At 40.7% G+C, this 72,089-nt stretch overlaps 3 protein-coding genes across 3 annotated transcripts; all 3 read right to left on the bottom strand.

The window, feature by feature from the left end:
• Positions 1–16,917: 16,917 nt before the first annotated feature.
• On the bottom strand, positions 16,918–24,969 carry LOC125457760 (EEF1A lysine methyltransferase 3-like). Its single transcript, XM_059650836.1, has 4 exons — positions 24,817–24,969; positions 23,995–24,082; positions 19,244–19,354; positions 16,918–17,303 (listed from the first exon to the last, which is right to left on the bottom strand). The coding sequence occupies exons 1-4, from the start codon at positions 24,967–24,969 to the stop codon at positions 16,918–16,920; spliced, it is 738 nt and encodes a 245-aa protein (XP_059506819.1).
• Positions 24,970–40,656: 15,687 nt separating this feature from the next.
• Positions 40,657–54,632, bottom strand: LOC125457759 (extracellular calcium-sensing receptor-like). The gene is given in 9 exon segments (XM_059650835.1): positions 40,657–41,549; positions 43,194–43,320; positions 44,952–45,155; positions 45,982–46,045; positions 46,047–46,175; positions 46,269–46,625; positions 46,627–46,787; positions 52,577–52,649; positions 54,616–54,632. Coding segments are annotated over 9 exon segments (2,025 nt in total).
• A 321-nt stretch (positions 54,633–54,953) lies between these two features.
• LOC125457758 (extracellular calcium-sensing receptor-like) lies at positions 54,954–61,459 on the bottom strand. Its single transcript, XM_059650834.1, is given in 10 exon segments — positions 54,954–55,138; positions 55,141–55,361; positions 55,363–55,670; positions 55,673–55,845; positions 57,661–57,784; positions 58,258–58,266; positions 58,436–58,663; positions 58,905–59,453; positions 59,455–59,739; positions 61,112–61,459. Coding segments are annotated over 10 exon segments (2,430 nt in total).
• Positions 61,460–72,089: the final 10,630 nt, after the last annotated feature.

The following is a 72,089-nucleotide window of genomic DNA, read 5'->3' as shown; positions in this document are numbered from 1 at the left end:
AACCAAGTCACCGAATTAAATGCACATTTAGTTTTCAAAAACTGCAGCTGTTAATCTATTCTCTGATGAAAGGTCTAGGCCCGAAACGTCAGCTTTTGTGCTCCTGAGATGCTGTTTGGCCTGCTGTGTTCATCCAGCTTCACACTTTGTTATCTTGGATTCTACAGCATCTGCAGTTCCCATTATCACTGTTAATTTATTCTGTTGTCCAGAACAAGTTTATCTGACTTGTCATTTTAACAATATGACGTTATGGTTACAACACCATGATAATTTGTAAGTTTTCACTTTTTTTTCAAAGCCAATGAAACAAGTAGAAGTACAGACAAACTTTCCAAAAATGGCGCGGTTGAATTCTGAAGGTATATGCATTCTCAATTTTGTGTGGCGTGTGGGGAATTGACTGCTTGCTTTAGAATCGCTCAAATTGAATTTCTTTCGAGTTCAAATTTATGCTCATAAATATTTTGGTTTTGTTGTCCTCCCTAAAATTATGTAAAGTTCCATAATTTTCGCACTAGTATAACGAGGGCTGTGCCCCGGATGGGATTTATCCCGAACCGAAAACTATGAGAATAAATCCGTTTAGATTTGATGTCTACGATACGATGTTCAAGTAAAGCCACACAATATCTAGCGCGAAACAGAGAAAGAAAGAACTGCGGCTGCAGAAATTCCGGAGAAGCTTCTAAAGAAGGATCACTGGACTCGAAACATTAACTCTGATTTCTCTCCTCAGACGCTGCCAGAGCTGGTTTTTATTTTAGCAATTTCGGCTTTGTTTTCCAGTAACTGGCGCTGTCGGGCGAAGAGTTGGCTTTCATAGTCCATTTAAACAACTTCACCGTGATTTGGGAGACGCTTTAAATGACTTCAGATTTTCATTATCTATCCAATCTAACGGTGGAGAAAACGGCAGAGATCCAGTTGGATTGTTGCCAAACACACTGGTTGCCTCCAGCAACAAATTTCCCTAAAAGGGGTTTGCTAACTTCCACTTACTGCGCACCCTGCAGTGCTGATGTTCTTTAAAATTCCTTTTTATTCGTTATCCCTCTCGCAAGTTCATCTCGCCCTCGTTCTATCTCTAACTTATTTTCCGACAAATTATTTTCGTCTTCACTTCTGGTTGTTTTACAGTCTCTCCGTTTAAGACGAATTCTTTAATGACCGAGCACAGTATGACTTCTTTTTACCGCAGCGTATTTTTTTTTAACATCGGCTCTGTTCCAATTTGGCAATGAATTTCAAACATTTCATCACCTTCGTTGGACTCTGGGAGGAAACCGGAGCACCCAGCGGAAGCCCATGCAGGCACGGGTTGAACATGCAAACTCCACACCGTCTGATGAAGAACCCCGTTCGCTGGGAGGCTGCAGTACGTGCCTGGATTTAGAGTAGATTCCAAATATCTTTTAATTGAGAAAACCATTCTATAAATTAAATCTGCAACGGCTCCTCTGAAGAACATTCTGCCTCTGTTTCCTACATCTCATACTGTTTTTCTCCTTCAAGTACTGACTCCAACCTCTTCGAAAATTGCCATTCAGCCTGTATTTGTGCATCGCTTGATCATGATTTTATAAAGGGTTTTGTTTTAAACAAGTCAAGTGGTGAGTCAACGAGGCACATTGCATCCTGAAAGAGAAAAAGAAGCAGTTGGCCCCGCCAAGTGTAAAATCCATCCCAAATGGCATCACAATTATTGTGACAGCGTGCTGTACCCTCCTTTCGATTCCGCCTAATTTTTTTTTGTCGGTTCAACTGACCGAGAATAGGCCGCCCAAAATCCAACTTAACCACCAATGCGATTGAAATATTCCTGTTGGCTACCAGAAAAAAAACCATCTCAGCACTTTTAAAAGATAGACGGTTGGGTCTGAGACGGAATGTATTAAATATTGAGTTACGAAGCAAATTTGGAAATACTAAATTTGCAGGTGAAGTTACATCTTGTGGAATATAATGTTCCATGGAAGTGATGATATGTGATGGTTCACCTATCTGATGTCGGCAGGACGCTACTTCAAAGACTGAAAATACACAACGACCCCAGTTTGCTGGAAAATTGTAGACTGTGGAACACAGCGTCCTTTTGCGACCTGCACCCTTATACGGGCCCGCCCACGCCCCGTGAATGTGCTTGCCTTTCAATTCTTTACTGAGCACTAACTCTTGGACAAATTGAAGAACAGAACAAAACTGGTGCAAGTGGAGAAACTGTAAAAGCATAAAAGGCCTTACTGGGATTCGCACCTCGGTCCCCGGAGCATTATCTGAGGCTTTGCGTTAAGAGTCCAGCGATAACACCGGTAGACCAACACCACACCCACCCACTCCCCACCCCGCCATATCGATACGTATTTAAACGTTCAATCTGCTATTTATCATGTCCAGGAGACCTATCCACCTTTCGACCTAATCGTTTCGCTAGTACATTTTCTCTAGTGATAGTTATTGTATTTATTTCCTCCAGCACTCTTTTGGCCATTGATTATTTCATATTTTGGAAAGCCTATTCATGTCCTTTACCTTGAGGCTGAAGAAAAATGATTATTTCGTTCATCTGCCAACTCCCTGGTTCCCCAGGAAAGGGGCGGATGTTCATGTTCATACTAAAAACGCTCTTACTATCCTTATTTACGTAACTTAGCAACTGTCAAATTCCACAGGTCGAAAAAACATGACGCTGTCGTTGCGGGAAGGTTAAAAGGTATTGTGAAACATCTGACAAAAACTCACGGGCGAAAAGAAAGAACTATTAAATGTTCGGTAAGGTATATTCGATTCATCCAAATTATTGAACGTATCGTGCTGTTTAAACTCTCATTATTGGAGGAAAATTGAAAGGAACGAATATTAACTATTTCCTGAGTTAAGCATTTCACTGTATATTAAATGTAACATGCATCTTTGTTGTTGCCAAAGCAGATTAATATGTTAAAATTACACTTAAAAATTAAGGCTTCTTTCATAATCGCATGACTGAAAATAAAAACCTTCCGTCATCTTTCAAAACTGTGTTTACTAACATCTGTTTCTCGTATACTTTATGGCTTGTGCTAATAAGTCAAGACCTAAATCCACGTCATAAAAGTGCAGTCGCAATAGCATGGAAGAATGATATTTTCAATTGTTATTAATTAATTCTCTGCTTCAGTGAAAATCAGAATCAGAGAACATGTAATTGATTTAATCTACTGGCTGGAATCTCAACTTAGGATAAATAACCTATTTACTCAGAAGTCACACGACGCCAGGATAGAGTCCAACAGATTTATTTAAAATCTCAAGGTTCTACAAGCCTTCTGTGCCTGTGCGATTCCCTCAACTTCACCTGAGGAAGGAGCAGTGCTAAGAAAGCTTGTTACGGTTCTGAGGAACGGCCACCGGACCCTAAAGTTAACTCTGACTTCACTTCACAGATACTGCCAGACCTGCTGAGCTTTTCCAACAACTTCTGCTTTCGTTTCGGACGACAGCCTGGTGTGTTTCTTCTAACTTTTTTCACCCCAGCCCAATACCAGCATTTCCACATTATGTTAATTACATATACGATTGCTTAACTGTTCGCACATTTCAACAGTTGAACGAAATTGGTGTTTGAATAAGACATTGATTGCAGTCTATTCAAAACAAGTACCTGCGGAATCCTATCTCAACAGAAAAGTTGTGGAATCCTTTCTCACGATCACAGCACGGAATACGGAGCCCCCAAAACTCTTTTCTGCGGAAACATATTTTGTCAAACTCGGATGGTATCTCCCGGTCTCTCTGTTTTAGGCAATGCGATGCTAGGATTTATCAAATGTTCACCGTTAAATTAACCTTCTTTTAATAAATGAGGATGGCTTGTGTGCGAATGATTGGAATGCATCAAACCACCCCGAGATAAAACACCATTTCTGGATTTCGGGAAAGCGCGATTGCGATCTACTTACCAAATGAAAGGTGCAGAATAAAGAAAAATGTCCCCGAGTGTTGCATTTCACGGCGAGAGTGTTATAGAGACGGGAAGGAACATCGATCTCTGGTCTGCGAACAACTGCAACCTAGCTCTGTGAGACACTCATGTGGTTCTCGCCTAGCAGGTGTTCTATTTATCCAGCGGAAGTAAGTTGCTCGTTCCAGTTTCTCAGTTTTGGCTCAGCGAGGGCTCTGGAATTGATGCACCAATTATTTATGTTTTTACCAAATTAGGCAAAACGATAGCAATTGGGGTAATGGGGGAGGGGCGTTTAGTTGAGCTCGCAACAATCCGACCTTTTCGGCATCTTAGGAGCACAAAAGCTGACGTTTCGGACCCTTGGTCTACGCCCGAAACGTCAGCTTTTGTGCTCCTAAGATGCTGCTTGGCCTACTGTGTTCATCCAGCTCCACACTTTGTTATCTCGGATTCTCCGGCATCTGCAGTTTCCATTATCTCCGACACTTTTCAGACCGGTAATCAAATTTAAAAACCGTTGGAGGATTGGATGAAGTAATGTCCAACTTCATTAACGCTTTCTTCAATGTCCTTGGATTTATACAAAGTTACGTGGTATATGACGAAGAATTAAATTAATTTCTTCCACTCCCTGAAGAATCTTTGTGCCCACCTAGAAAAAAAAATCATATTGACGATACATACCATGTTCCAGGCCGCGCTCCAAAAAGGTACAATTACTTGTGACATAGATAGATGGATGGATAGATAGATAGATAGATAGATAGATAGATAGATAGATAGATAGATAGATAGATAGATAGATAGATAGATAGATAGATAGATAGAAAGAAAGAAAGAAAGAAAGAAAAATGTACAGTTTAATATTTGGAAGAGATGGTGGGGGGACAGGTAAATTCCCATTGAGGGGCAAGTGGTGGGATACGGAAAGCTATACTTTAATATGCGTATGGAAATAACTCGGCTAAAATGCTCGGGTACTGTCTTGCTCAATTTACATGTTAAGGTCTGCATATAAATTGCAGCCCCAAAAAGAATATTAAAAATCCAATAAAACGCTGGTACACTTCTTTAAGTTGTTGAAACCAACCAGAGAGAATTAAACAATATGGTAAAGCAGGAACCGACTGGGTGTTAATCATTTTATTTCTAAATCCGAACAATTCAGAGGTCGAAACAGATTTGTAAGGCGCAGAAATCATGTACATTCCTGGACCAGGCGCATGAGTTTCAGTCTCACCTGAATCCGAAATATGTCTTAAAATGTTATAATCGGCTTATTGAAAATGTCACTGAAGTGTAAAATATGTATCAGTTGCGGTTCCTGGGCACATATTTCAACTAACCAAACAAAAAGACCCCGTTAAATTCACCTACTCATGCATGTTAATTGTTTTTTTTATCCATTCGAACAGATGTATACCTCATTGACTTCCCAGAACCATGTTTATGTCAGCATTATCTGACTTTCTCGACATTCAAATCTATTGTTTATGCCTACTGGCATCTTTCTATCTCCGTCCTAGTTTATTTTAAGAGCTTGTTGAGTCCCACTTTGGCTCCCTTCATTGAAAATATCGATTTTCTCTACCGGAGGTAGCAAGAGCTGCAGATACTGCAGTCTGAGTCAATACAGTGTGGAGTTGGTGGAACATAGCAGGTCAGGCAGCATCAGAGGAGCAGGCAAGTCGACGTTTCTGGTTTACAACCTTACATTTTTCCCTCAAAGGCTCACCCCATTTTCTATTGTTTATTTATCATCTTTCGTGCGCCTGTTTACTTGTGCGTTTGTTTTATCAATGGTTCTTAGTCAAACAGGCTTTCATACGTTAACACGTTTCGCTGTGACATTTTCAGTAATTTCGAATCGTCAAAACATAAAATGATAGAAGTTGGATGTCCGACAGTTTGAACCCTTGTCAACGCTTTAATAGAAAATACCATGAATCCTTCTCCTCTTCGGTTCCAATTAACACCGCATATATCTTTCAACAACTCACCAGAGTTCAGTTTGACTGATTCTACGAAATGAAATTTCAGGTACAAAGCGGAGCATTGCAAGAACTCGCTGTGGAAAGACATAGCTTGAATTTGCACCTGATTCTTTGCCACCCTTTTCAAAGGATGGTGTTGTCGAGTATGCCTTAAAGAGGCGTGTACTGTGTACCTTAGAGTTTGTTCCTTTATTCATTCACAGAATGAGGGCATCGTTGAGCAGGCCAGCATTTATTGCTCATCCCTAATTGCCCAGAGGGCAGTGAAGAGTCGGCCGCATTGCTGGGGATATGGAGTCACATGTGGGCCAGGCCAGGTAAGAATGGCAGTTTACTTTAGCGAACCAGATGGGTTTTTCCCGTGACATATGACAATGGATTCGTGGTCGTCGCTAAATTTTTAATTCCAGATTTTCATCTGCCGTGGCTGTATTTGAACCCGGGTCCCTAGACATCATTTGGGCCGCTGGCTTAACTGCCCAGCATTTTTCACATAATACCACTAGGCCATCGCATCTCTGTCTTACTGCGCACCAGTGGTCGCCAGGAGATAATATTGAAGGTAACGGTTGGGTTATCATGAAAAAAAACAATAATTTGACCTTATTCCTTTGAAATTCGGGAGGGTGGACGCAAGAGGAAAGTATTCCCTTATAACTCCACATTCTTTAGCGACGGCGGACGGATTTTGCGCATAGTTATTTGCTCATGATTTCGCAGTCCCTTATTTGTTCATTCAGTGGCAATATTCGTATACTGAGTAGAGTTAAGTTTCTAGCCAATGATAACACGCAGTTTGTTGATTGTGATAGCTTCAGTGACAATCATTCAGTTGAATATCAAACAGGAATATTACATTTTTGCTACGAACTCATTTCTGTTCGAGGTGATTTTTGTCAGGTACTTGTGCGACTGAAAGGTTGGATGTTGCTCAAGGTTTCCTGCATACAAAGTATGATTAACTGTCTAGATGTTAGGAAGTGAATTCAACACAATTGAATCATTAGCAAACAACCACGTGCATGAAAGTCTGGTTCAGGCAAGATCGTTCTTGTCGCAGCAAAGAACGCATGGCCTGAAACACTGGAAGGAGCTCTTGCAGCGATATTGAAACAAAGATTATTGGCCTCCAGTTATAAGGGCCGTCTTAGTTTGCGTTATGAATAGCTATAAACGATAAATAGCAAGGGTTTCGAGGGGTATGGGCCAAACGCAGGCAAGTACTTTAGTTTGGAAAACTAGTTAGACATGGAGTTGGACCGAAGGGTTTGTTTCCGTGTTGTATATATCTATGACTCTAAATGTGGAACTCAAGCCTCTACCAGAATTCAGATAAAGCGTTGGTGATTCGTTATTGATTCATTGATAAATCAAGGTAGATTCATAGGAGGTGAAATAATTAAAATCGAATTATCCTTCTTCCTCTATTCGTGAGCGTGACAAGATATACCTCGGCAGTTAATGCTGTTGCAAATATCATCAGCAGTTCGCTGGATGCTATCGAGGCTCATGAACTTTACTGTCTCAGCCGGAAATATGTTACCATGCTCTCTCTTTGACATTAATATTGCCCTTGTAGGTGTCAATAATCCTTTATGTATTCGTCACAGTCTTCTGTTGTGTTATGATATTGATTGTGTAGCGTTTTTGTCTTACCTTCAACACGAAATTTTCAGGCCAGAAGACTCTGACAGTAGGTATTATTTTCCTTCTATTCATTGGGAAGCTGTCTAATCTGCATCGTTGTCGATAAAAAGAAAAAAAAGAATTTCTGTAAATCAGGAACTAAAACAAAGTTGCTGGAAAAGCTCAGCCGGTTTGGCAGCATCTGTGAAGAAAAATATCAGAGTTAACGTTTCGGACCCGGTGGCCCTTTCAAAGAACAGTTGCCTGTCATTTTTCTTTCGCGTGGAACTTGTCATTTTATTTTCTTTCCAGTTTACAGAAGTCGGCCTTCAACGACTTCAGTGCCTTCATAGTTGAATAAATCGTGGTATTTCCTTCATTGCAGACTTTTAATTATGTTAATCATTATCACTTTTTCTTTTTCTCAGTGAACATGCTCCACAGATGAAATCCGTTCTACATATTATTGATCTAATTCTCTTCCTTCTTCAATGGGAAGGAAGCTCACCAAACAAGAAATGTCTCTCGTAAACATCACAGGAATCTAACTTCTTTACCTTTTAAACTTTGCTATTCCAGTCTGACATATAGAACATTATATAATAGTTCTCCACTGCCACTATTCATTGCTTCTTGAAGTTTATTCGTAGTCGCTGAAATCTTACTCCTCTGTCTCCTTCATGTTATTTGATGATCTATGTAATTTATCCTAGTGGTTTAATAATCTCACTTTAATTCATTAATTCCCGTTAGTTGTGCTACTTTTTTTTCGTCTCTCAGTTAAATTATCCCTCTCCTGTTAATGGCTTCTTTCAAAACCATTCTCGCTGTAACCAAATTTCATTTCCATCTTTTACCTGAATATGTTGCACTTTGGAAAATTAAGATCCACAACTTGCCTGTTTCAGTTCTGTCATCAGACCCGAAACATTAGCTCTGATTTCTTTTCACAGGTGCCACCGGATCTGATGAGTTTTTCCAGCAACCTGTGTTTTGGTACCTCCTTGAAAATCGTATTTCAATATGTAATGGTATTTCAATATGTTGTCTTGTATTTACCAGTCACTAACCTGCTGGCCAAACTCTGTGAATGAAATTACATTCATCCCAAATCCCTCAGCTATTTCATTCTAGACTCGTATTGAAATTCTCCTGCTGCTGTAGCATTATATTGCAGATGCTATTTTCCTCTGCAAATCCTTCCTTGGCTGGCTAACATATCAGGCCCATGCCAACAAGCCTGATAAATTATATTATCATCCTCCATTTCAGCAAGGACATTTAACTCAGCATGGTTATAGTTTGGCACATCCACAGTAAAAACCCCTCCACGTTCTGAAATTGACCTCGTGAGTGTTGGCCGTACTACAATTCTTATGCAGCCAGAGAAGGGACTACACTGGACATCGCATTGGCTCATGAGCCCGGCCAGGTGAGTGACCTTTAAGTGGAACAGCATTTTGGAAACAGTGATCACAACTCTTTTAAGTTTAAGATAGCTATGAATAAGGATAAATCAGAACCTTGCAGAAAGTAATAGAATGGGAGCGGGCAAATTACATCAGTATTAGGCAGGAGCGAAGGAGAGTTCGTTTGGATGAGCTATTATTGGGCAAGTGCACATTTGACATGTTTAAAGACCTGTTGATCAGCGTTCGGGACTGGCATGTTCCAGTAAGGAGGAAGGACAAGGATAACAAGGTGGGGGACCCTTTGATAAGGAGGGAGGTTGTGAATTTAGTCAAAAGGTAGAAAGTAGCATATAATAATGTTTAGGAAGCTAAAATCGGACAGGACCTGTAAGGAATATAAGAAAAGCAGGAAAGAATTTAAGCACGGAATTAGGAGAGCAAGAAGGAGTTACAAAATGATCTACGCAAGTAGGGTTAATAGAGCAGTGGATGTTATCTACAAGGATTTTAGTAAGGCTTTTGACAAAGTCCCTCATGATAGGCTCATCCAGAAGCTTAAGATGCATGGGATCCACGGTGACTTGGTCACATGTCTTCAGAACTGGCTTGCCAGGAAAGGCAGAGGGTAGTGATGGAAGGGTGTTATTCTCATTCGAGGTCCATGACAAGTGGTGTTCCACAGGAATCAGCACTGGGGCCTCTGCTATTTGTGATATATACAAATGATCTGGGTGGAAAGGTAAATGGTGCGTTAGTAAGTTTGCAGATGATACAAAGGTTAGTCGAGTTGTGAATATTGTAGAAGTTTGTTAAAGGATAAGGCGGGATATGGATCAGTTGGAGATATGAGCAGAGAAATAGCAGTTACAGTTAAATCCAGATAAATGTAAGAAACGTATACAGTTGATGGCAGGACCTTGAATGGGATTGAGGTGCAGAGGGATCTTGATGTTCAAGTCCACGGCTTCCTGAAAGTGGACGCTAAAGTAGAACGGGTTATAAAAGGGAATTTGAGTACAAGAGTCAGGATGCAGCTTTGTAAGACTTCTGGTTGGGCCACGCTTAACGTATTGCTTTCACTTCTGGTTGTGACGTTACAGAAAGAATGGAGTGGCTTTGGAGAGGGTGAAGAAGATGTTTACCAGGATGCTGCCTGGATTGCAGGGTATGAACTGTAAGGGCAGGCTAGCAAAATTCAGATTATTCTCTCTGGAGCAGCCAAAGCTGAAGGGAGATTTGATAGAAGTATTTAAAATTTTAAGATACAGAGAAAGAGCTAACGATTAGAATTTTTTTCCCCAGAGATGAAATGGCAGACATGAGGGGACATGTATTTAAGGTGAGGGGGGAAAGTTGAAAGAAAACATGAGAGGCAATACTTTTTTTTCTATGCAAGGAATGGAAGAATATAGACCAAGGATCGGCAAAAGGGATTAGCTTAATTTAGTGTCTTGTTCAGCACAACATCATGAGTCAAAAGGCCCGTTCCCGTGATGTACGTTTCTATATTCTATATTTTAGACGTGAAACTATTAAAACTCATCATTCTTATGCAACCTAGTGCCTTTAACTGGTAGCTATCCAATCTCCTGTTTTACATTTTTCCTCTCAATTTCTGAAATGTTAGCAATCGTTTCCTTTCCTGTATAATTGGCCCTATTGGTAGTCCACATCCAGGACGCCTTTAGTGATATATTTTTGAGACAAAATAAGACAGGGCATAATGAAGGGCTTATATTGTTGTTTGTGGAAACCGCTGTCCACCACGTGCCGATCAAATTCCCTGTGCCTCAATTTATTTTTTACACGTATTTTGTCCAGTTGTGCATTCATTTGTCCGACTGCACTGTGAATACTACAATGCTGCATTAGTCCAATTTCAGCACTGCTTGTCTCTTCACAGACTCAAAGAAAACCCACCCATGAGCCTCCTACGTTATCTGGAGCTACAGTGTGACCATTACCTGGGACGAAGCGTCCCTGAATTTCACAGATTGCCTCAGAGCGGCAATGACTTAAAGCACTCCTCAAACTAAAAGAAAATTATCTGAAACGTAGTTCAAGGAACCAGCTAATTTCTGGAATTAGTTTGTTCAGATCACCAGTGTGTCCTGGGGTGTTAGCATCATACAGGAATTGCAGGCAATTGAGTTTGGCTGTTCAACGATTTTAATTAAAAAAAACTTCAATTCGAAACTGTTACACCGGTTGCTTACATATTTAACAGTTTGTGGTTTAGTCTTTTGGTTCTTTAGCACATCTGTGGCTCTCAATCAAGCTGCGAGCTGGAAAATGCTCATTTGTTTATGCTACCCAATGATTTAAACTGCTTCAGTTACTCTTGCTACCTGCAATTGCTTATCTATGTTTGAACAATCGAGCATGAAATCTTTCTATCTGAAATGATACTTGCAGCAGCAAAACAAGGTCTAATGAAGCAGGCTGCAGAGCATGGGTTGACTTAAAGTTCATTGTGGTATTTCAATTTCGCCTAGGCTTTCAACAATGCCCCCCTCCCCCCACCCGCGCTCAACCACCTCGCCACCCACATCACAACCATCAGCACAACCATCCCTAGATCAATAAAAAAGAATTTTAAATATCTTTAACAAACCATCATTTTACAGGCATCATAGGCTAAAAACACATCACGAACTAAATCAGATTCAGATCTATGTCAAATGATAATTCTATTTACACAGAAGTTTCTATTTACGTATCATTTTTAACGCAGTGGAAAGTTGCAGGGTGCTTCAAAACACGTTCAAAAAAGATTGACAGGTGACTTCGGCAGTGATATTTGTGTTGGACTCAGGACACGGTGCATCCAGGAGCTTCAAGAACTAACTCTGCCCTTTCTTCTAGGCTCAATGAGTCATATATTATTCTTATCCAAAATCTAGCAAATTATTCTGGAATGATATATTCATAAAGCAAAGGGGGTGTTCCTGGTGTCTGTGCCGGTTCTGTTACAGCTATTGGTGAGGCATAAGGGCATACTCATTACCTGCTGAACGGCATTGATTTTTTTTCAGCTAAGACACTTCTCTTTTAATGTTACCTTGAACCTGCTTTTGGCGTTGAGGCGGCGATGCATTTGAAGTCATAAAAATTAATTCGGTACATAGCATTTCTGTGTGTCACGTACTGGCTTTTTGCATCAGGAGTTTTTAATCTGCTGAACGATGCTGTTGATAGTAGAAGCGACCAAATAAATAATCGCTGAAGTTTCATAATTTCAAACAACGCCACTAACGTTAAAATGAATTACTCGACCCTAAGGTTTCTCTACCTTTTACTCAAGCATGGAAAGAAGTCTAACTTGATATAATTTGGGAGAATCTAGTTTCCAAGTTTTTCTAGGTGTAACATTTTTCCAATTGGGCACAATAATTTAGATCATTGTAATCTGCACGTGAATAATAACCCTTGTAAATCCCATGCTTGTTCAAATAAACACTGTTTGTTGAAGCTGTCACAGAATAATAGAATTTTACAAAACGAAAGGCGAATGTACCCAGTTTCCACTCCTCCCTCACACTTCTAAACGGTACCCTATACGTCGTAGCATAGAAACATGGAAGATAGGAGCAGGAAAAAGCCATTCGGCCCTTTGAGTCTGCTCCGCGATTCATCGTGATCATGGCTGACTGTCCAATTCAATAGCCTAATCCTGCTTTCTCCCAATAAAGTTTGATCTCATTTGCTCCAAGTGCTATATCTAGCTGCCTGTTGAATACATTCGATATATTAGCATAACTACTTCCTGTGGTAATAAATTCCACAGGATCACTAGTCTTTGTGAAGGAGTGTCGCACCTTCGTCCTAAACTGTCTACCCCAAATCCTCAGACTGTGACCCCTGGTTCGAGACGCATCCACCAATGGGAACATCCTCCGTGCATTTACACTGTCTAGCCTTTTAAAATTTTATAAGTCTCTATGAGGTCACACTCATTCTTCTAAACTCCAACGAAAACAATTCCAACCTGGACAATCTCTCCTAGCATTTCAGTCCTGTTATCCCTGGAATTAGCCTGATAAAGCTTCGCTGCACTCCCTCCAGAGCAAGAGCATTCTTCCTCGAAAAAGGAGTCCAAAACGAGACACAATAGTCTACAAGTGGCCTCACCAAGACCCTGTATAACTACAATAACACATCCCTGCTCCTGTACTCGAAGCCTCTTGCAATGTAGGCCAACATACCATTTTCCTTCTTTGCCACCTGCTGCACCAGCATGGTTACCTTCAGCAACTGGTGCACAAGGACACCCAGGTCCAGCTGCACACTCCCCTCTCCCAATTTACAGTCATTCAGGTAGTAATCTGCTTTTTTGTTTTTGTGTCCAAAGTGAATAACCTCACATTTATCCAAATTATACTGCAACTGTCATTGATTTGCTCACTCACCCAACGTTTCCAGATAATGCTGAAGGATTTCTGCATCCTCAACACAGTTCACCCTCTGACCCAATTTGGCATCATCTGCAAACTTGGAGATGTTACATCTGTTCCATCAATATATTAATATATATTGTGAATAGCTGGGGTCCCAGCAGCAATCACTGTGTAACCTCACGAGTTACTGTCTGCCAGTTTGAAAAGGACCCATTAATTCCTACTCTTTATTTCCTCTCTGCCAATCAGTTTTCTATCCATCTCAATACACCTCCCCCAATCCCACACATTTCAACCTTGCACAATAACCTCTTATGCTAGACTTTGTCAAACGCTTTCTGAAAATCCAAATGTACCACTTCAACTGGCTGCCTGTTGTCAACTCTACTAGTTACATCTTGATAGAATTTCAACAAATCTGTCAAGAAGGATTTCTCTTTCGTAAATCTATGTTTAGTCTGTCTGATGCTACCACTGCTTTCTATTTTATATTGTCTGTCTATGTTCTTGCTAAGAAAATAATCTTATTCTTTTCATGAAACCATGTTATTTGTATTTCCTGAATAAGCTTGTTCAGCAGCCATTAAAGGTTTATGTTTTAAATTTCCAGCTTCGTTAACTCTGTATATTTACAACTAAATCATTTAGCTTGTGTCTGTTCTCAGCATTCTCCTTTCCTAAATGCATCACTGCACATTTTGCTGCTTTTTAAAATATACTTAATTAGCCAGTCGGCTAACGTTGGCATTTGCACGATATTCATTTTTTTAACTGATCAAACTTCTAATTCTTTTATAAAACATTTAAAGTTACCATAATGATTGTGTGTCCGTGTAAAAAGACCTTCCAACTCATTTTGCTTGGCCTGAAATGTTTCTGTAGTGTTTCAACATCTACCACTTTCGAATTGTAGTTGCTACCATAGCTCCTACAATTGAAAATTTTCTCCAATTTCATTTTCAAAATTAGAGGTAATGATTATCTATCAGTATTTCTGTAAGTGACACCTCGCATTCTATTGTGCGAACAGCAGAATTGTGGTAATGATAATGGCTGGAACTGTTACTTTTTTATTGTAACTGACTGAAAGTCCCCAATGTCCTAAATTCAGAAATTTAGTTTGTGAAGTTACAATTATTTACATATGAAAGATGTAAGATTTCCACCTGCATGCAATTCAATCCGCAAATGACTACTCATCTTTTACAAAAGGCTATAGGCCAAATTTATAAGCCCACTTAATTAATGTATGTAACAAATATTTTGATTTTATCATTTCCATTCCTGCAAGAGTTAGAAAACAACACAATACAAGATTTCCAAAATGGACTTGCTTGCGTGTAATGGCAATCAATAGAAAAAAAACAAAATTGCAACATTACATGATTAATTACATTATCAGGATCATGATCCTTAATAAATTTGCATCTTTACTCATTTCTATTGGGGCATTTGGAATTTCGGTTAGATTATTTGACTTAAGTTGTGTTTCGTATGCTGTGTCATAAACAGTCGAGTCTATGACACAAAGCTCACCACCTTCAATCCCCTCTAATTTCAAATTACTTAGTGAAATTCTGTTCCCCAAGAACATAACTTTATGTGTCCCCAATTGTATAATATTATCACCATTTCCATAAATTTCCGCATGGGTCTATAATATTCGCCATGAAGAAGATGGAAAATGAGAACTCAAAAAAAGAAGTCCTGATTGCTATAACCTAAAATTATTGCCATATATTACAGATGGTCAACTCAGAAACACAACCTGTTAAATGAATAACTCAGGGTTAACTATGTTCAGCGAATCAACTTAGCCAATTAGCTGCAGTGAAGAGTTATATAAAATCTGTTTGCTCAGAGACTCTAGTGGTAAACTCAATTTTAATGGACATTAAATAAACCGACAATAATTCACTTAAAATCAGGATGATTGGATGAGATTTTCATTCAACAATATACACACGTTTGAACAAAGATAATCTTATGCCATACATTTTTTTCAAAATATGATACACATTACCACAGTCACAATAGAATTATCATGGCCTTGATTGAACTACTGTGCTGAAAATTAAATCCCATTATCCACGCGTCCTAATACATTCGAATTTGATCAAATTAACTTCAACGGTAGTGATTCGCTGAACAAGAAAATAAACCGTTTTTTTTAATCAACAGATCCTCTAAAGTGTGGCAAGAAACATAATTAACTGCTGCTATGCAAATTCAGTGATACTAGGCACATACTAATGACATGCATTCACAAGCGGGATAGACAAAACAGATGAGGCAGTTATTTTTTGATTCATTTGTGGAATGTAGTCGTTGGCTGGCTGAGCAGCGTTCATTGCCCATCCCGAATAAAGAATGATTAGGAATATCGTGGATGGAAAATAAGTAGGTAAAGAATCCGAAAATCAGTGGATCAAAGTCCAGTCACAAAGTTGGCATGAACTTGTCACTTTTTTTTCTTTTTGGCAATGGAATCACGTGGTTCTCGACTCTGACGACCCTCAGTTTGGTAGATGATCATATGTACCTAAGTCTTGACCTGACTTAGAACGTTTACTTCTTTTTGCAAAGTCACTGAGTGTTATTCCTTCCACACTTATTGCGTGTATGCGTTTGTGCGTGTCCGCGCGCATACGTATGTATAAAAGTGCGAGAAAGCGAGAGAGCAGTTTCACTTGCAAGTAGATTCCAATGTCTGAATTTCAACTATTTAGTTTCCTCTCTTCGTGTGAACCTGTTACTTTAAAACAACTTAAACTCTGCAGTTAGGCAGTTACATTTTTTTTCCCACAAACATATCTCAAGTTAGTGCGCATCAAAGCATCAAAATTCTGTTTCTATAAAAGAACACACTTCAGATCAATTTTTCCTTCGACTGGAAAAACCTGATCTGAAAACTTCAACTTTTTAGTTTCTACTTCAAATAAAATGCATGCAATCCCTACCAAATAATCCTGTAGACCTTGGAAATGTTACAAATTGTGTTCATCTTTCTTTTGCATCATAGGTAAATGATAAAGCAACTAAATGCAACTACATTAAATCTCATTACTAGTGATATATAATCAAACATCACCACAATTTAAATATTAACTAAACTAAGGCGGAATTGTCGTAAAATATTGTAACCATAGTGTGACTGGATTTTCACATGGTGTGTCCTCAAATTTTAAGAGACAGTAAGCTGTAAACCGAAGAAAATCTCGAGCCTTTAACGGGTACATTTTCGCCTTTTCCCCCACTCCTTCATGACCTGTCTCAAATCAATCCTTTTGTTTGGTTTTAATATTATCATTTAATATTGGATCAAATATTCTGCTTAGTGTGGGTTGCTACTGATATAGAACCTGATTCAGAGTTAATTCTTGTAGGAGTTCCTTGGGAAAAGGTGAGGAAGGAAAGCACATGTTCAGTCAACATGCCATTTGGAAACTCATACCAGAGCTGGGGTTCCCTTCTCCAGTTAAATTCTTCCACTGCAAGAATAACAGGCTGCTTAGTTACTGCTCGATTTGAACAGAATCACTTTAAATAATTTTAGTCATCATATACACGCGAACATCGTTGATTTTATTTCTGTAAACAAGCTGAGAGTAAAAATGCTTGAATAGAATTTGGTAACCAGAGTTTATCACACTATGACCAAAAGACATGGTTGAGGCGAAATAAATAATCGTCTTTTCATTGCTGAGGTGTAGAAGTGTCCTTAGGATTAAAGGAACACTGTCGTAGGCATACATTATATCTGCACAAAGGATGTAATCATAGTCTGAAGGAAACAACATATGGTCGTATCCCCAGGAGAGAGCGCGCACTTTGATACGAGATTGGCAGGTAGAAGGTATATTAACCAAAACATTCCATTCCATTTGCTTCAGAAGCTCTGGTTTGTCTGTAATAGTGACATTTCCGCCTGAAGCAACAAAAAACAATATTTTTTGCAATAACCTTGAAAAGTAAATTTGCCATCTTTCCACAGTCATATGAATGACTTTCATCGCTTGAATAACTTTCATCTGCCCTATAAGATCAACTATTCAGTTATATCAAAACAGTTTTAAACAAATGAAAAAGAACACTGATGAATTTGGGGACTTGTTGTAAAATTGTGCTACGTAAGTATCAATTTGATACAACATAGGTACAGAAGCATAACTTACCGTCAATGATGCAGCCTCTTCTGTCACCATTATCATGGTGCATTTGGGCCATCCGCGAGAACAAGCCCACTGGTGCAAGTGTCAAGTGCTATACATTTGAGAGGGAAAAGGCCTATAAATCTTCGGTGCTTACTCTGGAACCTAGGAATTCTCGTAGCAGTGGGTTGCCGGGTACTCTTAACCAATCAGGCCTCTTTAATTTGTTAAAAGCAGAACCGTTGCCTGCTGAATTACAGTTGCAAGAAGTGTTCCTCGTAAGAGGAACATCGAATGCACTCTGGTTTGGGCACATCAATATCGTTTATGGGTGGACAGGATAGCAGCAGAATTATTGGAATAAACTGGGGGAGTCCTAATAATAATGGTAGCATCTGCTCAGAACAGCTGATAAGGCAACCGATGATGCAGGCGTCGGGAGGGAAGCGATAAGTCATACTTCCTGTACTGACCGGTAAATAGCCCTGGAACTCTATTTGTAATGACACAGTGAATGTGTATGCATCACATCGACTGAAAAGATCCCAGCAGCCCGATCATCCTCAGCTTTTCCAGGGCAAGTATTTATGACCGATAAATGCCGATCTTGTCAGTTACAGCGCCATCTCATGTACCATTTTTTTTTCAGGGAAGTGGTCGTATTCCTCTACTCTATTGTCAGGAATGCAGATACTTTATTTTTAGATGTGATGGAGAACCTAGGGTAAGATAGCATTATAAATAGGAGATGATTCATCATAAATGAGGGCTGGATCATTAATTTTTCAGCTTAATGTTAACGTAAATTACATTCATTTGGAGGGATCCGTGGTGAAAATTACAAGTCAGGTCTACTTTTTCATTTAAGGAATTTATTCCATTCCAAGAGAATAGCTGGCCTCCGGAAAAGCTGAAATTACACAAATGGCTGTTCAATCGAAATATTCTTGCAAATGAAAATTGCACCGGTGCCTGTTTGGGCCGGGGGTGTCAACCTATCTATCGTTTGCCTCTGATGAAGGGTCTAGGCCCGAAACGTCAGCTTTTGTGCTCCTGAGATGCTGCTGGGCCTGCTGTGTTCATCCAGCCTCACATTTTATTATCTTTTGAGGAAAGCATGTTTCTGAAGGCTACAATATCACCTGCATTGATCAGAGAGCTTTCATGTTCGATAATGTTTCTCAAACTGGCCTGAAATGTTTATTGTTTTGATCACTCCCCAATCCCCCAACACCTCCTACCAGATATTGTATGATTTATGTTTGGATATTGAGATTATGCGGGACAGAGTGGAAATGCTGTCTGGTGAATATCGTGTCAGCATTAAAAAATCTACCTAAGGTGGGCACTGTTAGTATTTTGTCATTTATACATCTTGTGCGTGTCCCCCACTATATTATCTAACCATTACTAACCCCCATGCGTTGTGCAACCATCTTTTGCCATTCATTCAATCATTTTTTTTTTCCATTTCATTCTCATTCACTTCTGTCTATCTCCCATGATGTGTCACGACCCACCTTTTAACTGTTGCTGAATTTGCTTAAATTATACTGACTATCCAATGTTCTCTAGTTCTAACAGTCCACCAACCTGAAACAGTAAATCTGTTCATCTCTCCAAAGAATACATCTGTGCATCTGACATGTTGCCTTAATTTCCTGTTTTGCTTGATGTTTCGCTGCATGTTTGCGTATGGAACGTTTGTAATACTCACCCAGAAGAGCTGTCACAATGCCCAAAATCCCAGTGCCTGAACCAAGTTCAATCACATTCTTCTCTGAGAAACTCATCTTCTGTTCCTCAAAGTACTGAAGCAAAGTAAGAGCTTTTAAAAGCAAAAGTGAACAGTGTTGCTGGTAATCCATAGACGTTCACCTGCGTATTGTATAAAAGGTGATAACACCAGCAGACATCACTGAGACAAGACACAGGACTGATAACACCTTTCTTCAGGGAGTAAATAAGTTAAGTTCAGGTCAATTGTTTAGTGGGAAAAGGTTACATTTCCTAGTTTTCACACAGATAAGGTAGACATCAGTTTTGCCCTTAAATACCCAGGCCCATATGTGTCTAAATACATACAAGTTAGATATAGTTACTAGGATAATACTGTTAAATGCCAGTTCTGGTGCGCTCTGTCAGGTGCAAACATCGACTGTGGGAGCAAAACTCTTAACAGAATAAGATGAATACGGGTTCAGAATTCTACAGAGCAGTGTAGAGTTATAAAGGAAATTGGGATTTCATAATTAATTTAGTTTACACTTTTATGACACAATCAAGGGATATTTATTCTGTCAGCTAATTGTAGTCATTCTACTTCACTAAAATCAGAGTAAATTTTGATACCTCAATATCATATGACCCTGCTTAGCTTTTCTTGAAAGAGAAATTCACTGCGCCTCGAAAACAGATCGAAGGTGGCACACTAGTGTTTCAAAATTAAAGGCCAAAAGATAAAGGCTTTTATTATGCTTATTTCCATTTCACAATGCCAGATTGTGAGAACGTGCAACCTTCAAGGTTAGTAAGGCGAACGAATTGCTTTCCCTCTTGATATAGCTGTTTATCAGACAAAAGAGTAAGACAAGAAGGAACTGCACTGGCAAAGAAAATCATAGTCGCACTTTTGCACTTTGTTTTAACTTTTAGTGTCTTAGATGGGAAGCAAATAAGCGAGGCTCAACTTCACCAATTTATTAGAATTACCTTTGAGACAGTTTAAGATTTCAACAATACAATCTCTTGAATGCTTTTACCCAGAACTCGTCTTAGCTGAATTTATAAGAATATATCACTAAATCTCCTTTCATAAACACTCAGAATAATTTGTCGATATTATGTTATGAATTTCCGATCTTCTGTATCATTTCATATAGGTGGTCAAATGTCTGATCTAACAGAACTTGACAAAGGCCTATTAGAAAGAAATAAAAATAACCAATGATAACATTTGGATTTAATGAGAGACTCTTAGCAATTAAGTGACAGACGTGAAAATAAGATCGTTGTGAATCATGGGGATACGACAGCATATATCAATCACAAACAAATGGTCAACGGAAAGACAGACTTACTTCAGCAAAATAAATCAGAAAAGTAAGAATAACAGAGTAATGAACAAGATGCGTCATGGATAATTGGCAGCTTAAGGAATCAGTCTAGAGGTGTACTATTGTGTGACATCAGTCAATGTCCATAACCCTTAAGAACTTGAGCATTCACACTTTAAACCAATTACTAATCAGCCATGCCTCAATGCAGGCCAAACAAAATTAAATTATGCGATAGATCATGCTGCGAGTTATAAAAGCTTTTATACTTCAATTGGGAGATTTGCAGAAATTTTGCGTGTGTAAAACGGTTCCTCCTAAAGAATGAAGGTCATGTCGAAAGTTCAAGAAATAAATAACCTCAGTGCAAGCGGCTTAGTTCTAAAGTTCTAAAGCCCTGAAGAAGACGATGAAGTTGAAAAAGTCTATGTTCAGTTTCATGAAGGCTCGTCAAAAGGGTCACCAAATTCTTCAAATGGGAAATCACAGCCACAACTAAATCAAACCCTCTGTGCGATAGAAGAGGAACTTCTCCCTGGAAGTGTGTCATATAAAGGAATGTTGTGGGAATTAATGTGATTATATTCTACCGTACATTGTGAAATCTTTAAGCTTGCGTTATATGTAAGTAAGTTGTTTTATTCCAGTTTACCCTCCTTTCATTTTGAATAATGCATTTCCTGTTTTGTGGTTGGAAGAAAACCTGCAGCGTTAAATGCTTATATTTTAGAGAAATATCCTCTTGTCATTTTTTTTAAAGAGAAATGATCTAACACGCCAGACGGTCTGTGTAAGGTTTAGATTTCCATTTAAATTCAGGTACAAACTACATATATGTTCATTTGAATCCTTGACTCAAAGATGCAACAAGAGACTGTTGCAATGAATCGCTTAACTCCAATTGTAAAGCCGTACCGAACAAAGTGTGGCAAAGGATTATAGGTCAAACTATGGCCCTTCCTTTCTTGATCAGATTCTGGGTGTGTTCGACACTCAGTCTCTGGTCTCTCTGCAAGCTTTAAAATACTCAAGGAGAAATGGCAGCTCTTTTTATAAATTTTCACAAACAAGTCAGCAACCAGAAAGTTCTTAAAGAAAACTCCACGATAGACTTTTTTTTAACCAAGCTACGACACCATCTTTTGGAGGACGACTGTATCATACATTCACTGTCCTGTTTTTACAGCAGAAACGCTGAACTGCTATCACTGGGGTCAATGTCCTTGAAATGTAAAAGACATGTTACATCCCCTACCACAGAAACTTGCAGCAACTTAAATTATGATCTTTTCAACAGGGTTTATTTGAGCACATAGTGAGAGTGCGAGCATTTTAGTCATATTCTTGACCTCAGGTCATAGATAGGTTTTAGAACTTTCAAACTGTGCCGTAGAACGTCTAAATATATTTCAGTCTGCATCCTTTAGTTGCTGAGCCGTATTGAATTGCACCTTTCAGTTTGAAACTCTCTTCTTGGCAGTTAATTAATTCGACGCCCTACGTCTTCCTTTCCCTCTATTCTCCATCCTCTTTACGAGCCCTCAAAACCATTAAACCGACCCCTTGCTCAGTTCAGATTTCCATCACTTCAGAAATTGGTAGTCTGCCTTCATATGTTAAAATGCTTAACTCTAGGAGTACATCCTTAAACCACTCCTATTCTCGGTCACTCATTCCGCCTCGAAGGCGCTTGTTAATCGATAGCCCTTTAACCGTCTTTGATCACTGTGCTAATGGTGTATCATGATGATCGGTAACAAATTGAGCCCGGTTAATCTTCTGTGAGGGGTGTGGGATATATTATTACGTTAATGGGCTCTCTAAAAGCAAACTGTTAATCTTGCAAAATGCTTCGAGTGGATTAATTCAGTATCCGTACTTAAATCTGTTCTTCCATTGCCGGAAAGATAAACTAGAGCAGGATGAATCGCCTTCTCTATTAAATTTGCTCACGCTGCATATGCCACAGACAATGTTATTCAAGAGACTGCCAAGTACGAAGTTGCAAACTTTCCGGCGGATGCTGTACATTCTACAAATTCATCATAATCGCCAAGTCTCTCAGATTAATCTGGCCGCCATGAACTCTGATTCAGCCCACGCGCAGAGTCAGAAGTTCAATGCTCACCATTACCCTCTGAGACCACACAGCCTGAAATTTTGGCCTTTGTGTCCAGATTACACTCAAATCAAAAGAAAGGGTAGTATCAGTGAAGCAACCTAGGCTTTCACCAGCTGCAGCCCTATCGCCCCACCTCGCCTTCACTTCACCACCAACCCCGCCAACAACTTTCAATCAAGCAAATCAGTGGACAATAGGATAGTAATTAACCAATTATCAGCGTTTGATTATAAATCAGATAGGCAAGTAAGGAAATAAGTCAAAAGGAGACAATTGGCTCATTCAAGCTCATAAAAATATTGTAACGCAAGTTTCTCATTAAGATAAACCTCGTTAAGTTAATTTATTGAATACTGAGAAGAGTTATTGTGTGCCATCCATGTTATAACAACACTGGGCCAGTGTGTTGCACTATTTGATCTGTGATTGCAAAATCTCTTGTATTTCCCTGGTATTTGAGCTGCTGTCACTTTGACTTTGGACTATGGAATATAGTCAGTATTATGAACATTATTTTAACCGATCTAATCAACGTTCTTTTCTATTCATTTGTGGGATGTGGGCTCGCTGGCTCGTCAGCAATTCTTACCCATCCCTCGTTTTTTTCTACTCATTTCGTAGGATGTGGGCTTCAAGATCTGAGCCAGCATTTCTTGCCCATCCCTGCTTGTCCTTAAGAAGACGGTGGTGAGCTGCCTTCTTCAACCGCCGCAGTCCTCCTGTTGTGGCTGGACCCACAATGCTATTAGGGAGGGAATTCCAGGATTTTGATCAGTGTCAGTTAAGGAACGGCGATATATTTCCAAGTCGGGCTGGTGAGTGACTAAGTAAGTTACTTGGAGGTAGTGGTGTTCCCATATATCTGCTGCCCTTGTCCTTCTAGATGCAAGTGGCCATGGGTTTGGAAGGCATTGTCTGAGGATCTTTGGTGAATTTCTGCAGTACATTGTGTAGATAGTACACACAGCTGCTACTGAGCATCGGTAGTGGAGGGAGTGAATGCGTGTGGCTGTAGTGCCAATCAAGCAGGCTGCTTTGTCCTGGATGGTGTCAAGCTTCTTGAATGTTTTAGGGGCTGCACTTCCCCAGGCAAGTGTGGAGTAATCCATCACACTCCTGACTTGTGCATTGTAAATGTTGGATAGGCTTTGAGGAGTCAGAATTTCAGTTACACGGCGCAGTATTCTGGCCTGCCCCTGTAGCCACTCTGTTATTGTGGTGATATTCCATCACACTCCCGACTTGTGCCTTGTAGACGGCAGACAGGCTTTGAGTCAGGAGATGACTTACTCGCTGCAACATTCCTAGCTTCTGGCCTGCTCTTGTAGCCACTGTGTTTGTGGGTTAAGCCGAATGCCTGGACATTATCCAGATCCTGCTGCATTTGAACATGTACTGCTTCAGTGTTTGAGGAGTCACTTCTGCATATTTGATTTATACACGTATTTTTAAATGTTTGACTCAATCTAAAGTGAATCGTATCAACAATTTTGAGCGAGATTTGTGTCAATTTAATGTCATTTTACAATTGCTGCTAGTATCACAGATATTCTTCATTTTGGCTCCTATAGCGCTTTGCTGATATCCGTTAACTGCGCACAAACAAAGTTGGACTGCTGACCTCTTGGTCTGTAAGACTCAGATGCAACCTCATAAAACGTTCTAAAACATAGGATTGACAAGACCCTGTCCAACTACATTTACGAACAAGTTAAAGCAACCTCTGCCCACTTTTATTGATTACAGTGAGCGCATGAAACTACTCATTCTCCATCGCCGTTAGCAGCTCTTTCCTAGAGTCATTGAGGTCTATAGGACAGAAAAGGGTCATGTAGCCCGTCAAGTCTGCGCTGATCAAAACTCATTACCGAACTATTGTAATCCTATTTTCCCGCATTTTGACCACGGCCTTGTACGCTTTGACTTGCAAGTGTATTTTACACAGACGTATGTGCGTGATATTGCACGCTTGCGCCCATAAGGTCAATTCTGTATGAGTTACTGGGTAACTTTATCCAACAATGTCTTTGAGGACATGAACGCAAAAATTATGTTACTCCTACACCAACTCGGCATGTGTTAGGCTCCATATATAGCAAGAATTGAACTTACTGCATCCCAGACTTTCGAACCAAAGCCTAACTTAGTAAACGAGTACATGCTGATATTTAAAACGAAACCACATGCGTTGTAGCGACGCTGACAAATGAAATCCTCATCCTTTGGAATAGCCTGAGTTCTATTGTTTTTCAGTTGGGTTGCCATCCTCGACTCCATAATTCAGTTGGATTCTTTTTACATTCGGATCAAATTTGGCAGATTGCAGTATATCACTGACACAGCTGCTTTGATGTTCACGAGAAACCTGCAGGACCAAAACATTTCTTATCAGATATCCGTTATCTAGTGTGGTGGAAAACATATGTAGGCTCTTCGCAGAATTTTCACAATTAAAGAGGCTAACCTCTATTAAGTAGTCTTTTAAGAGCTTCGTCGAGTTTACCGTGCAGAAGGGCTATTCGATCCAATCGGTTTATGTCAGTGTTCATCCTCCACAACAGCCTCCTCCAACCTCAGCTCATATCTGTTGGCACACTCTCCCTTCCTCATTTGTGTATCTAATTAGTTAATGTTGATTTTTCATTTTGGATGTTTAAACGCGAGCTGCTACGTTCTATGAAATTGATGTGAAAATAATTGTGGCATTCAGAATTATGCGAAGTACTTCGAAACCGACAAAACATGCTTTATGATCCGAGCAGAACACTTTAATTTACAGCTACCTAATGAATAATAAATAAAGGAAACTAAATTCATTAAAAATGTAAAATTTCAGATGAGCAATGCGCTTGCTTATTAGATAATGAAATGTGAGGCTGGATGAACACAGCAGGCCCAGCAGCATCTCAGGAGCACAAAAGCTGACGTTTCAGGCCTAGACCCTTCATCTGAAGGCCTCACATTTCATTATCTTGGATTCTCCAGCATCTGCAGTTCCCATTATCACGCTTGCTTATTGCGGTGAGTGGCGGAGCCTTGCTGACTGGCTGAACCCCAACCGCAAACCCAGAAGAAATTCAACACGACCAATCGGTCAACAGGAAATAACTGTTGGAATAATATACCGTTACAGGGGGTAAAAATCATAAAATGTGCAGGAACCGATAAAACTAGTGGCAACAATGATTGGGGGTGAGGGGGACAGATAAAGGAAAATATTCATGGAGAAATGGAGCCGAGGAGACAGGATGTAAGATTTCTCTACTCCAATGAAGGATCGTTTTCATGCCCTCAGAGGAGAAAGCTGATACGTAGTCAACCACAGATGTACAGTGAAATAAATTAGTTTAATTGCATTGTTTTATTTTCATTGCATTTAATGTGTTAACCCCTCACGCACAAGTCTGTCTCTCTCACGCGCTAATAAAAAGCCACATTGCCACGAGAGTGAACGCCCTTGTGTGCTTTTTTTGTTTTTTTTTGCCCTATTTGTCTGATACGGGATAAAACACTCTTACCAAATTTTGTTTTGCCCATGTTAGTCGACAAGGGGTCATGGATACTTACGTAACAGATGTCAATAACGAAACAAAAATAGAAACAACCAGAGAGTACATGAAAGCGTTAGCATGAGTAAAGCGATTAGCGGAGGTACGTTAAACAGAAGCAAAAGATGATAACATCAGAGTGGCAGAGCTCTGGCAAGCCTAATAAAATTCCGTCATCGTAGAAGGAACATTACTATTTTCGCAAAACCAACACTACCTGCAGATTCGCAGAAAGGCTGTGCACAACAGAAACGTAACAACAACAGAGACTGAAGCGAAGAAACAGAATCAGAAAAGCGATTTTAACAGGGAAAACGCAAAGGGAGGAAGAAATAGATGTGTGAAACTTGGATTCCTGCTGATGTTGTGAGGAAGACGTGTTATTTCGAAATTAGGTATATCTAAAATCCATCATTGAGGCAAACCAATCCAGTCATAATAAAATTCAAATGTTCCACCTTATATTTAAGTAGTTCCCCCGAATATAGTTAAATAACTTAATTATAATGACCCTGCATAACAAGGAAGCAACCACCTTTACCTGTTCAATTTTTTGAATAACAAATAGGAAATACCTCCGAGAGTCACCGTCTCCTGCAATACCTAATTGCAACTGCTTTAAAATATGACTGAGCATTGGAAATGATTCAATTGTTACTAGTTGTACATCTCTAAATGCGAGTAGTGAATACATTGCATAATAATTTACGAAGTACTTTCAGTTACCATACAGTAGGACTTAGAGAAACTGCCCCATCATGTTACTCAGCCTTGAAATCGAAACAAAACGAACATTTCTTGACGAACGCACATCCTGCTTAGCAAAACAAAATGTGCCTCAAGTAATACAATGTTGCAAGGAAATCTGATGATTGACTAAAACCTAACCTCAGCAAGGCATCAGCAGTAAAACATAATAAAAGGACACAAAATGAGCTGTGCTACCGTATGACCAATGATTCATGAACCAACACCTCGTTAGGCATTAGCACCATAACCATCTATGAAGAAAGCAGGACTGGCTACATCTCAGGAGAATAGCTTAGTGGTGAGTATGAGATTGCACAGATTGAATTCATCTTAATGTCAATTACCGCGAGACCTGCAACGTAGCCGAGCTAAAGATAAATTTAAAATAACCTCGGATATTCCCTGGAAGGGACAATATTTGGGATTCTGAGTGAACCTGGAGCACTAGGACTGAAGCTATAAGTTTCCATTCTTGGTCAGGGTCGAACAGTCGTTGACAGTTAAATTGAACATCCATTTCTAGTGCAACGGAATTAATGTCCGCAACGTCCGGTGAAGCCAGAAGTGGGCTAACTAGAAACCTAAGAGGTCCAGGTATATTAGAAGCTTTTAAAAAGCTATCTAACAATTACAATTGCAATAGATATTTTAATCTCCATGTGTTTTTTTCCCGGTTACTCCTGTATTATTTACACCTAGTCTCTATGTGTCCTAGAACTGCCGTCATACGCTGACCTGGAGTGTCCTCTGCATCACGTGTCAAGAAATATCAGATAATGACTATCTGAACATTTCAGTGAAAAATTAGCTGCAGTGCCTCTACTCCTGCTGCACCGTTAATGGTATCATCATGGCATCTCACTTGTACAAACACGACAGTGCGAGTAAGTCAGAGCGGCTCTTAGTGGTTCAAGTACAAAGTTCAAGTCAAGGTGAACGAGAAAAAGCGACTGACACAACAATTAATCAACAGAAGATGGGGTCGCCACCATCTTCTGCTAAAAAATCAAGCGCTCAGGTGTCAGTGATGATATCTTCCGCAGAATATCACAGTTGCATGCAACAAGCGGAGACATCTTTCCGACAAATTGTTGAAAGGATGGATGAATGGGAGAAGAGGATTAATTGTATTACTTGTAAATTGGATGAAATTAGCTGCGAACTACAAAACAGAACAGAAACTACGACCCACCAGAAATAAATAGCTGATCAAGACCTCTAGAGTAGCGTCGAAAGACATTAAGAATTTTCAGATGACAGTGCTGCTATTGATGTTTTTCAACATTTGCGCAGACATACAAGGAGCTGGTTGCGGTCCATTCGGATTGCATTTGTAACTAGTAGGTCTTAAAATAAAACTTTTACAGGCAATGTTACAAAGGTGCATAAAAGTAAAAAAAAAACAAATTCGGAAGCATAAACATAGATGCAATATTCAAAATTACTTCATTACAAGGTGAGGGGTGGAGTTGAGGGGAGTGCCTGGAAAGTCTGAATATCCAAAGCTTACAACCACGAAATTCATAATGAAAATTCGGAAAACGATCTTCTTCAAAATGAGTGAAAATTTCACGAATGGGAGCGATAGATTTATTTTAGGTCAAAATATCACAGGATAGCATATGACTGAATGCCAAGCATATTCAGGGCTGTTCAAGTTTCACTGCTGTTCTGTTTTCACGGGCTTGCAAGGTTTCCAAAAGAAGAATGCATACAATTCATTCCTTCCTCTGTAAGATACAACCTGACAGCTGTGTGTCCCCTGGGGTAGCTGCTAGTATGAGACAAGTGTGATTCAACCATCTAATGCTGCATTACTTTCCACAATACTGTGCAATTCAACAACCACCCTTTTGAGCAGGGCAAGTACGGAGTACAAGGAAGTATGTTCACTAGCAAAAACGGCGGGCCTGGTGCTAAACGAAAACGTTATTTGAATGTTTTGGATCAAATGTTAATCTCTGAATAATAATAAATTGGCCATGCAGAGCTCTCTACGTATAATGGAGTCTTCTTTCTCATATGGAGATTTCTTGAAATATGGTATAAGCCAGAATTCGTTGAGGATGGGAGGCCAGGCTGCAGTCGATGGTGGTCCTGAACATCACACGCCGGGTCAGCCACTTAGGTGAATTAAGGTTCATTTCTGCTGCCATTCTGTTGTGCGTTTCTGCTTCCAGATTTTGGTTGTTTTGTCCAGTGGCAAATCTCTGGCATCATCCTCTTCCCCACATTCTTGAACAGAGTATCTTGTTGTATTGAATTTAGTTAGATTTGAAACAGTGTGACCTCTTGTTTTGTTTTTCTGAGACCAGTGTTTACGTATGAGAATTGACAACTGATATTATCAGTTTGGAAAGCCAATTGTCATCACACTAGCATTCTGATTTTAGAACCACAGTTTAAATCTACTGTTATGTTTCTTGGAAAATAATAGTTTGATTTTGCCGTCGCTCCGTGACTAAAGAAATTGATGGCCAGTTGGAATTCCTGCCATTTCTATGTAAACCATTTCGTGTTAATCCCACGGAATATTTGCCTATCTTAATAAACGGTAATTCTTAGAACCCACGAATCAGCTACATTACAAACTGAGAAATTTAGTTCAGGGAAGACTATGGACTACACATCTGGAAATGGAAGAGTGACCCTAGTCACATTACCTTTGGGAGAAAGGGTAGAATGAAGGATCTCTGATCTGACCAGCAACTTTCTTGGCTTCATTTCTAATAAAAACGTAAAATTAGAGGTCAGGGCAAACGCGAAATATGCATATTGTCAGAAGTCACAACCACAGCTACTAAAGAGGGCAAAAAAAATTTCAAAATCTACATCTTGTTATCAGAAGTGGGAGCCGTCATGAAGATAAGCCCCCGGTTTGTTTTATGCCATTGAGAAACATATTTTGCTTAACAAGATTTATAGTTAAGTCGATTTAATAAAGGTTGTCAATATTTTCCCCCTGAAAAAAAAAGTCGTGAATCTATGGGGTTAGCAGTGGACCAATTTTATTGTGAGGTAAATCAAACTTTGAATCCTACGCTTTAGCTACAAGGAGATATGAAATTAAACCAAGCGGACAGCTAAAAACAATTGTTCCCCAAATCTGAGTGGACACAGTGCCACTCGGCATTATTATCGGTAACAAATCAGCTCACGTTTCGGGTGTATCACTTCATGTGAGTGGGATGGCATTCAGTAATCTGTTAACTATGGTTTAAATTGGAGGATTTGCTCATATTTCAACGGTTGTCTACTCAGTAACTGGAACACGTCTCTTTGCAATAGATCACAGTAGGGTGCTCACCTGTTATATTCATTACTAGAGGACGCCATACTTAATTAACCCATCAGGAAGAATGCCGAATACATAATATTTCACAGCCGTGAATCTGCGCTGGCCTTGCTACTACATAAAATCTATTAGTTTTCACCTTGACAAGAAAGGAAGTAATTTCCAGGGGGAATGTTTGTTAGTATCGTTGGAAGGGTTTAATCTAAAATGACAGGGGACAGACACCTACACATGGCGTAGGAAGAGATGAAAGGAGGACTAAAACAAAATGCAGATGGGAAATGAGGAACTTGGAAGCCAGGAATTCGAGGCGAAGAATCAAACCAGGCCACTATGCAAAAGAGAAAAAAAGAAGAATGAAAGGACAAGCCTGGAGACCTGGATTCTTAAATAAAATGAACTAGATGCACAGTTGCGTACAAACGGGTGTGTTAAGGTTGGAATTACAGAGGTAGCTGTAGGATAAGCAAGGACGGAGACTGAATATCTTCTAAATGTATGTGCAAAGAAAATGATTAGTTGAGACAAATTTAGCAGGTAGCTGCGGAAGCTATGATTGGAAACAAAAAAGAAGCAGGCCGCTTAAACTTACACGATCTTCTGAAAGCAGAATGTCTCATCAGCTGCAGCATCTGCGACCGGAACTAGGAGAGGACAGTTTCAGCCTATTGTAATAGTATTATGATTTTCTAAGGTTTTGGAGTAGTTTTGTAGCTCGGGGTGTGGCTGTTGAGGTTGGTTGGCTCGCCGACATGGTTTCATGTTTCGCAGGCGTTTCCTTACCATAACATCCTCAGTGCAGCCTGCAATGAAGCGTCGGTCTATTTCCTCGCCTGGTTCTTAAACTCCGGAGTCCGTTGAGATGGATTGCCTCACTTCCCGTTTTCCTTCGTAGTGGAATGCATGTGGGGTATATGGTGTGTATTGGTCGTGTCTTTTTGTAGCCAGTTGATGTTCATGTTGGACACGACCGATACTCGCTCATCTCAATCCACATGGACAAGAAGAACCACCACATCGACTGGGACAACACCAAGATTCTGGGACAGGTTAGACAGAGACAGGCAGCAGAATTCATAGAAGCCTGGCAGTCCCGGAAGCATACTGTTAATAAACGCATTGAACATGTACATTCCACTACGAAGGAAAGGCGGAAGTGAGGATATGCACCTGAGCGGGCTTGGGAGTTTAAAAGCTAGGCTGGAAAACAGACTGACGCTTCATCGGAGGCTGCACTGAGGATGTCAACGCCCGCAATATAAGAAACCAGTTCGGCGAGTCAACCAGCCTCAATAGTATTACAAGATAATAAAGTGTGAAGCTGTATGAACACAGCAGGCCAAGCAGCATCTCAGGAGCACAAAAGCTGACATTTCGGGCCTCGACCCTTCATCAGAGAAGGGTACGGGGAGAGGGTTCTGGAATAAATAGGGAGTGAGGGGGAGGCGGACCGAAGATGGAGAGAAAAGAAGATAGGCGGAGAGGAGAGTATAGGTGGGGAGATAGGGAGGGGATAGGTCAGTCCAAGGAAAACCGACAGGTCAAGGAGGCGGGATGAGGTTAGTAGGTAGGAAATTGAGGTGCGGCTTGAGGTGCGAGGAAGGGATGGGTGAGAGGAAGAACATGTTAGGGGGCGGAGACAGGCTGGGCTGGTTTTGGGATGCAGTGGGGGGAGGGGACCGAGCTAGGCTGGTTTTGGGATGCAGTGGGGGGAGGGGCGAACTGGGCTGGTTTTGGGATGCAGTGGGGGAAGGGGAGATTTTGAAGCTGGTGAAGTCCACATTGATACCATTGGGCTGCAGGGTTCCCAAGCAGAATATGAGTTGCTGTTCCTGCAAACTTCGGGTGGCATCATTGTGGCACTGCAGGAGGCCCATGATGGACATGTCATCTGAGGAATGGGAGGGGGAGTTAAAATGGTTTGTGACTGGGAGGTGCAGTTGTTTGTTGCGAACCGAGCGGAGGTGTTCTGCAAAGCGGTCTCCAAGCCTCCACTTGGCTTCTCCAATGTAGAGGAAGCCACACCGGGTGCAATGGATACAATATACCACATTGGCAGATGTTCAGGTGAACATCTGCTTAATATGGGAGGTCATCTTGGGGCCTGGGATGGGGGTGAGGGAGGAGGTGTGGGGGCAAGTATGGCACTTCCTGCGGTTGCAAGGGAAGGTGCCGGGTGAGGTGGGGTTGGAGGAGAGTGTGGAGCGAACAAGGGAGTCACGGAGAGAGTAGTCTCTCCGGAAGGCAGACAAGGGTGGGGATGGAAAAATGTCTTGGGTGGTGGAGTCGGATTGTAGATGGCAGAAGTGTCGGAGGATGATGCGGTGTATTCGGAGGTTGGTGGCGTGGTATGTAAGAATGAGGTAGATCCTCTTGGGGCGGTTGTGGCGGGGGCGGGGTCTTTGGGGCATGTTGCGGGAAATGCTGGAGACATGGTCAAGGGCGTCCTCGACCACTATGGGGGAAAGTGCGGTCCTTGAAGAACGTGGGCATCTGGGACGTGCGGGAGTGGAATGCCTCATCCTGGGAGCAGATGCGGCGGAGGCGGGGGAATTGGGAATAGCGGATGGAATTTCTGCAGGAGGGTGGGTTGGAGGAGGTGTTATCTTGGATTCTCCAGCATCTGCAGTTCCCATTATTCCTTCTCAACAGTATTACGATTTTCTTCTTCCTTAACTTCAGGACCACGTGTAAATATTAAAATTACCCTCCACTATTCGTCACTTATTCAGTTATTATCTCCCTTACTGAAAACGAAATACCTCATCATCTTTTGTTTTACATGGGCTACAGAAGATTTGGACTGTCTTGACATGCAACTCTAATGGAAAATTAAAAAGCAAATCATTTGCTTAAATCGATGAACATTGTGTGTTTACTGTGAAATTCATTAATAGGCATAAAATGTTCGGTTCAAGCCAGATCTTTCAATCTCCACTGGCTTTCCTTTCACTCTTGATCTGTCACGTGATAAAATAAATTCTTTATGTAACCCCCGCTGTTATGGAAACTGGTTCTTCCAAAATAGATTAGTTAGCTATGAGTGAATTATCTTGACTTTTATGTAAATGAGTTTTCTATGATGTACAGTTAGGAGACACTGGCCATGTTCAATGTAAGTGTGCGTTCTCGAATAAAGTCAATGAAATGCTCAAGTGCAATGTGTTGATAAAATGCAGTTTCAGATCATTTTAGTCGATCTAATGATATTTATTGAAGATGAGATAAATAGAGACCACAGACTCTTTCAGATATAACATTTCGTTATTAGATTTTCAACACCTGCCATTCACCTGTCTCGGCACTCCGAATTCCCCTCAACCTCACCACTGGTCAAGAGAAATTAATGAGTGACGTCAAGCGCTTCTTCTTCCCAAGGTAAGCTTTTACTGGTGCACATTAACGCTGACAACATGAGCTCGATTCCCAAACTACGTGAAATTGACATCTAGGCGTTGCTTCAACTTCGCTCCTCGCCTGAGTTGTGCTGGCCTTCAGATTAAGCTCGCTGCCAATCATGCTGTCTAAAGAGACAGCAGCCCTATAGTCCGGTGGGAGTACAGCCACTTGGTTATGTCCCTCGTTCAACCTCGGCCATAACAGTGACGAGACTGCGTGACCTTTTCATCGTTATATTCGTATGCTTATTAAAATTGGTAAAATGAATTGATCTCCAGTCTAGTAAAAACAAATCTTATTGATAGGTGAATGTATCTGGTTCAATGTTTCTTCAGTTAGTAAATTATGCGTTCCAAATTCTTTTCTGAGAAAACTTGAAGGAGCGCAAATCGACTGCAGAGTTGTGCTCACTTTAATACCCCTTAATTATGATAGAAACCGGCAAGAAACGTGTAACAGTTGCTCCTGTGTGGCTAGTAATGGAGCTTAATTCATGGTTCACAAGAATTAGATTCCGTTCTAGACTAAACACTTCTGGAACGGATGAAACCTGAATGCCGGTCTCCTAACACTACCAGTTACTCGTGCCTAATCCCCACCACAACCCGCTTTACCTTCCAATCTGCATCTCTCTGTAGTTTACCTTTATGTAACCCCCACTCTCTTCTTGGAAAAGAATGAAATTGCGTGAAATTCCGTGGAAAGCCTGCCCTAGTTGTGCAATTCCAATATATGTAAAGCGTTTGTAATTGAATTGTAGGCTCGTGCGACACATTGGTAGCATCCCACCTCCGAGCCACGAGTGCAGGTTTCAAGACCCATTTGGTCCATAGGCGCCATACCTTATTCTTACTGAGCCGGTTGATTTGAAAATGTCTGCAGCGGCGTGGAGAACGAATGTAAACCCGACTTCTTAAATTTGAGTCACAAATTTTCAGTACGTGATTTGTAGGCTAAGCTTTAATTCGAATAAATTCTCATCTCTGTTCCGGGCATAAAATTGGCCTTTTGTTGGCAGCCCTGGAGAATACGCATTGGATTATCCTGTTAATTCGTGTAAATGGAACAAAGAGCGTTTGTGTATAACTTATGCCATTAATATTTATCCACGAAGACCTTTTTTTCTGTCCTCTGATATTAAGTACACAATTATTAGCCTTTCTTACCCGTGGCTGCTTATTTCTTTTTTTTGCAGTGGTGAAAATGTAGAATACAACTGTCTGTTCTCGATCCTACCCGACTTCACGTCTGAACCAGGCCTGGATCCAGCCAAAGTAGAGTTTTGGCCTTGTAAAAGAAATTTTGCGAATGCTATTTAGTACATAAATTCTAAATAGAGATTCAACAATTTCTTGAAATTGTCTGTAAAAACGTTTGGTAATATAATCTCGACTGTTTTTTTAAAAATGTTGTCGTGTAGAAAGACCTAAAATCGACCTGCCGAAAATTCATTGATTGGTGACGTTATTATTGATAATCTCAACAGTCCATAGTGTCCAAGCTAGTTGGTTAGCCATGGGAAATGCAAGGTTACTGGAATAGAGAGGGATACTCTTCGAAGAGGCGATGTGGACTCAATGAGCCGAATTGCCTGATCGTACAATTGTAGGGATGTATGATTCGATTATTCTACTATTGTTTTCAGCTTATTTTCAACTTGTTTACACTATCCGCGAAATCCCAATCACTTTCAGCGTTAAAATGCACCTACGTTTGCGAACATGATGAGTTCAATTTTGAGATGGTTTCTGAAATCGACGCTCGGAACTGAATGGAACCATGAGTCTTTATCGTTCCATAATATCTGAATTCCAACAATTTTCTCACTTAGCAGGTTGGAATTAAATTTTGAACACCAGCAAGAATGGTTGAGTTTGTGGTGTATGTTGGTTTTGGCCGATTAGGGAAGCTGCAAGGGTTTTTTTTTAAGTATAGGGAGGCCGTAAATTTCAACTTTTTTGGCGTAACATACATGGAGATAATTTCAGGCAGCAGTCTAGTCGTGGAGGTGATGGCTTACTCATTGTTTTATCGCTGGATTATAAATTCAGGCACCCAGATAGACAGGGTAATGAAGACGTTTGGCATGGTTTCCTTCATTGGTCAGTGCATTGAGTGTAGGAGTTCGGATGTCATGTTAGTGAGACTACGTTCAGAATACTTCGTTCAGTTGTGGTCTCCCTACTACAGGAAAGATGTTGGTAACCTTGAAAGAGTTCAGAAAAGACTTCCAAGGATGTTACCAGGATTGGAGATTTTGAGCTATAGGGAGAGGTTGGTTTCTTTTTCCCTGGAGAGTCAGACGCTAGGAGTCACCTTTGTGGAGGTTTATAAAATCATGAGGAGCATATATATGGTGAATAGCCAAGGTCTTTTTTCCAAGGGTAAGAGAGTCAGAAGCCAGAGGGCACAGGTTTAACGTGTGAGTGGAGATGTTTAAAAGGGACCTAATGGACAACCTTTGCATACAGATGATATTATATGTGTGGAATGAGCTGCCAGAAGAAGTGGCGGAAGCGGTTACAATTATGACATTTATAACGCATCTGGATATGTACAGAAATAGAAAGGGTTTAGAGTCGTAGAATCCCTACAGCGTAAAAATAGGCCCTTTGACCCAACAAGTCCACACTGACCCTTGGAGAAAACCACCCAGACCCATCCCCCTATAAACCATATATCCCTGAACGCGAAGGTGGTCAATTCACCTAGACTGCACATCGTTGGAATGTGGGAGGAAACTGGAGCACAGCGAGGAGGTGCAAACTGCACAAAATCTGTCATCTGAGGATGGAATGAACCTAGACCCCTGGCACTGAGAGGCAGCAATAGTAACCACAGAGCTACCGATCTGGCCACAAGGCTGGCAAATGAGAATAGATCCGTTTAGGATATCTGTCTGGAATGGACGAGTTGGACTGAAGGGTCTACTTTCATGCTGTATAACTCTGCAACTGTATGACTCATTCAGAACTAGATTCAACAAGATTGCTCAACTTATAGCTGATTAGTTGATTGTGGGATTATTTAGTTCTGTCCATCGCTTGATGCTGATCCTATTTATGACACACATAATCCTGTTTTGGAGCTCCACCCATGTTTATGCATACAGGCGGAAAAACGGAAAAAACAGATGGAATCCAAAGTAAACAAACATGAGATGAGGAAGAACACAACAACCCAGGCAACGTCTGGAGGGAAGGAAAAGTCAATTTGGTGATTATCCTTCTTCAGATCCTTTGTTCTTCCAGCCCCTTGTTTGTCTACCTTGGATTCCAGTATCTCCGTATTTTTTTCGTCTGTATACTTAAAACTGCCGTGTCAAACACCAGGTATACATTTCCTAAAGGTAGAGAGACAGGAGGCTAGAAATAACACATCAACCCAGGCAGCAACTGGAGGAAAGTAAAAGCCAACTCGGGTATTATCCTTTCTCAGGTCCTTTGTTCTTCCAGCCTCCAGTTTGTCTACCTCATGTTTACGTATGCCTGGTGCTACTCTTGACATTCCCTCCTGTACTCTCAATTGAACTAAGATTGATACGTTGGTTTGAATGAAATGGTTGAGTGGGTGGCTATGTTGGCTCATACTATTGCAGATTCTGTTGGAGTATGATCCTGCTGCTCCAGATGGTACACACCGCCTCATTATTTTGTCATATGAGTCCTGCAAAAAATTTACAAGTTACTGCTGACTGCACGATCTTGGGTAACAAAGCACTTAGGTACAGATTCTTAAATGCATTTTTCGAGCGAAAATGAACTAAAAAGTCCAGCAATAAATTTGAAGAATAGAAAGATAAGACTTCAGAATAACAGTCCTTCCAGCCCAGAAAATGCTGGATCTCACATTGAGGCTGCAGTCCACCCTGGCTTTCACCCCGAACACAACTGCTACCATACCCCGAGGAAGGATGAGCTCAAGTAGTTTTTTTTGTTTTCTCTCTTTGATTGCCTCACCACCCTGCTGCAGACCCAGTTTAGTAGCCATGTTGCTTAGGACCCGACCAACACGGTCTTGGCAGCACGACTGCTAAACCACATTTAGTGAATATTGAAAGTTCCTGCCATTTCACCCCTGCCAATTATCGTGCATCCTTCAAAGTGCTACACAACATGGAGGAGTGTACGCTTATTAGCTGAAGGAGGACTGTACCAGGAAATCCGTCCTCGTTTGACTTGATGCAAATGCAGTTCATGGTATCCAGAGTCAATGTTGAGGACACCCAGAGCAATTGTCTCCTGACTGCATGCCAGTGTGCCAACTCCTCTACCGGGTTCATCCTGCCTATGGAATAGAAAATATCCAGGAATGGTGATGCTGCTGTGTGGCACCGTCTCAAATGTAACACTCCTAGAGTGTGACTGTGTCATTTTATTGATCGACTAGTCTGTTAGATAGCTGTCCTAACATTTGAACTGCAACCAGGTTTCAGTGAGGGGGACTTTTGTTTTGAATATTTTGTATTCTGGTGACTAGGAGAACCAGGCCGTCTATTTGACTTGAGCTCTATTTTACATTCTCGTTGTTGATTAAACGGCATAGTACTTTTTTAAGGGGAGTTGAGAGGCAACCACTTGGTCCGGAGTTATACACAAACCATGTATGATAAGAACCTACAGTGTCCTTTCTTCATTGATGGTAGTTGACTGTAGAGGGTTTTACCGATGATCAAAAATGGACGATTATTAGACTCCTAAGTCAATTTTTTAAAATCAGTTAAATTCAAATTTCAGCCAGAACAGGATGAGAACTCTGGCCCTAGACATCATCTGCACCTGCACCCCATGTCTCTTTGTTCGGCAATAATCCTTAGGGGCCGATCATTAATTCGATAATCCTGCACTGATTTATCTTGACAAATCATGCAACATCTCATATTTATCTAAATTAAATTTGATCGGCCCCTCCTCAGCCCATCTGATTAAGTTCCCATTCAATTCCAAGATAACCTTCTTTACTGCCCACTACCCAACCAATTTTGGTACTGTCTGCAAATTTACTAGCCAGGCTTCCTAAATCACATCCAAATCATTTATATAAAGATGAAAAGCAGTGGACCCAGCACTTATTCTGTTAGTACACAACTGATCATGGGCCTCCAGTCCCAAATAAACAACCCAGCATGCCACCTTCTGTGTCCTCCTTCTGGTGACAGACCATCAAACAACTCATGGGAGAAGGCACATTCACAAATCTCCATCCTCAATAATGGGGAACACCAGAACATTATCCCAAAAAGTAATGCTATACCATTTGTAAAAATCTTCATCTTGGAGTGCCAAATGAATGATCATTGTCCCCTCAAATCTTCAGCAATTCAATTCCAGAAATGGTTGGAAGCACCTGATACTGCAAAGGATATGGGCTCTGACAACATTCTGGAATTCGTGCCAAAGATTCATGCTCCAGAACTTGCTGCGCGCCTCGTAAGCGGTTGCAATGTAACAACACTGGCATCTACATGATAATGTGGAAAATTGCCCAGATATCATCAGTACACAAAAATCAAGATAAATCCAACTCGACCAATTATTTTCACATCAGTCTATTGTCGATCATCAATAAAGTTATGGGTGATCCTCAACAGTGTTATCAGTCAGCACTTGCTCAGAAACAACCAGCTCACTGACTCTCAGTTTGAGTTCCACCAGGTAATTCAGCTCCTAACCTCATTATATCTTTGGTTTTAAGGGACAAATTTGCTGAGGTGAGGTGAGAGTGGCTGCTCTTGTTAGCAAGTGAACACTGGACTTGGTGTGGCATCAAGAGGCCCTAGCAAAACAAATGGGAATCAGAGGACAAAATTCCCACTATTTGGAGTTGGACTGGCACGTTTTAAAATGGCTGTGGTTGTTGGAAAACATTCATCTCGATTGCAGTTCATCTACAACGGGTCCTTCAGTGTATGCCTTAGATGCAACCATTTCAAACTTCACCAGCAATGAACTTCTCTTCACCATTACGTCAGTGATTATTGCACAATGAGCAGCATCTCCTTAGACGCTAAGATAGTCCATGTTCAAATGTAGGAAGTGCTGGGCAATATACAGACTTCGGTTGAAAACTGGCAATTAACATTTGCTTGGCACCATCCAGGACAAAACAGATTGCTTCTTTGGTGTAAAGGTGTGAGATGAGTGAGGTGGGGGGGGGTGGGGGAAGCGCATGGAACACTGTGCCAAAAAAGGTGAGATAAAAAGTTGAACTTCAAACAGACTTATCTGTCCTTCATAGTGAACCATGATAAGTTAACATGCAGACAGACAAGAAATTCTGAAAGCAATTAATATATCAACCAGTATTATATGAAGATTTTAGTACAGGAACAAATATTTATTGCTGTAAATATATAGAAAAATTAGTGGGAATGTACCTGCAATTTTGTGTGTAGTTTTTCGTGATTTTCTGTAGAAAGATCAACTTGCCATAGAGGGAGGGGAATAAAGGTTCATCAAACTAATTCTGGTTTGGATGAATTGTAACATTTTGAAATATTAAATAGACTGGATCGCTTTTATTCTGCGGAGTTTGAAAAAATTATGATGCAATTTCGAACAAGAATACAAATTTCTTGTATAGATCGACCGGATAAGATGTTTTTCTTCTAGAATGGGGATCCAAAACCAAGAGAAACAGACTTCGTCATTATTGTGGAGGACTCTCCCTCGATGTTCTAGTGTGGTTTTCCAGACAGTTTAAGTTTGTTTTGCCTATCAGAAATACGCCGTACTTACGTGAAAGTAAGAAAAGTGTGACAATAACATAACAGAGTTACCATTCCCTAGGATCTCTGTAACCAGACATTCCTGAGGGAGGCAACTTCACTGCCTGAAACATCTAAAACATTAACATCAGCATGATTGGGATGCATTTCAACAATAATAATCTATTCCCAGTTTCCGAGGGTGCTTTTGCCAGCCGATGTGTTTTGTCTTTATTGGTCTCAAGTCTATCTGATTAGGCGGTCAAGTGTTTTCTGGTGTTTTCTTCTGGTTTTAACAAAATAATATAACATTTTGGAGTAAATATGCAGATAAGCAACCCAAAGCTCGATGTTAAAATTGCAAACACTTCCACGGCCACTGTATATTTCCCATGGGTGCTTACATAAGCAGGGATAAAAGTTAACCACACAGCAATGAAAATGAGCATACTAAATGTTATAAACTTCGCTTCGTTGAATTTGTCTGGTAACGCTCGGGCCAAGAAAGCTAAAATTAAACAAAAACAAGCCAGGAGCCCAATGTAACCAAACACACAGCAGAAAGTAACCGGAGATCCCAAGTCGCATTCAAGGATAATCTTTGCACTTTGATATTTGGTGTTTTTAGCTGGGAGTGGGGGAGAGATTACCAACCAGAACACACATATTATAATTTGAATCAATGTCGAGAAAAAGACAGTTGACCTTTGTTGTTTGGGTCCGAACCATTTCATAATATATCTGCCGGGCAGAGTTGCTTTAAATGCCATTAGGACTACCAGAGTTTTACTAAGAAGACAAGAAATACATAAAGCAAAACTAACTCCAAACACAGTGTGCCGCACCATGCATGACCATGGTGATGGCTGTCCAATGAATGCAGTGGAGCACAGAAAGCACAGTATTAATGAGATTAGTAGAAGAAAGTTTAGTTCCGAATTGTTGGCCCTGACAATGGGAGTATTTATGAAATTTAAGAATACAGCTGCCACAGCCCCTGTGATACAAGCTCCAAGTAGTGAAATGCTCATCAGTGTTATTCCAATTCCATCGTGAAAGGAGAGGTATTCATTTTCCTTTGCAATACATTCATTTCTTTCATCGTTTGACCAGTGATGTAATGAACACTTGAAGCATTCAACAGAATCTGCAGAGAATGATAGAAAAAAAAACGCCATTAGAACGGTTGTTCCTTCTCGAATGACCCACATTATTCTGTCACAAGTCTAGAACAGTCTAAAGATGGATCGGTTGTGGATTCACCATGAATTCCAGATAATTATCAACCTTTCCTTGAAACTGGAAACAAAGATCGGGCACCTCACGAATTGCTACCTTTGGTTTTGTGCCCGATAAACTTCAATAGTTCACGTATTTACAATTAAGGCTAAAAAAAAGGCTTTGATCAGTCTGCATTTGGAACATTATGAGTAGTTTTGGACCCGTAACTGACAAACTTATGCTGACCTGTGAAGTGGTCCAGAACACATTCATAAATATGATCCCAGAAATAAAGGGTTTGCCACCTGAAGAGTGATAGAGGATTCTTTGTCTGTACCTAATGGAGTTAAGAAGGTGGGGCGGGGAGGGGGTGGGGGGGTGCGAAGATCTCGTTGAAACTGACATAATACTGGAAGACCTGAAGAAAGTGAATCTGGAGAAAATGTTTTCGCTTGTATGAGAGACTAACACTCAACTGCACAGTCTCTGAGAGAAGGGAGGACGCTTTGAAATGATGATGAGGAGGATTTTCTTCAGTTCGAGGCTGGTAAGCCTGTGGGACTGGATACCGTGAAGGGCTGCGACGGTCAAAGCATTGAGTGTATTTCAGAGTTTCTTGACCAGTAAGGGGATTGACAGTTATGTGGAGAAACAGGAGAATGGGATTGAGAGCCACACCACCCACGATTGAATGGCGGAGCAAACCCAACGAGCCGAATTTCCGAATTCTTCTCCTATATTTTATAGTCTGATGACAGTAAAACTTGAAATTTCGGCCAGAGTATTTGCATCTTGGTATGGTCATTATTGTTAACGGCAGCACTTATTTGCTTTGAACAATGTGAAGCGCAATTGAATATTTATATAATGGATCCATAACACCAGTTCAGGGGAACCTATTTCATGTTAAGCAATTTTTGGCATCGCTTTTATTGCTCTATTATCTGTGTACAGGGCACAGCGATTTCTGCACTTTATTTACAAACCGCCTATGATCTGTGCATAAACCTATGAACTGTGTCACTTGACATAAAGACAAGAAGATTGGAAGGATGTTTCCTCAGAGTCTTACCAGTCGGCAGAGGGAATGCAACAGGCGATGAATGTTGTTGCTCCAACAGGGAACACTATGAATTCTGACATAACAATTTTATACAGAAGGGCACTTACGTCTGGAGACGAGTTCCAATTCAGCAAAACATCACAACAGATTCCATGATAACAACATTGATACAAAGCAATTTACAGCAGCCTGAAATCTTGAAGTAAAGCATCAAAATACCAAACATTTCTCAGGTGTCAATAATGGGAAATGCAGGGATAGAGAAGGGGCTTGAGGTAGAGGGTGGAGCTGGGTCTGGGTAGGATGCTGCTCGGAAGGTCAGTGTGGACTCAATGGTCCGAATGCCCTGCTTCCACACTGTAGGGATTCTATGATTTAATCTATTGCAAGGCATACTTATGGTCCAAAGCTGCATAACTCAATGCTGATTAATTTTAACTGATACAATCCTCATTGCTCACACAATATGTTTATTACTATAGAATAGGGAGAGTTGGTCAATGATACGTACCTGTTTGTTACTAATTTCCCCATCAGCACATGGTAAACAATCAAAGCAGCAAATAGGCTCACCCCTCCGAGTTGCTTTCCTTGTACCTGTTGGACAGCTGTCACTACAAACTGACACTGGTACCTGCAGAGGAGTGAAAATGCAGTTATTGCTCTTTTGACCCATTCACATAATGGTCAAAGTATCAATGGTTGTTTGAGTACATGACTTCATCGCCATTTACTTGGTATTTTTTCCTAGATATTTCCCCTGGAACGTCGGTGACATTAAAGAAGTTTATAAAATCATAAGGAGTATAGATGAATAGCCAAGTGCTTTTTTTTTTGCTACAGTGTAGGGAAGTCCAACACGAGAGGACATCTTATTTCAGATAAGAGGGGAAATATTTAAAAGGGACCGAACGAACAGCATTTTCATACAGATGGAGGCGCGTGTATGGAATGAGATGCCAGAGGAAGTGGTGAAGGTTCGTGCAACTACAATATTTGAAAGGCATCTGGATTGGTCCAAGCATAGGAAGGGTTTAGAGGAATATGGGCCAAATGCTGGCAAATGGGACCAGATTAATTTAGGATATGTGGTCGGCATGAACAGGTTGGACTGCAGTGTCTAGTTCCAATCTGCACATCTCAATGACTTTGCTCGACAGCATAAATTATCTGTAGAGTAGAAATCCAGGTGAATAGCCCTGACTCTTACTAATTAACTCTTCTGGACATATTCTGTATTCTCTTCTGAAAAAACATGGGTAAAGTATATAGTTGATCATTTTGATTCCTGGGGCCAGCATTCAAACATATGTGGTGAAAGGTGGATAGTGCAATCTCCAACATCTGTAGTAATAATTTTCAGCTGGAATGTAATACATTTTTATTTCCAACATAATACGTGCATGATAAACAGCATGCAAGTTAAGGCATTTTGAAACTCGGAGGACGAGAAGAATCCATAGCGTAGAACCTTGCAGGGTGAGAGGAATTTCCTTGCTGAATGCTAAAGTAAGGATTCGTGTATTTTTTTTTAACTGGTCACACACTATATGTGAAGTAAAATATATTGAAGAATGTGCACCTGATATATTCCCGAGGGATTAGGGATGGATGCTATCCCGTTTAAATGTTCGACTGTCGTCAACATAAACGAGGAAATATAATGATTGAAAAATGCTAAGCAAAGCTAAAAATATTCAGACTAAAAAAAGCTAAGAACGGTGGATGCTGGAAAACAGGAACTAATTCAGAAATTGCTGGAAAATATCACCAGATCTGGCAACATCTGTGCAGAGAATTCAGTGCAAACACTTCCGTTTCAGTGACTCTTCCTCAGAACTTTAAGAGCGTACACTTTGGGCAGTAATTGATTGTAAAATGGAGAGTTGTTACAGTGCATTCATTAATTACCGTATTACTTTCTCTGCAACTAACAGCAAGGAGGAAATGGTTTATTGATCCAAAATAATTTGTTCACTAAGTTTAATGCCACAACGCAATTCTGGATAATTTGCAAGTGGCATTTCGCATAGCAAAGGCAATATATCATTCACCAATTATCCTGTTGATGTTGGCCAGTGCGATGATAATTGTCTTCTTCAGCACCACTAAATTCATTACAATTAATGGAATAAAACAAAATTAACACTAACTCACTTGTTTCATTAAGAGATCAGAACATTCTGCGGAGATCAGAAACCTAGCAAATATCTCACACTCGTATCTTCAGAAGACTCTTACCAAATGTTGATGTCCATGCCAGACGATGGTGCGTTCATCCAACACAAGCTTTTCTCCTTCTGGCAACGCTGCATCATAAAAACCAACCTTTACAAAGTTAACGGACCCATCAGCACTCCTTTGCCAGTTTATTAGGTCATATGAAGCCATTGGAGCTCCATTACAATCAAAGCTTACTTCTTCACCAAATTTATTCATAAACGTGACTTCTTTACGATAATGCAAAAGCTTAACAAAGACATAACATGAAATATATTTGAATTACGCAATTACTTTTAAAAATTGAATGAGTAATCATCAGTAGGACACAGTAATAATAACGAAGTAACTGGACTGCTTCCCAGATGATTGCGCTAATATTTAAGGGCATGAATTTGTATGACGCCATTGCAGACGTGAAATTTGGATTAGTTTCTCTTTTTAAACAAAAATGCGCACTTTAATGGTAGCTGAATTCAGACCATACGTTAATTACCCTAAAAATTTCATTGTTTTACTAATGTCTGCAACCTTCACCTGTTATGATCCACTCATGGATCCAAAGGTTCTTAATTGCTCTCTGTGTCATCACGGATAACTGTTCAGGGCGTGCGCTACAGCATAAAGCTTTTTGTAAGCATTGTATGAAACCCATAACCAGAGGTATTCCGTAAGCCGTGAATAAATAATGAATATTATAAAATCGAAGAAACCTTCCAATGACTTTATGTAACCATATCAGGCACTGTGCTACATTGTTTGTGAATATTTCCTATTTGTTATCGAGTCGTGGAAAAATTCTGAAAGTACTTTAGAATTTCATAAGATTAACACTGCAGCAGATAATACCTTCCGTTATCAGTTCTAAAGGTGTAACTAGTATGCTCCAATGTTTAAACACTCACCAGAAATGGAATGAAGTGTTATCGAGAAAAGGCTAGAAAGTAGATTGTGGGATTATCAGATCATCCATGAATGGCGGAGCGGACTCGATTGGAATTTCTACTTCAGAACTAGAACACTTGGCAGATTTGGTTTTGCTTATTCTTAGATTAGAATACAAAATACCTCTTACCTGCCAGTGTACGATGTTTGATCTTTGGCCGCATGTTTTGTTTAAAAACGGTCCTTTTCCATTTATGTAGGATTTGATGAAGGGCGTGTGCTACAGCATAAACTGCTTTATAAACATTGTACGAAACCCTTAGCTGTGACACGTCAGTGTATATGTTCTTAGTTAAATTCAGATCCTCTGATCCTGTACATGGTCTGCCAGAAAATTGCCACTCGTTTTGCGGAGAGGTTCTGTCACGTTCCCTTACTTCACAACCGAAAACCTCTTGCCAAAATTCCTCAACAAACGGGTTTTCTGGTGATGTGGAAGGATGAAATTTAACTAAAAAATCTTCGAGTCCTGGAATCTCCGCTTTCCTGATTCCAAAACCAATTGTGCCAGTCAAAATGTCCTGACTTTCTTTTGACCATATCAGGGATGAGGTGACCCAGGCTTCGCTTGCGATCAATTGCAAATCAGTGATGTTTCTCACTTTGAGTTCTTGAATTAAAGAGAAAGTGTAGCTTTCTCCGCAAAACAATATGATCACTTTTGCAGAGGATTGTATGATTATATCTGCAATCTTTGACATTCTGTCACGAGCATCACCCGAAGAGATGAATTCCGTATAGGAGACGCAGACATTAGAGTTCCAGATTTCATCAGTGAACGTTGTCAACTGCAATAATGCCAATCCAGCTCCATTTGAAATAATTTATGAGTCTCAACAAAGCTTTGATTTGAACGGCATCACTGGCTACTGTTCTGAAAAATGTTGGGAACTCGTTTTTGTCACTGAGACAGGCACAGGAAGCAAAATAACTGATCTGTAACGTTAACAGACATTAATGAATTTAATAAGTTCAGCAAGGAACATGTTGTTTATGTTTTATCCTAAGTCTCTACTGGAACTGAATTTAAACAAACCACACGCCAATATGAGACACCATTTCTTCCTCCATCACGAATTCCTCATGACCAGGTGCCACAGAAGACATTGATTTCTTGTTGTCTTCGTTATTTTCCGATATGTCTTTAATTTATCTCACTTTCTTCTCAAGATTTCTGCCAATGAGAACAATCTCATACTAAGATGTCTGGAGTCTTTGACATTTCAAAACCATCCAAAGCATCTTCTTTCAGCCTTCGCTAAGGAAAACAAACACAGTTGTCTCATTGTATTCGCCTAACTGAAGCCCCCAGCCTTAAAACCAGACTGTTAAATGGTTTCGTAACTTCTACAATTCTGCTCTTTCCCATTCCCACTCCCAAAGTCTGTTATCCAAGATCGGACGCAACACCCCAGTTGAGGCAGAACCAGTTCTTCACAAACATCTGCCATAATTTCCTGGCTTTTGGACTCTTGTTTCTCTTTGCAAAACCCAGGATCCCACTTGCCTCGTTAACCGGCTTTCAAAAAATCTCGTGGTACATTCAAGGATTTGTGCAGATATGCCCCAATCATACTAAACTGGTTAAAGTATAATTTCAGATATTGCCTGTGCGAGAGAAATTAGTAATGTCAGAAGGATATCCCAGCATGCAATTTCAAGAACAAAAGAAACTGCTGAAGAAACCGAACAGGTCTGGCAGCAGAATTCAGAGTCAATCTGATAGTCCAGTGAGTTTTATTTCGAAATGCCATTTCAACAAACTTGCAAATGGATCTTTCGGGTTTTTTTTCATTTCCTTTCCTCGTCCCGTTATTTCAGTTTATACAGTGATACAGCAATTTTTAAGAGTGCAAGTATCACAAACACGACCAGTAGAACCGGCGCAGAGCTGGCGTACCCGGCGTTTTGGAAATTAGATCCTGAATTATTCTGGTCACTAGCTGCAATGTTGGGAAATCTTCGTGATTAACCCTGATTTCAAGAAATGGTGGCCCGAGGTGGCAGCCCTCTTCATATGTGTTCTCATTCGATCGCTTGTCGGCCAATGGAGGAAACTGCCTTCATTTACTCAGCAGGATGAATGAAGGAAGGAGGGACATCCCTGAAGTTCCCAGACATTGCATCATTCGAATAAAGGAAGGGAAAGATTTAGACGCAACATCACGTGCACCAAACGACAGCACGGGAGGTCAACTATCGACGAACGTTAAGTGGCCAGCGAATATTAAACAGAAATAGCAACACAGATTAAATTGTTTCGGCCACAGGTTTCGTATTATGCGTCGCCATTTTGTTTCATTGCAACGATGAGATGTGAGGCACTTCAAAGTACATCAATGTTCTTGAAAATGAACTAGGATTAACAGACAGTCAATCTTTCAATTTACAAAGGGTCTCGCTGAAGTTTTCTCGGTGTAAATGTCTTGGACGTCAAAAGATAAATATCAAAGATTCACTAGACTAGTTGGCAGAAGTGTGGCAACGTAACTCAGATCGAAACTGTACTTGGTGGCGGGGGGGGGGTGTGGGGGCGAACCAATAGAACTGCTGATGCCATGACTCAGATGCAAAAATAGATCTCTTGGGAAAAGCACGGCAGGTCTTTTTGAGTGTTCATGAAACTTCAATTTAAAAAAAACTTGATATTTCCAGCAATATCATAAGCGAAGTCTTATTATTATTCAAGCTTCACATTCAACTTTATTTAACTTCAAATCTATATTCGGAGCAGGTCTTGCACTTAAATTTAATTTAATCATGGAAGTTTGCTTTCAGAATTGAGATGCTACCAAAGCACAAGTAGAAATATTGGACACAAGGTCAAATGCAAAAATGACACAAAATGATTCGTTTTATTTTTTACGTTTTGGGGAAACTCGCTTCATTTAGGAAAAATTAACCGAATATTTTGTCAATACACATTGTTTCTTCTCAACCTTTCTGTGAGTCAACGCTGAAATATCCTGAAGCTTTTTTAAATCATCTGGAATTACTTTCCTCGGAAACGGGCTTAGGTTGCTCATTGGGTAACTGTTTCCTGCGGGACTTTGCCGAGATTGTGCAGGTCACTGAGAAAGATCCCGCAGATAAATTCTATATATTAGATTCCTAGTCGATGTGAACATTGTCATCATTTAAGCTTCCGCATTAAAAACTCTCCAGGATATGGTATGCGAATTCAAACATCTGAATTTCTAAAGGCCCTCTGGCCCGAAGTAAACAAATGGTATTTTTATGACAATAATCATTGGTTAATTTTAGAGAAGGGAAACATTACCCATTTTCGTATATCTTTAAACAGTTAACAACAGATTAGGATGAAACACTTGCTTGAGATCGCACTAGTGAACCCTTCCGATAGAATGATCAACTGTCGGAACATCTATGGTTGGAAGTGCCGAGGTAAGATGGATATAGGTGAGAGTAGTATCCATACTCTTGGAAATGACACCAATCGAATGAGACCCAAAACCGTGGAGGAACAAGATTCTCCAGCTAGAATTCTAATCAAAGCTGCAAAGTCACTTCAAATGATCTGAACAATATTTGGCCCTGAAGCAACATTACTAAAACAGATCACCTAGTCATTTTCACCGAGCTGCTGGTGGGAACTCTGCGCGCGCACGCCTTTGCCCCATTTTCTACATCATACTTGGAGACACATTTCGGTAGTATCCGGACCTACCTCTCACCTCCTATCCCTCCACCTTTGATGTGAAGAGGACCACATAAATGTTACTTCATTCACTTCAAACATACAACTATTAAACAAAGCGGCCAGCAGAGGTTGGTTTATTACTCACTCTCGGCAGCGCACCTCTTCCGGTTTTGTCTCTAACGAATTATTCCGCAGTGTTGTTCTAGAATGGACAATGAATAATCCGCCAAGGACAACATCCCCACCCTTCATTAATCCCCGAGTGATGAACTTATCTTGAGGTCTACAGGATGGTTCGCCTCCAGAACTCCCTTCTTCGAAAGATATTAGCAACAAAATTCCCAATATGGTATTCAAATGCATCGTAAAATCCACTTAAGGACTGGCTAACGATCGCTTGAAATAATTTCTTATAAATTTACTCCGCAAAAAAAAGATAATTATGTGTGCATGATGGGATTGGAATATACAGATATCTCACCGTTGTCACCCAGAGAATCATGGTAGATTAACTCCACTGTTCTTGTCAAATAATTACATTAGGGATTTTTGCCCCAATTCCCGTAGCTAATATGATTATACTGGGAGCCTAGTCAATTATTATTCCTTGAGGAGTAGATGCAGGCTCTTATTACCGTCTACACGGCATGAATTTATATAACTGTGTGGAAAATGCTGACCGTCCTTTGATTAAATTGAAATGAAAAGCAATTTGAGAGGCCGTTTTCCTAACTTTCCACGGGGTATTGCGTTTGACTTTCTTTTCTTAGAATTCCGACAATGTGGAACACCTATAACGCACCTATTCCTGAACGCTATGGGCAATTACGCAAGGCCAATCAACCTAGCCTGCACATCTATTTGAGCTGTGGGAGGAAACGCAAGCAGACCCGGGGAAAATGTGCAAACTCCACACAGATGGCCGCCCGAGGGTGGAATCGAAGCGAGGCTCCGGGTATTGTGAGGCAGCAGTGCTAACCACTGAGACGCCCATTTTCATTTACGCGACTCCTGCTAATTACTTTGATATCCCTTCATGATATCGTATAGTAGACCAACAAAGTTCTGTCCATTGTAAACCATTCGGCTCTCTGAACCGACGGGTAGAACACATTGCCATGCCCTCTCCACTTGACATTCCAGCAATGCCAAGCAATCCGTATTTAACTCCGAATTCAGTTCGTTTTTAGAAAAGTACCATTGAATCGCCTTGTAGAAAGCCATTTAGAAAATATGATCTGAACCATACTAACCAGATGAGTAAAAACGAAAAACAAGCACCACTCTGCCACAAGGCCTTCTTACAAAGAAGTTGCAGCTATGTTCTTGGGTTGCTGAAACTCCTAACAATACATAGATTATTCCTGCTTATTTCCCCAAATCGCTCCTAAAGTTGGCCTGAAGCGTAATGGCTCCTAAATAACCTGCTTCTCCGGCCTCTGCCAGTAACTACGATCCCATAACTTGTATTAATCTGTTTAATGTTGGCTGGAAATTTGACACGATATTGTCATCGTTAAAGTGTGGGGTGCATGTGATTTTAAAAGATATCCCAAATGTGGTGGAATTCTTTTGTTTTAACTCATTCTTGGGAAGTAGGAGTTGCTTACTGCATTTATTTCCCATTCCTGTTTACCCTTGAGGAGGAGTTGGTGAGCAGCCTTCTTAAACTACTGCAGTCCATGTGCTCAAGGTCGAAACTCAGTACTCTGAGAGTGGGAATTCCAGGATTTTGACTTCGCGACAGTGACAGAACTGTGATATATTTCAAAGTCAAGATCATATGTGGCTTGGAGGGAACTTGCCATGTGCTAGTGTTCCCATTTTTCTGTTACCTTTGTCCTGCTGGGTGGTGGTAGTTGTTGGTTTGGAAGATGCAAAGGTTCTTTAGGGAATTTTGGCAGTGCATCTTGTAGATAGTATATACTGCTTCTACTGAGCGTCAGTAGTGAAGGGAATGGATGCTTGTGAATTTGGTTCCAATTAACCAGGCTGCTTTGTCCTGGATAGTGTCAAGCAACTAAAATGTTGTTGGAGCTGCACGCATGCATGCAAGTTGGGAGTATTCCATCACACTCCTGACCTCTGCTTTGTTGATGGTGGACGGTGTCTGGGGAGTCACGGAGGCAGATACCCACCTCTGATCTACTGTTGAAGACATAGTATCTGTATAGCGAGTCCTGTTGGGTCTTTAGTCAATGGTAATCCCCAGGGTGTTGATGTGGGGGTTTCAGTGATGATAAAACAATTGAATGTTAAGGGGTGTTTGTTAGAATATCACTTATTGGAGATGGTCATTATCTCGTATTTATTTCGCGTGAATGCAACTTACCACTTATCAGCGCAACCCTGGATATTGTCACATCTTAGTGCAGTTGAACATGGACTACTTCAGCAACTAAGGACCTGGGAATGATCCTGAGCATAACAGTCATTGGCTAACATCTCCACTTTGGGCGTTATGAGGAAGGGATAGTCCTTGATGTAGCAGATGAGTATGGTTGGGCTGAGGACAGAACCCTGAGTAACCTCTGCAAAGATGTTCTCGAGTTAGTGTTGTTGTCCTTCAAGAAACGCAACCAACTTCCCGTGTACCAGGTATAACAGCAACTATTAGCGACTTTTCTTCTGATTCCCATTGATTCCAGTTTTGCTAGGGCTCCCTCGTACCACATTTGGTCGAATGTGGCGTTGATATAAAGGGCTGTCACTCTCACTTTCGATCTGGAGTTCCGTTATTTTGTCTGTGGTTGTGATGAGGTCAGAACCTGAGTGGACCTGGCAGAACCTAAGTTAGGTGTCAGTGAGGAAGTTACTGATCAGCAGGTGTTACTTGATTGCTCTATTGAAGGCATCGTCCAACACATTACTGATGATTGAGAATTAATTGATGGAGTGGGTTTCAGCCAGGTTGCATTTGTGTCCAAGAGATACCTGTGCAATTTCTACACTGTTCGGTAGATGTCAGCATTGTCATTGAATTTATAAATTACCAAGCTTACTTCCAAATCTACTTGTACTTATAAATATTATATTTGCCGGTATGATAAATGTGTCATATCACTATCACAGATATTGCCGCCGTACCGCCACGTACAATGTCACTTGTTGACGCCCTCAAGTTAACACGATCAGACCTATAAATGAAACAGTTAATAAGTAGGAAAACATCTTAAAGCGCGCGGAAGTTTCAACAACTGAAAGCAGACTTAGATAACACAGTGTGGAGCTGGAGGAAAACAGCAGGCCGAGCAGCACGAGAGAAGCAGGAAAGCTGATGTTTTGGGTCGGTGCCCTTCTTCAGAAATGCGGGAGGGGGAAGGGAGTTCTGAAATAAATCGAGAGAGGCTGGATGGGGCTGGGCAAGCTAGGTGGGATGGTGATAGATGAGTGCAGGTAGCCAGTGGTGGGGATTAGTCAGTGAGTTGGGCGGAGCGGATAGGTGGGAGAGAAGATGGACAGGTCAAGGAGGCGGGATGAAGCCGGAGGTGTGGAGATTTTGAAGCTGCTAACGTCGACATTGAGACCATTCGGTTGTCGGCTCCCAAGGCGGAATATAAAGTGCTGCTCCTCCAGTTTGCCGGTGGCGTTATCGTGACACTGCCGGAGGCCCAGGATGGGAATGTCCAGCCGGGAATCGGAGGCCGAGTTGAAGTGTTTCGCGACAGGAAGGAGTCGTCACTTGTCTCGAACACAGCGCAGGTGATCTGCAAAGCGACTCCGAGCCTCTAATACTTGAGGAGAACATTATTAAATTATCCAGGAGATCGGGAACTGATGATAGCATGTCGGAAATACTGCCTATCAGCACACACCAAGAAGAAACTCGAAAATGGTGATAACGGAAAGTAGATAATTGTCATTATCCCTTTGTGTGTATGCATAACAGCATTTTGGACTGTTAGATACCCATAGATTCCCTACAGCATGGAAGAAGACAATTCGGCCCATCGAGTTCGAACCGACCCTCCGATGAGCATCCCGCCCAGACCCACCCTCTATCCCAGCTCTGTAACCACTCATTTCCCAAAGTTAACCCATGCAGCCTGCACATCTGTAAATATTATGAGAAACTCAGCGAGGCCAATCCACCTCATCTGCACATCTTCGCAATTCTACCAGCAGCTGCTTTATGTGTGTCAAGATTTTAACGCAAAAAAATATAAACATTTAAAGGAATAATGGGCCGATAATCAAATTCTCTAATCCACAAATCATCATCAATGTGAATGTTCCCAAATTAATCCATCAAGGTTATCAATTTGGCTGATTTACTTCAATAAAGGACAAAATGTGTTTCTACCAGGGTTCATAATTAACAACAAAATAACTAAATTCATTGTAAACAAGCCTATACCTTTACGGTGACAAAATTAATTAATTGCTAATGCGTTGTTTTGCAACTTAACCTGTACCACATCATCACCCCAAGTATACACGCGTTAATTTACAAACAGGAAAGATGATTTGAAACAGGATTTGGAATGCAAAAAAAAAGCCAAGGAAATTTGTTTCTGACTCCAAATCACGAATTTCTTTTCGCACGCAGAGGTCTTTTGATTTAAACAATGACGACACGATGTTGTTCGCAGAGCAATGTTGATCTTTAATTCAACAAATGATCGGGCCTTTATTTCTTCGAAAATTCTTTTTCGTTTAGATTGTTTATGTTTTCTGCGTTTTCCAGTTACAGAGAGAGATAGTTGGCGGTGCTTCGTGTTTGCAAGTTTCTGTATGCTTCTCGCTGCACTGCACTCAGGTCTGTAAAATCTCCTTCTGGATTAGGAATAGGGTGAGGGTTGCATCAGCTATTTTTTCCCTGACTCAAAGGCTCCTGGTTCCCGTCTCTTCCACAGCGTAGTAACCGCACTTTCCCACTCGATTTTCAAATTTCAAAACTCGATAGGTATTCTAGCAGTATTCAATTTCCAGTTTATAATCCAAAAAGGAAACAAATATGCCCATGCTTACAACATTGGTCGGGAAAGAAATGTCGGATGATGCGCAGAGTATTTGCCAACTCAACAGAATTTATTGCAATACGTTACAGTGTAACTTTTTGTCCCTATAAACAACATCGCAGACAGGCAGTGAGCTATTTACCCTGTCAGTGAAGACATCGCTTGTCAACTATGCAATCTGTCACACTTTGCAATACCAAAAGAACTGTCTGACGAGAAGATCAAACTGGTTCAAATACGCATCACCACATTGCCACCAGTCCCGAAACTGGAGTGTTACAACCACAGTTTTGTCACCAGCTCAGAATTAGGCTGTAGAAAAAGCAGTCTGCCTTTTATGACGAACTGGAGCGGAATAATTTTCTTAAGAAACATTACAACAATAACTGCAGTAAGTGTAAATGATCTGTACCAATAATTAAATGAACCACAATTTTCCTCGAGTATTGACTATGACGTCTAATGATAATAATTTAATTCTCATTTACACATCAAGTGTTTTTTAGTATTCTCTTCCGGTTTTAACAATATAATGTAGCACTTTGGAGCAAAGATGCAACTCAGCAACCCAAACGTTGATGCTAAAATTGCAAATATTTCGACAGCCACGGTGTATTTTCCGGGTGTGCTCACGTAAGCGGGGATAAACGTTACCCAAACAGCAAAAAAAAGAGCATGCTGAAAGTTATGAATTTAGCTTCATTGAACTTGTCCGGTAACGTTCGAGCCAAGAAAGCTAAAAATAGACATGCGCCCGCCAAGAATCCGATGTAACCAAAGACACAGCAGAAGGCAACTGTAGAACCTACATCACATTCGAGGATAATCTGTGCACTTTGATACTTGACGTTTTTAGATGAGAGTGGAGGATATGTCGCCAACCAGATCACATATTATTATTTGAATAAATGTAGAAATAAAGACGATTGACCTTTGTTGTTTGGGTCCGAACCATTTCATCACGTCACTGCCCGGAAGGGTTGCTTTAAATGCCATTAGGACAACCAGGGTTTTACTAAGAATACAAGAAATGCAGAGGACAAAGCTGATTCCAAACGCAGTGTGCCGCACCATGCATGACCATGCAGATGGTTGTCCAATGAACGCAATTGAGCACAAAAAGCACAGCATTAACGAGAATAGTAGGAGGAAACTTAGTTCCGAATTGTTAGCCCTTACAATGGGAGTTTTTATGAAACATAAACAAAAGCAGCAACAAACCCTGAGATAAAAGCTCCAAACAGAGCTACTGCCGTCAAAGTTATTCCCATGCTGTCGTTGAAAGACAGGAATTCAACATCTTTTGGAATGCACTGATTTCGTCGATCATTGGACCATTGTTCTAACGGACAGATGAAGCACTCTACCGAATCTACACAGGACAAAAAACTTGGTGACAATATTTTCAGATTACCATCAGAATTGCTTATTTTGCGTTACATGCTTTTTAAGCAAAATTTAAAATCGACTTGCTTCAATCCCTGCATCTACAACGTATTTAATTTGAATGCTTCTTAAATAATTTCGAGTAATTTATTTTGCTACTGTCTCGAAATAACAGACGTCAGATATTATCAATTTGTATTTGCAGAACTACGGGCTGTGATCAGTACAAAATTAGTCCTTTTATTATTTGATACATCAATCCTTTTGTTATGCTGGCAATTTGCCTCGACATTTTTTAAAGTTTATTAACATAAATATATAATTATTTGTCGAAACTGAAAGAACTGCGAAAGTTGTAAAACAGGGACAAAATTAGAAGTTGCTGGAAACACTCAGCAGGTCTGGCGGCATCTATGAGGAAAATAAAAATCAGAACTAACGTTTCAGGTTCTGCTCTGAGAAAGGGACACTGGACCCGATATGTTAAGTCAATGTTTTTTTACTTCACAGATGCTGCCAGACCGGCTGAGCTTTTCAATCAACTTCTGTTTTTGTTCCTGTCATTTTTCCTCAAACGCTAGTTGGAATTAAGCACCCTCTATAACGTGCAGCTGTTCTCAGTATGTCAATTGAACGCGACGCAACAAATGGGGAAGCATGTCCTGAACATTTCTTTAACTCCGCAGAACAAATATTAATTCTTCAGCTGAATGATATTTGCCCCTTTGAAAAATCAGTTGCTAATGTCGCGGTTTTTATTATCATAATAACTGATGCGATTCGGTATTTAATCAAAACAGTTTTTTTTACTAAAATGAAATTAGAGGCAAAAAACTTGGTGCTGGAGTCATTTTAAGGTACATACCAAGTATGGTAGCAGAGTTATTCCTCCCATAGGCAATGCTGAACAGTTTTTTTTCAATTATCAGTAAGCTTGGTGCTTAAAACTCTTGAGAACTGAGATTGTTATGCACCATTCGTTTAATAGAACATAAATTTGCACTATTATAATTGTGGTATCGGAACCCCTCATTCGGGAAAATCTGACCTTTGTCTTACTAATCTCAGAACCTCGCGACCCGCTTAAATCCTTGAATGATGTTGTCCATGCAGAGTAGGTGCACACAAGGCACTGTTCAGAAGGGATGTCCAAGATTGTGACTCAGTGATAGTCATGGAACATAATAAGAACAAGGACCAAGTGTGTCAGCCTCAATCAGGATGGAACTGCCGTGGGAATTAAATACAATATTGTTTTTAATAAAACTACTGGACAGTAAGTTGACAGTTTTCAAAATAATTCTGCAAGACAAATTTTATCAGGTACGAACCTTGAACAGCCTGAGCATCTCATCAGCAGAAATAACGACAAGGAACCTCACTCAGCAATATGCCAATTCGTAGGAATATATTTTTCCATGAGGCCAAGAGCGAATAAATGGATGCTTACATCACATCAAAACAAGTGATTTCTAAAACTTGAATTTATGGGAATTTCAACAGTGCACTTTGTGGAGGAGCAAAAAGTCACTAAGAACACATTTCGGGTTTCTGTGTTTGACTGCACATGTCTGGAATCAATCGGCACATCTGTTGCAACGTATGAGGACCAGGTTTGACAGTTTTACTATCATTGCAACTAAAGAAAATCGACCGAATTGAATTTTCTTGGCACCAATTAGCAACCTACTAGATCCAAATGTCTTCCAATCTCCTTGAACATTTCAATTATAATTGTGATTACAGGCCTGTAAATAGTATCACGGGTTAACAGCCCAAGGATCATTGATGAATTCAATACCTGATTGATTACTAATCGTTCCTTCAGCACAAGGTACACAATCAAAGCAGCAGATGGGTTTGTTTATTTTAGTTGCTTTCCGTGTCCCTGGAACACAGCTTTTGCTGCACAATGAGACTGGTGGCTATGGAAAGAACAAACCTACAGGTAAGTTACTACACAAGTAGAAAAGTTGATTGCTTTAAAAATGTAGATAGTCATGAATGTTCTCCGTGCAAATAAATTTCATGAAATCTCATGTATGGCTCAAACGCCATATACGATATTCACTTGCACACTGGGAAAAAGGTGGAATCATAGAATTGATTAATTGTACAGTGCAGAAGAGCTTTAACCCATCTAGTCTCTCCTGTCAAAACCATACTACTAGCTATCATCTACCTAGTTAAGGTATTGAAGTAATTGAAGTTAAGGTATTAAGGTATAGCATTGAATGTTATGATACCTCAAATGATCATTCAAGTACTATTTATCGGTTGTGAGTTTTCTCACCTCAACTGTGCTGTATCTCATGAGTTTTCACCTTCTTTATCAGTTTCTGCCAAGTGGTTCATTTAGTCATGCAATTTTATCGAACCGTTACCAACAGTTGAAAACCAAGACCTCCTACTGTCAATTTGAAACACATAATGCAAGCTTTGACACAAATACTTGCATTGGAGTTTGGTTTCTTTGTTTTTTATTCAAAAGCTATTTATTCAAAACAAACTATGTATAAACATCTGAACTCATCCCAAAAATAATACTGAGGTATAAACAAAAAAAAAATCCTTACCATGTTCCTTCCATGGTGCCAAACAATTCGACTTTTATCCAATATGAGTTCCTTTCCTACTGGCAATGCTGCGTCATAGTAACCAACCTGAACAAACCGCACAGTCCCATCTTCTGCCTTCTGCCAGTTTATCACATCATATGAAGCAACGGGATCTCCGTTCTTATCAAAGTCTGCCTCTTGTCCAAAATTATTGACAAATTTCACCTGCTTTATGTAGTGCAAAAGCTTTAGGAGTAGATAGAATATCATTAATACAAGTGGCAAATACGTCAGAAATAAGCAAGAACGGGTCGTTCAGTGCAGAGTATACTTCACTATTCAATTACATTAAGTTGAAACAATAGTACCCTCAAGGTGATCAGGTATGCTGTAAAACATTCTGAACTGATAAGTCGACTTTAAGCTCTGTAATGTACTTATGTGATATTTCATTCATCTCATGTGCAAAAGTTGTTTCAATTCCTACCTGCCAAGGCAAAATCTTTGGCTTGCTGCCACACGCTTTGTTGGCAAATGGTCCTTTTCCATCTTCACACTGATGCATATTATGAAGGGAATGGGCCACAGCATATACAGCTTTGTAAACATTGTAGGAACCTCTTAACTCAGACACATCACTGTATGCAGTCTCAACTGCCTCTAAACTTTCTGTGCCTGTACACAGTTTCAACAAAGATGGTTTATTGCTATCCAACGTTACATTTGAGATTTTTACACTGCAGCCAAAAACTTCCTGCCACAGTTCTTCTACAAACGGGTTGTGTGGTTTTTTGGAAGGGTGGATATTTAAGAGAAAATCTTTAAGTCCTGCAATTTCCACACTCTTTATTCCAAATCCAGTTGTTCCAGACAGTAACGTCATAGTTTTTGCCGTCCACAGTTGGACTGACGTGACCCAGGCTTCACTCGCAATTAGTTGGAGATCAGTAACGTTATTCGGGGCGAGTTCTTCCACCAAACCAGCGGTGAACCTCTCTGCACAAAATATAATGATCACCTTAGCAGATGATTTTTTTAATTGTCTCCACTACTTGTGGCATTCTCTTTGCAGTACCAACAGGTGAGATGAATTCAATAAAAGCAACACAGGTTTCAAACTTGGCAATCTCTTCAACAAATGCCATGATTCCAAATCGGCCATAATCATTGTCTTGTGCCACAACTCCAACCCAAGTCCATCTAAAATGTTGGACCAGCTTGACTAATGCTTTGATTTGAACAGAATCACTAGGAATCGTCCTGAAAAACGTTGGAAACTCACGCTTATCACTCAAACAAGTGCAGGAAGAAAAGTAACTGATCTGCAAAGAAAACCAAAAATGCCTGCTAGAAAAAAGCCTCAAAAGCAGTCTACTTATGCATGTTCAATGTATTATGTATCATAACGTCATTGGGTTTAATTATTCGACATGTATGTTTCTACAGGATAAAATAGCATAGTTGCATGAGTTCTACCAATTCTTTCTGTTCTTCCGTACATGACATGTGGCTGATATTGCCCATCCCAAATTTTCCTGAAACTATGTGCCTTGCTTAGTCATTTCAAATAGCGCTACTGCATTGCTATGAATGTGGATTCGCGTGTAGATCAGATTAGATGAAGACAACAGATTTTTCTCCCGAAAGGACGCCAATGATCCAATTTTTTTTATAGTAATCAGCAATTGATCTGTGGTCGACATTAGGCTAGTTGTCAATTCCATTTTTTTAAGTTCCATTATCAACATCTGTCCTGATCAGGTTGATACCCATGAGTCTAGAACTTAGAGCCATACATTTTAGATTACTAGTCCTGTGACATTACCACTGTGTTATAGCATCGTCAAATTCGGATTTATATTAAATGTGTAGTGATACAAGTACCATTTATAATAGACCAGGTTCCCCTCTACAAACCCTGTTATTTTTGATCTCGCAGTCCAATGTAAATTTTCAGTAAGTGTACTTTAAATAGTTGCAACAATACTTGCATTCGTTTTAAAAATGCCTTGCACGTAATGGACAAGTCAAACAATAAGAATCCCAATATTTCCAAGTACATAACTTATCATGATGGATCACCAAACATCATTGGTTTCATTCATATCACACAAGTCGGTTGTCCTTCACAGAGGATGATTTCTCAAAGCAAGTGTAGGAATACATCGACATCTAGATACTTGGAAAAGTCAATATGCTTTTTATCTTTCTTCACAAACCATCTATCGCATTCAGGTAATTTCAAAAAGTTTCATTTTCCTTGTACATATCATAGAATCGTTAAATTAATAAAACGAAAACCAGTACATCTTTGAAATGATGGAATCTTCAAGTTAACAAAGGGAAGCACAACGGGTTTTTTTTTTGAAGTATGATAGTTAACACAGAACCAATGTAGAAGTCTGTGTTCACATCATGTAAAAGGCAAATTTGCATACACAGGAGGAAGACTAACTCTTCCGCACATCAAGCCTGATCCACCTTTCAAAATGAGCATTGATGATTTTCTGTATTAACTGGAACAGCAGCACAGGTGCAGTTGCCATGTGACTTCTCTTATCCATCAAACAAAATATATGTTTTTCTCCAATTCAACAGAAACGCGAAATAGTAAAGAACGGCATAAAAACTGATAAGATTTGATTTCTATGCCCAACAGAAGAATTCTTAACCCTTCATCATTGAGCGTCTTACCATGCTGACGCTGAATGGGGCCACCATTCTTGCAACGACGACCGATTGCGATGATGCTCCATCCCCAACAATGACTGGTACGGATGAAAATCCATCACATACGTAACTAGCAACGGTTTCATCCTGTTCGTTTAGGAATGTCAAGGCTCTTTTAAGTCCCTCAGAAGGTGTGCCACAGCTGACTAAGATCTTATAACCCAAAGTTATGTTTGGAAGCAAATCGTTGTTCATGTTTATTTCTTCTATGGCAAAGACCATCGTCTGGGCCAATCGCAGACCCGTTTGGCTGAACCTATAAGAGAGACGCACGATTAGTCTCCAGATCCCAGCGTAACTGGTTTCGAACATTTCGATCAAACTTGGAAGACAAACTTACAATTTCCAGAGGAATAGTGTTGCATATTTGATTTTTGTTTCCCTGGACAGCCGCAAAATCGTAACGTTTACATGATGGTGCTGCCACTGAAGTTAAAGTTGCGCACTCAACAACACCGTAGGCAGTCACTACAGTGTGCCCCTCGAGCCCACACGGACCCTCCAAAGAGCATTCACACCCGTACCTGCAAGCCCGCATTTCCCATGGCTAGCCCACCCAGTTTGCACATCTCTGGACACTAGGGGCAATTTAGCATCGTCAATCCACCTAACCTGTACACATTTGGACTGTAGGAGGAACCCCACGCAGGCAATCAACAAAGGGTAGGATTGAACGTAGGCCCCTTGCACTGTAAGGCCACAGTTCCGCATTGTGTCGCAAAAAACATGGCCTGAACAGTAACATTTGATTCTCAGAATATGTCTCACTCTGAATTAAAAGCATCGCGGGATTATCAATAACTCTAATGCATACCCACAGTTCATCCCACTCGGCTCCATTCCCCGCTCCTCGCCCCGCCATCCTCAAAAATATTTTATGACTTCATGGATAAAAAATCATTAAAACAAGAGAGAAACTTTGGCCAATTTAAGTTATAAAATTTGCTGGGAATTTTCATTCTGATCATGAAATCTGTTCATTAAAGCATTGGCGACCAGGCTGACTGTATGGAACAATTCTCACAGATTCGTCCGGGTTTTTTTTTGTAGATGTCCAATGACCCCCTGACTCGACTGTTTTAGCGCTTTAATGGATAAATCCCGATTCATTCTGTTGGACCATAAGAACATTAGACATTGGAGAGGAAGTAAGGCAATTCGGCCCATCGAGTCCACTCCGCCATTTAATCATGGCTGATGGGCATTTCGACTCCACTTCCCTGCACTCTCCCCGGAGCCGTTAATTCCTTGTGATATTAAGAATTTATCAATCTCTGCCTTGAAGACATTTAACGTCCCGACCTCCACTGCGCTCTGTGGCAATCAATTCCACAGGCCCACCCACTCTCTGGCTGAAGAAATGTCTCCTCATTTCCGTTTTAAATTTACCCCCTCTAATTCTAAGGCTGTGTCCACGGTTCCTCGTCTCCCCGCCCAACGGAAACAACTTCCCAGCGTCCACCCTTTCTACGCCAAACATTATCTTGTAAGTTTCTTTTAGATCTCCCCTCAACCTTCTAAACTCCAATGAATACAATCCCAGGATCCTTAACCGTTCATTGCACGTTCAACCTACCTTTCCAGGGATCATCCGTGCGAATCCCAACTGGACACGCTCCAGCGCCAGTACGTCCTTCCTGAGGTGTGGGGCCCAGCATTGGACACAGTATTCTAAATGGGGCCTAACTAGATCTTTATAAAATCTCAGAAGCACATCACTGTTTTGATATTCTAACCCTCTTGAGATAAACGACAACATTACAGTCGCTTTCTTAATCACGGACTCTTCCTGCAAGTTAACCTTGAGAGAATCCTGGACCAACACTCCCAGATCCCTTTGTACTTCTGCTTTATGAATTTTCTCACCGTTTAGAAAATAACCCATGCTTGCATTTTTTTTCCCAGGACACTCCTGGACAGAGTTAGAATTTATATGTTACTATTAAACAGGTTCTGCAATGTTTTTGGACACGATGCATCTCTCTACAGCTCTTTTAAAAAATTTTACAGAATTCCGCTGATATAAAATTCCAAAGAGATGAAATCGGTTGATGCTCCACTATCAGTTTTGTCTTACAATTTTTCGTTAATACAAACAATCGAACGGACACGAAAGGCGTAATTGCCCATCCTTCTGAACACAAATATAGATTGCTGGTTTGACAGCTCGGGCTTTCTTTGAATGTCAAGACGAATTTCGCGCTCTGAAGGTTTGTTTTAAAAAATCCAGCATTGTTGTGAGTATTTCTTTACTCTCTTGTCGAAAATCTCGAAACAAAAAACTAATAATGTAAATATGTATACCATCGACTGCAGCCACTAAAAGGTTTGTTCCCGCGCTTGAACAGTTTTATTCCAGTTTTACACACATCCGCAACTTGACTGACATTTCAAAATAACTCGCAATGATGCTGAACTGATCACTGAAAATTCCTATTACTTACTGCAGACAGCGTACTGGCGAAGGTTTGTCTTGAAATGAGTTATAAGGTGCAGCTGTTCTTAGATGTAAAGAGAATAAACCACCCAGAATAATGTCTCCGTCTTTGAATACACCGGGGATGAACATCTCTCTAACTTTGCATAAATGCTCAACTCTAGAAGTCAAAGTTTCAATGGAGTTAAATAGGAAAAGAACGCAAAACGGATGAAGGCGCATTTTGCTCATGGAAACGTTTTTTTACGTTTTAGGAATGATCAGTGTCTTTGAGCTATATATTCACAAAGAGAAGTGGGCGATGCAACTGATTATCATTCGTCCAACCTATTTTGCTTTCATCATTCCAGGGCTTTGGATTTTCCAACGCAAAGCTATACATTCCTCACTTGGTTTGACACTTTGACATCTAGGTAATTTGTTTTCCATCGCTCCAGGCGAAAGCTCATTACACATGCCGTGTTAATTTTAATTAGTTTCAGTGTATTGTTATGAACAATTGCTTCCACCTTTTTTTTAGTGTGAATCAGGGATGCACAGTTTCCAAATTAGATCCAATTCTTATTACTGGAAATGAAAACCAATTACCAGCTGAATGATACATGATATGGTTTAAGACGTATTTCAATGAAACAAACAATTAACTGAATACTAAACGATCAAGTATTTTCTGATATACTTCGCAGATACACCAAAATCGCAATTATTCCTCTAAACAACATGCATTATTCGACAAAGCTCATATAAATGGATCTGGTAGTTACACAGACTTCGAAAGGAAGAACATAGCAATCATTCTGAAATAATGGGAACTGCAGATGCTGGAGAATCCGAGATAACAAAGTGTGGAGCTGGATGAACACAGCAGGCCAAACAGCATCTTGGGAGCACAAAAGCTGACGTTTCGGCCTGAACCCTTCATGAGAAAATGAAGGGTCTAAGCCCGAAACGTCAGCTTTTGTGGCTCCAAAGATGTCTGTGGTGGTGTGAAGAACGAATTTAAACCCGACTTCTTAAATTTGAGTCCCAAGTTTTCAGTATGTGATTTGTAGGCAAAGCTTTAATTCGAATAAATTCTCATCTCCGCTCTGGGCATAAAATTGGCCTTTTTTTTGGTAGCCCTGGAGAAAACGTATTGGATTATCCTATTAATTCGTGTGAATGGAGCAAAGAGCGTTTGGATATAATTTATGCCATTAATATTTATCGCCGAAGACCTTTTCTGTCCTCTGTTATTAAGTGCAATTTACCAGCCTTTCTTACCGTGGCTGCTTACTTTTTTTTATTTTTTGCAACGGTGAAAACGTAGAAAACAACTGTCTGTTCTTTATCCTACCCGACTCCACGTCCGAACCAGGCCTGGATCCAGCCAAAGTAGAGTTTTAGCCTTGTAAACTAAATTTTGCGAATTCGAATTAGTATATGAATTCTCAACAGAGATTCCAGAACCTCTTGAAATGTCTGTCTATACGATTGGCAAATTAATCTCGACTGTTTAAAAAAGATTGTCGTGTAAAAAGACAATATCGAAGGGCTTGAAATACGAAAGTATTAGAAACGACCAGTTGATGCGATCTGCCGAAAATTCATTGATTGGTGAGGTTACTGTTGATAATCCTAACAGTCTACAGTGTCCAGTTTAGGTGGATTAGCCATGGGAAATGCAAGGTTACTGGAATATAATGGGATACTCTTCGAAGAGGTGATGTGAACGCGATGAGCCGAATGGCCTGATCCCACATTGGAGGGATTCCGTAATTCGATTATTGTTTGTCGTTTATTTTTAATTTATTCACACTATCCGCGAAATCCCATTCACTTTCAGCGTTAAAATGGACCGAGTTTGTGAACAGGTTGAGTTCAATCTCTGGGATGGTTTCTGAAATTGATACTCGGAACTGAATGGAACCACAAGTCTTTATACTTGCTTAATATCTTAAATCCAACAATTTTCTCACTTAGCAGGATGGAATTAAATTTCGAAGACCAGCAAGAATGGAAAGCTTCAGGGATTGTTTTATCACGTATCAGACGAATGTAAATTTCAGTTTTGTTTTCAGCGCAGAATACAAGGAAATGTGTTCGGGCAGCAGTCCGGGAGGGGAGGTGACCTACTAGTTGTTTTATCGCTGGATTATTAATCCAGGCACCTAGATAGACAGGGCAATGAAGAAAACGTTTGGCATGGTTTCCTTCATTGGTCAGTGCATTGAGTGTAGGAGTTCGGATGTCATATTGCAACTGTTTAGGATATTAGTGGGACCACTTTCAGAATACTTTGTTCAATTGTGGCCTCGCTGCTACAGGAAAGATGTTGATAACCTTGAAAGAGTTCAGAAAAGACTTCCAAGGATGTTACCAGGACTGGATGTATTGCGCTATAGGGAGAGGTTGCATAGGTTGGTTTCTTTTTCCCTGGAGTGTCAGAGGCTAGGAGTGAACTTTGTGGAGGTTTATAAAATCATGAGGAGCACAGATATGGTGAATAGCCAAGGTCTTTTTCCAAGGGTAAGAGAGTCAGAAGCCAAAGGGCACAGGTTTAACGTGCGAGTGGAGATGTTTAAAAGGGAACTAACGGACAACTTTTCAGACAGAGGATATTATACGTATGGAATGAGCTGCCAGAGGAAGTGGTGGATGCAGGTACAGTTATGACATTTACAACGCATCTGGATATGTACATAAGTGGACCAGGTTTAAAGTCATAGAATCCCTACAGCGCAGAAATAGGCCCTTTGGCCCAACAAGTCCAACACTGACACTTGGAGAACACCGCCCAGGCCCATCCTCCTATAACTCATCCATCCCTGAACACGAAGGGCAATTTAGCACGGTCAATCCACCTAGCCTGCACATCTTTGGAGTATGTGAGGAAACCGGACCACATGGAGAATGTACAAACGCCACACAGACTCTCACCCGCGGATGGAATGAACAAAGTCCCTGACACTGAGAGGCAGCAATGCTAACAACTGAGCCACTGATCGGGGCAAAAGGCCGGCAAATAGGACTAGATCAGTTTAGGATCTGGATGTGAGTTTGCTCGCTGAGCTGGAAGGTTAGTTTTCAGACGGTTCGTCACCATTCTAGGTAACATCATCAGTGAGCCTCCGAGAAGCGCCAGTGTTATGTCCCGCTTTCTATTTATCTGTTTAGGTTTCCTTGGGATGGTGATGTCATTTCATGCGTTGGTGATGTCATTTTCTGTTTTTTTTTCTTGGAGGATGGTAGATTGGCTCCAAATCAATGTGTTTGTTGATGGAGTTCGGGTTGGAATGCCATGCTTCTAGGAATTCTCGTGCGTGTCTCTGTTTGGCTTGTCCTAGGATGGAGGTGTTGTCCCAATCAAAGTGGTGTCCTTCCTCCTCTGTATGTAAGGATACGAGTGATAGTGGGTCATGTCGTTTTGTGGCTAGTTGATGTTCATGTATCCTGCTGGCTAGCTTTCACATGACACATGAACATCAACTTCCACAAAACGACAAGACCCACTATCACTCGTATCCTTACATACGCACGAGGAAGGACACCACTTTGATTGGGACGATACATCCATCCTAGGACAAACCAAACTGTGACACGCACGAGAATTCCTAGAAGCATGGCATTCCAACCGGAACTCCATCAAACACATTGATTTGGAGCCAATCTACCATCCTCTGAGAAAAAGAACATAAAATGACGTCACCAACGCAGGAAATGACATCACCAACCCAAGGAAACCTAAACAGATAAATAGAAAGCGGGACACAACACCGGCACTTCGTCAGAGGCTCACTGATGATGTTATCTAGAATGGTGACGAAGCGTCTGAAAACTAACCTTCCAGCTCAGCCACCAAACTCACATCCAGTACCTCAACCTGAGCCACAAATCTTCTCAAAACTTGCTATCGGTTTAGGATATCTATCTGGCATGGACGAGTTGGACTGAAGGGTTTATTTTCATGCCATAAAATCTGCAACTTTGTGACTCATTCAGAACTGGATTCAGCAAGACTGTAGATCTTCTACCTGATCTGCTGGTTGTGGGATTGCTTAGTTCTGTCCATTGCTTCATGCTGATCCTACTTGTGACACACATAATTCTCTTTTGGAGCTTCACCCATGTTCATGTATACAGGCGTAAAAATGGAAAAACAGATGGAATCCAAAGTAGACAAACAGGAGATGAGAAAGAACACAACAACCCAGGCAACGTCTGGAGGAAAGGAGAGGGTATCATCCTTCTTCAGGTCCTTTATTCTTCCAGCCTCCAGTTTATCTACCTTGGATTCCAGTATCTCCGTATTGTTTTGTCCTTATGCATAAAACTGATGAATGAAGCACCAGGCATACATTAACATGAGGTAGACAAACAGGAGGCTAAAAAGAACACAACAAGCCAGGCAGCATCTGGAGGAAAGGAGAAGTCCACTCGGGTATTCAACTTTTTCAGGTCCTTTGTTCTTCCAGCCTCCAGTTTGTCTACCTCATGTTTATGTATGCCTGGTGCTACTCTTGACATTCCCTCCTGTACACTCAGTTGAACCAAGGTTGATACGTTGGTTTGAATGAAATGGTTGAGAGGGTGGCTATGTTGGCTCATACTGGTGCAGATTCTGTTGGAGTATGTTCCTGCTGCTCCTGATGGTACACACCGCCTCATGGATGTACAGTTACGTGTTGCTAGATCTGTCATTAGTGTTTCCCATTTAATACAATGATAGTGTTACATCACTCAATGTGCAGATTATTGAATTAGCTTTTTTTGTCATATGAGTGCTGCAAAAAGTTTACAAGTTACTGCTTACTGCACCATCTTAGGTAACAACGTACTTAGGTACAGATACTGAAATGCATTTTAAGGGGGAAAAATGAACTAAAGAGCCCAGCAATTAATTCGAAGAATAGGAAGATAAGACTTCAGAATAACAGTCCTTCCAGCCCAGACAATACAGATCCTCACATTGAGGCTGCAGTCCACGCTGGCTTTCACCCTGAACATCACCGTTGCCATCCCCCGAGGATAGATGAACCCAAGTAGGCTTTTCCTCTCATTGATTCCATCACCACCTGCTGCAGACCCAGTTTAGTAGCCATGTAGTTCAGGGCCCGACCAACAAGGTCTTGGTAGCACTGCTGCCAAAGCACATTTGGTAAACATTGAAATTTCCTTCCATTTCTCCCCTGCCATTCAGTGTGCTTCCTTCAAGGTACTACTCAACATGGAGGAGCGTTCACTTATTAGCTGAAGGAGGACTGTACCAGGAAATCCGTCCTTGTTTGGCTTGATGCAAATGCAACTTGTGGTATCGAGTCAATGTTGAGGACACCCAGAGCAATTCTGTCCAGACTGTATGCCAGTGTTCCACCTCCTCTACTGGATCCATCCTGCCTATGGGGTAGAAAATATCCAGGAATGGTGATGCTGCTGTGTGGTACCATCTCAAATGTAACACTCCTAGAATGTGACTGTGTCATTTTATTGATTGACTAGTCTGTTAGACAGCTGTCCTAACATTTGAGCTGCACCCAGATTTTGGTAAGGAGGACTTTTGTTTTGAATATTTTGTATTCTGGTGTCTAGGAGGATGCCAGTGGTCGAATTGACTTGAGCTCTATTTTCCATTCTCGTGGTTGATTAAATGGCATAGTATTTTTTAAGGGGAGTTGAGAGGCAACAACTTGATCTGGAGTTACATATAAACCGCCTATTACCAGGACTGACAGTGTCATTTCTTCACTGATGTTAGTTAACCGAAGAGGATTTTACCGATGATCAAAAATGGACGATTGTTAGACTCCTAAGTCCATTTTTTTTAATAAGCTAAATTCAAATTTCAGCCAGAACAGGATGAGAACTCTGCTCCCAGACATCATCTGTACCTGCACCCATATGTCTCTTTGTTCAGCAATATTCCTCAGGGGCCTATCATTAATTCTATAATCTCATATTTGTCAAAATTAAACTTGATCGGCCACTCCTCAGCCCATCTGATTAAGTTCCCATTCAATTCTAAGATAACCTTCTTTACTGCCCACTACTCGACTAAGTTTGGTATTGACTGCAAACTTACTAGCCAGGCTTCCTAAAATACGATCGAAATCATTTATATAAATGATGAAAAGCAGTGGACCCGCCACTTATTCTTGTAGTACACCACTTGTCATGGGCCTCCAGTCCAAAATAAACAACACAGCACGCCACCTTCTGTGTCCTCCCTTTTGTGGGAGACCATCAAACAACTCATGGCAGAAGGCACATTCACAAATCCCCATCCTCAATAATGGGGGACCGCAGAACATTATTCCAAAAAGTAAGGCTAAACCATTTGTAAAAATCTTCATCTTGGAGTGCTAAATGAATGATCAATGTCACCTCGCGTCTTCAGCGATTCAATTCCAGAAATGGTTGGTAGCACCTGATACTGCAAGGGATATGGGCTCTGACAACATTCTGGCAATCATGCCAAAGATTCGTGCTGCAGAACTTGCGGCACACATCGTAAGCGGTGCCAGTGCAACAACACTGGTATCTACATGATAATGTGGAAAATTGCCCAGATACCGCCAGTACACAAATATCAATCCAACTCGGCCAATTACATTCACATCAGTCCATTGTTGGTCATCAATAAAGTTATGGTTGATGATCAACAGTGCTATCTGTCAGCACTTGCTCAGAAACAACCAGCTCACTGACTCTCAGTTTGAGTTCCACCAGGCAATTCAGCTCCTGACCTCATTATAGCTTTGGTTTTAAGGGACAAAATTGCTGAGGTGAGGTGAGAGTGACTGCTCTTATTAACAAGTGAACATTGGACTTAGTGTGGCATCAAGAGGCCCTAGCAAAACAAATGGGAATCAGAGGACTAAATTCCCTCTATTTGGAGTTGGACTGGCACGGTTTAAAATGGCTGTGGTTGTTGGAAGACATTCATCTCGATTGCAGTTCATCTACAACGGGTCCTTCAGTGTATGCCTTAGATGCAGCCATTTCAAACTTCACCAGCAATGAACTTCTCTTCACCATTACATCAGTGACTCCTTAGATGCTAAGATAGTCCATGTTCAAATGTAGGAAGAGCTGGGCAATATACAGACTTCGGTTGAAAACTCGCAATTATCATTTGCTTGGCACCATCCAGGACGAATCAAATTGCTTCTTTGGTGTAAGGATGCGAGACGAATGAGGGGGAAAAAATGAACATGGAACACCGTGCCAAAAAAGGTCACTCAAATTGTTGAACTTCAAACAAACTTATCTGTCCTTCATAGTGAACCATGAAATGTTAACATGCAGACAGACAAGAAATTCTGAAAGCAGTTAATATATCAACCGGTATTATAAGAAGGTTTTAGTACAGGAACAAATATTTCTTGCTGTCAATGTATAGAAAAATTAATGAGAATGTACCTGCAATTTTGTGTGCAGTTTTTCCACATTTTCTGCAGAAAGATCAACTTGCCATAGAGGGAGGGGAACAAAGGTTCATCAACCTAATTCAGGTTTGGATGAATTGTTCCATTGTGAAATATTAAATAAATTGTATTCTGCGGGAGTTGAGAAAATTGTGATGCAACTTCAATCAAAAATACAAATTTCTTGTATGGATCGACAGGGTAAGATGTTTGTCTTCTTGGAAGGGGATACAAAACAAAGAGAAATGAACTTCGTCATTATTGTCGAGGATACTCCCTCGATGTTTAATTTCATTTTCCAGACAGTTTAAGTTTGTTTTGCCTGTCAAAAATACACCGTGCTTGCATGAAAGTAAGGAAAGTGTGACAATAACATAACAGAGTTACCATTCCCTAGGAGATAATGGGAACTGCAGATGCTGGAGAATCCGAGATAGCAACATATGGAGCTGGATGAGCACAGCAGGCCAAGCAGCATCTTCTGAGCGCAAGAGCTGACGTTTCGGGCCTAGACGCTTCATCAGAAAACGGGATGGGGAGATCATTCTGAACTAAACAGGGAGAAGAGGGAGGGGGACCGAAGATGGATAGAGGAGAAGGCAGGTGGAGGGGAGACTATAGGTGGGGAGGTAGGGAGGTGATAGGTCAGTCAGGGGAGGACGGACACGTCAAGGGGGCGGGATGAGGTTGGTATGTAGGAAATGGAATTGCGGCTTGGGTGGGAGGAGGGGATAGGTGAGAGGAAGAACAGGCTAGGGAGGCGGGGGCGAGCTGGGCTGGTTTTGGGATGCACTGTAAGTTCCGTGGAACAGTCCCTCTTCCGCACCTACACCGGCCCTAAACCCCACCTCTTCCTCCGTTACATTGATGACTGTATGGGCGCTGCCTCGTGCTCCCAAGAGGAGCTCAAACAGTTCACCCATTTCACCAACACCTTCCACCACAACCTTAAATTCACCTGGACCATCTCCAACACATCCCTCACCTTCCTGGACCTCACTGCCTCAATCTCAAGTAACCATCTAGATACCGATGTCCATTGCAAGGCCACCGACTCCCACAGCTACCCAGATTACACCTCCTCCCACCCAACTTCCCGCAA

Source organism: Stegostoma tigrinum, chromosome 14 (genome assembly GCF_030684315.1).
Source record: "Stegostoma tigrinum isolate sSteTig4 chromosome 14, sSteTig4.hap1, whole genome shotgun sequence".
Lineage (NCBI taxonomy): Eukaryota > Metazoa > Chordata > Chondrichthyes > Orectolobiformes > Stegostomatidae > Stegostoma > Stegostoma tigrinum.
Note: the sequence above shows the minus strand (reverse complement) of the source record. Positions and strands in the feature narration are given on the sequence as shown.

What these genes read in the sequence shown, in the direction of transcription:
- LOC125457760 (XM_059650836.1), bottom strand. Translation starts at nt 24,969, where the DNA reads ATGGCAACCCAACTGAAAAACAATAGAACTCAGGCTATTCCAAAGGAT. An exon ending in GTTCGAAAGTCTGGGATGCA is followed by an intron (nt 24,083 to 24,816) that starts GTAAGTTCAATT and finishes GTTCAAATGCAG; the next exon opens with CAGGATCTGGATAATGTCCA. An exon ending in CATTGTGACAGCTCTTCTGG is followed by an intron (nt 17,304 to 19,243) that starts GTGAGTATTACA and finishes TTGTTGCTTCAG; the next exon opens with GCGGAAATGTCACTATTACA.